This window comes from Zophobas morio, unplaced genomic scaffold (assembly GCF_036711695.1).
Source record: "Zophobas morio isolate AGI-343-1 ecotype UQ-CSIRO unplaced genomic scaffold, CSIRO_AGI_Zmor_V1 ptg000575l, whole genome shotgun sequence".
NCBI lineage: Eukaryota > Metazoa > Arthropoda > Insecta > Coleoptera > Tenebrionidae > Zophobas > Zophobas morio.
The window spans coordinates 140,931-212,372 of record NW_026972678.1 but is presented as its reverse complement, the minus strand read 5'-3'; the positions used below and the strand labels follow the sequence as shown (position 1 = coordinate 212,372).

At 29.6% G+C, this 71,442-nt stretch overlaps 6 protein-coding genes and 1 long non-coding RNA gene across 14 annotated transcripts in view; 5 read left to right on the top strand and 2 right to left on the bottom strand.

Moving 5' to 3' along the window:
* LOC135121398 (uncharacterized) overlaps positions 1-824 on the top strand; it is a 1,941-nt gene extending 1,117 nt beyond the window's left edge. Inside the window, exons 6-7 of the mRNA XM_064045718.1 lie at positions 67-246; positions 312-824. Coding sequence (XP_063901788.1) covers positions 67-246; positions 312-824 — 693 coding nt within the window. The remainder of the gene's footprint in view (positions 1-66; positions 247-311) is intronic.
* A 29,363-nt stretch (positions 825-30,187) lies between these two features.
* Positions 30,188-31,950, top strand: LOC135121397 (uncharacterized). Its single transcript, XM_064045716.1, has 8 exons — positions 30,188-30,332; positions 30,890-31,006; positions 31,115-31,192; positions 31,286-31,396; positions 31,448-31,528; positions 31,582-31,616; positions 31,677-31,779; positions 31,832-31,950. Exons 1-8 carry the CDS (start codon positions 30,188-30,190, stop codon positions 31,948-31,950), a joined length of 789 nt encoding a protein of 262 aa, XP_063901786.1.
* A 1,145-nt stretch (positions 31,951-33,095) lies between these two features.
* LOC135121401 (uncharacterized) lies at positions 33,096-34,122 on the bottom strand. 2 transcript variants are annotated; one of them, XM_064045721.1, is made up of 6 exons: positions 33,966-34,122; positions 33,794-33,893; positions 33,632-33,749; positions 33,480-33,555; positions 33,374-33,409; positions 33,096-33,317 (listed from the first exon to the last, which is right to left on the bottom strand). In XM_064045721.1, exons 1-6 carry the CDS (start codon positions 34,101-34,103, stop codon positions 33,189-33,191), a joined length of 597 nt encoding a protein of 198 aa, XP_063901791.1. In that variant the 5' UTR covers positions 34,104-34,122; the 3' UTR covers positions 33,096-33,188. The 2 variants fall into 2 exon arrangements, with proteins under 2 accessions (XP_063901791.1, XP_063901792.1); XM_064045722.1 differs by having other exon boundaries at positions 33,632-33,737.
* A 563-nt stretch (positions 34,123-34,685) lies between these two features.
* LOC135121399 (uncharacterized) lies at positions 34,686-36,383 on the top strand. 4 transcript variants are annotated; one of them, XR_010278961.1, is made up of 5 exons: positions 34,686-34,770; positions 35,076-35,164; positions 35,256-35,720; positions 35,801-36,105; positions 36,160-36,383. It is a non-coding gene; the product is annotated as an uncharacterized LOC135121399 (long non-coding RNA). The 4 variants fall into 4 exon arrangements; XR_010278959.1 differs by having other exon boundaries at positions 35,776-35,865; XR_010278958.1 differs by having other exon boundaries at positions 35,256-35,865.
* A 2,312-nt stretch (positions 36,384-38,695) lies between these two features.
* LOC135121400 (uncharacterized) lies at positions 38,696-40,835 on the top strand. Of its 3 annotated transcripts, XR_010278962.1 has the most exons (14): positions 38,696-38,761; positions 38,825-38,949; positions 39,003-39,086; positions 39,146-39,208; positions 39,270-39,331; positions 39,389-39,469; positions 39,519-39,655; positions 39,707-39,758; positions 39,816-39,910; positions 39,971-40,036; positions 40,092-40,169; positions 40,225-40,334; positions 40,393-40,679; positions 40,758-40,835. XR_010278962.1 is itself a non-coding variant. In XM_064045719.1 (13 exons), exons 2-13 carry the CDS (start codon positions 38,831-38,833, stop codon positions 40,553-40,555), a joined length of 1,110 nt encoding a protein of 369 aa, XP_063901789.1. In that variant the 5' UTR covers positions 38,696-38,761; positions 38,825-38,830; the 3' UTR covers positions 40,556-40,820. The 3 variants fall into 3 exon arrangements, 2 of the variants coding, with proteins under 2 accessions (XP_063901789.1, XP_063901790.1); XM_064045719.1 differs by having other exon boundaries at positions 40,393-40,820; XM_064045720.1 differs by lacking the exon at positions 39,146-39,208 and having other exon boundaries at positions 40,393-40,820.
* Positions 40,836-55,453: 14,618 nt separating this feature from the next.
* Positions 55,454-60,591, bottom strand: LOC135121396 (leucine-rich repeat-containing protein 15-like). The gene is made up of 14 exons (XM_064045715.1): positions 60,527-60,591; positions 60,396-60,467; positions 59,821-59,892; positions 59,372-59,443; positions 59,050-59,121; positions 58,873-58,944; positions 58,274-58,638; positions 57,732-57,803; positions 57,499-57,570; positions 56,936-57,007; positions 56,719-56,790; positions 55,972-56,043; positions 55,763-55,834; positions 55,454-55,706 (listed from the first exon to the last, which is right to left on the bottom strand). The coding sequence occupies exons 7-14, from the start codon at positions 58,306-58,308 to the stop codon at positions 55,454-55,456; spliced, it is 720 nt and encodes a 239-aa protein (XP_063901785.1). The 5' UTR covers positions 58,309-58,638; positions 58,873-58,944; positions 59,050-59,121; positions 59,372-59,443; positions 59,821-59,892; positions 60,396-60,467; positions 60,527-60,591.
* An 8,285-nt stretch (positions 60,592-68,876) lies between these two features.
* Positions 68,877-71,442, top strand: part of LOC135121407 (uncharacterized) — a 6,730-nt gene continuing 4,164 nt past the window's right edge. For both annotated transcript variants that reach the window (XM_064045729.1, XM_064045728.1), the window contains exons 1-6: positions 68,877-68,957; positions 69,018-69,112; positions 69,200-69,325; positions 69,386-69,480; positions 69,703-69,823; positions 70,832-70,889. In XM_064045729.1, the coding sequence (XP_063901799.1) occupies positions 68,948-68,957; positions 69,018-69,112; positions 69,200-69,325; positions 69,386-69,480; positions 69,703-69,823; positions 70,832-70,889 (505 nt within the window). In that variant the 5' untranslated portion in view covers positions 68,877-68,947. The remainder of the gene's footprint in view (positions 68,958-69,017; positions 69,113-69,199; positions 69,326-69,385; positions 69,481-69,702; positions 69,824-70,831; positions 70,890-71,442) is intronic.

The following is a 71,442-nucleotide window of genomic DNA, read 5'->3' as shown; positions in this document are numbered from 1 at the left end:
TAATTCAACTAATAAGCAGTCTTCTTACAGTTTATATTTTAAATACTTTATTACTATATAATGAAGGACTCTACCAACGCTCTAATTTTGAGCGGAAATTATTGTTATGCTATGGAGCCTGCCATTGGAGCCTTTTCGCTCAGCAAAAAATACCAATTTCATGATCTTTTTGCAGAAAGTATTTTATTACTTGCCAGAATCCGCCTTTACTCTGACGATGCTTATAATGCTCTTGCACTTATCATGGTAAGAGTAAAACCGTTTAGAAACTTTATTAATAGAAATGCTAACACCTTCTTATTGTGGCACAGGAAATCGTTCAACACGTCATTGCACACGGAAATACCAAAATGTCCATCAATATTTACCATCTACTGAGTATCTGTGCTTTAAACCTTTTCGGAATATTTAAAAGTGGTAATAGTCATGAAAAGGAAAGTAAATTCCTTCTACAGTTTTGCCTTGAAGGTGTTCGGAAAACTGAATCGTTTTTCCCACAGTATAACTTATTAAGAAAAAGATACTTGGATACTCCTACTTCTAATAGTAATACTAACACCTTTGTGCGAGTTACGAGGTCAAGTAGCAGAGTAAAAAGTGGGGAAAGATTTTTAAATACCAACCAAGATTATAGTGCAAGATATAGAAAAGGATCTAAAAAATCATCCACAAAACATAATGCTAGAAAGAAAACATTTCCAGCCGCTTTATTAGAAAGTTATTACTTACAAGCACTATTACACCACTCTCTCGGAAATTTTAAAGAAAGAAATGTTAATGCAAAATTGTTCAGGCTAGCTTATTTGCAACAACTTAGTTTGTAAAGCTGTCTAAATCTGTTATTAATTTTAATACACGTATCTACAGCAAGTCTTTTTACACTTTTAAATAAACTTTTAGTAGTATTAATACTATTTGTACTAAGTAACCTTCGCCTTTCAGCTTTACAGGTTTTAGTAGCTTACACGTATAGCTTATAAAGATGTATATAAAAGTTAATTGGTATAAGGCCAGAGTGATGCCCGACTTCCCAGTAAGGTGGACAGCTGGATGTGTGCAAGGTTTTGACTGCATCATTTGATAAGGGGGAATTAGAAAAGAAGCAAGCATCAAAGGAGAGGGGTGAATAGCGTGTAGCTAAAAACTTTGGCCTATTATTTGGATTAATGCCTCCGGCTTTTGCTGTCCCGCTTATTTTGAACAGGACATGAAGATGCTCTGAGGACAATCGCAGCAGAAGGATGCATGAATTGCCCTTTTTCATCACGTGGGTCGTCGTAGAAACGCGGCATATGTAGGATGTGCCGGTCGCCTACTTTTTAAGCATCCTTCCATCCAAAACCCCTTTTCGGCTGTTACGGGCAGCGTGTTTGCATTAAAAAATCGCCTTAGAAAATAGTGAAGCAGCACATCAGCAAATTATTTTTAGGATGTTTGTAGGTTGAAATCAACTCTAACGAATTCATGCCACCAAGTTGACATGGATCCGCACAGTCAGTTAGGGAGAATGATCGGGTGGTAAGATAGGTTTCACCGCATTAGAACGGCAGCGCCCCCGTAGCGCTTGCTAAGAGCCTTATAGGTTCCATGAGCATTAATTTACGCTTATACACTTTCTACAAAGCTCAACATAGCACAACTTGAATACTCTCTACGCAGAAGCTATTTAAGATATAAGTCACCTCGTAAACTAATTCAGTTGACTAAACAGTTTACGCTTTAAAAAATGGCGACCATATGCAAAAATCATTAATAAAAAAAAAGGCTATTTTTAAAAAGTATCTTCAAATGTTCCTTTCTTGCAACTTAACTAAATATTACGTAATTCTTAAAATCTTACGAGATTTTTTAAGACTAAGTAGAATTGGTAACTAGACCGAGCTTGACATATGAAAGACATAAAAAACAGGAATAAAACAATTATTTTATGGTATTACCGTTTAGTTAATAACATTAGAGAACAGATAATCAAATTAACGTGCTGCTATTGCTCGCTCAGGCTATTAGTAAAATTGTTACAATTTATAAAATATAGGTAAAACTTTTAACCCAAGCTCTTAAAAATAATTACATGTTAAGCACAGCCCTCTAGACGTATTAATCTTCAATATTGTTATAGACAATTGCTATTATAAACCCATTATGCAATTCAGGTTTCCTTAAATAATCGAGTTAAGCGTATTGTGAAAAATTATAATTATATTTTAAATATAATAAACTTAAGATAATAAGTTTAAGCACTTAACCAAAACATTAGGTGTCCTCATGTATTAGAAAGGGACCGTTCTGTACAAGCATAAAATAAACTGGTAAAAGGTAGACAACACTGTGGTTTGATCTAGGGCGTTAGGAAAAAAGCTGCATCAAGGCCGTGTTGCTTACAATAAGACAATGTCATAATAGATAATATTATGCCCACTTAATTTATTTAGTACTTTACAATAATAATGATTGAAACGGTTGAAACTAGACCTTCTAAATTCTTTCTGTTTATTAGCCACCGTAGCTAGTGTCCTTAGTCCTACTATCACAGTAATGGCTCATTAATTTTGTGAGGCCAATTCGGCTAATAAACGGGTTGAAAAAAATTGATAAAAACTATTTAAGATATATTTTTAAATGCAGATTCGTTAAGACTTATAAAAAATAAAACCACATGCTGCTTAGAAGATAAACATAAAGTAGCAAAGAGGACCTCAAAGTTTTAACAATGTTAATAATAATTTTTTTGGAAGTAGAATTAACACCTAGATCCTGCCATTTTGGTGTTAAAGCTCCTGGAGAGACCTATCAAAATCTAGTCATACCATAACAAATGCTACTGACTTTGTAAACTTTAACGGTAAAGTTAAAGAATTTACAATAAGATTTTACTAAACATGAATTAGTTACAGGTTAAAAAAAGTATTTACTTTATTGAAAATTTTTTTTAACTTACTGTAGGGGTATAAATGAGGCCACCATTAATCAAAGTTTGTTAAATACCTACAGCAATAGATCAAATAGCCCAAGCGAGAAACAAGGAGAGTGTTTTATATTATATAAACTTACTAGATATAGCCCAAATGTTTCTAAATGTGGAAGTGGTGCCAGTGTTGGTAGACAAGCAAAACAGCATTTATACGAAGCAACCCTAATTAAAATTTATGATCCATTGAGGGCTATTTCCATTGAACGCTGAAGGGTGTCAAATGCACCAATAAATAAATCTGTGGAGCGTAGAAAAATATTTTGACTGTTTTCTTATTTTAGCTACTGGTTTACAATGTTAAAATACCTTTTTGAGAGAAAAGCCTCAAAAACTAATAATTACGAGGAAAACTACAGAAAATTTAATAGTTCAACATGCAGAACTCCTTCGTCAAGTGCTGCCTATCTTGTCTCCAGGAATGTCTGTACTAAATACCAGTTAAGAACACATAGGGATATAGCATTTCCATCAGAAATGGCTGAAGAAAAATCTCTGCCTCTAAACTTTGTTCCTGAACATTATCTGCAGTTTAAAAGAGGACCCAATATTATTCCGCCTTACCCTTATGTGGATTACTTTGCCTTATCCCCTTTGAGGAGAAAAAAGGGTCGGTTTGTAAAAGCACTATCCTTTACTCGTAAAAAGTTTGGATTTATTCACCGAAGAGCTTCTACAAGTAAAGGTAACATAGAGTCCTCTTCTGAGAACACTTTGGCTATATCTGATGAAAACTTTATACTTTTCGACATTGATTTTGAAATTTATGACCGCGAAGACCTTAGGCCCTCTGAAAAACAGAGATTAGTCGAAGAGTTAATTTTGTTAACTTCTCAAAATGACCAAAACTATTTTTCTGACGTGGATTCTTACGAAACTCCTCCAGCCTATTGCCTCGTTGTAGGTCAAGAACTTTATTTAGAAGTTTTTTTGAAGCTTGCAGATAAGAATTATGGGGAGTTGGATCTTACTGAAGACATTCAAAAGTTCACTTTATAATATAATTAAGCTTCTCAATGTTTTATGATATCCCGATCCCTTACGATAATGTTTTGCTAGCTTCCTAACTTTTTTTATTATATATTTCTTTTTTAAAAGGGGAGAAATTTTTAAAATCCTGAAGATTATTCACTTTATTATTAAATATAAAGAGTGGTAGGCTTTAAAAACAAATGGAGATCATTCAAAGCACACCGTTTCTTTCTCGGACTTTATTTATAAACATGTCAATAAATCTATTAACCCGTAGAGAAATTTGCGAATAGTATGTACCTTATAATAAGCTGAATTTTAAGCCTTTGTGCAAAGGACAGAGACGAGCACAAACATTTTACTATAGTAATGAGTATTAAACTTCTACCAGGGAAAAATAATTTGTTGGTAAGCTCTATTTACAACTCGCAATATCAGAGAATAGTAATTGTCTAATTTAAGTCTAGTTATTTTAAGGCTAAAGAAAAATCCTTGCTAACACCTGGGCAATAGGGCTAAATTGTAAGTTAGGGGGAAAGTACAGGACGTTTTTTTTTTAAATTACCACCACTGTGGTATTGTAAGAGAGGTAAACTAGAGCAAAAAAGCCATTAAGTTGAGCCTGGTTAAAAACGCCTGTTAAGTTTCCATGCTTTCTTTTAACTATTAGAGTTTTTAAATTAACAGGCATCATTAAAAACAAATTTATTTAAGAACATTTTCTTCCAATCTAACGATAGTTTCTTCCTTTCCACCGATAATATATAACATAAAGAAATATCACATTAAAACAGTTTAACTAAGAGACTCCAGCCTATTTCTTGCCTAATGATGCATATTTGAATAAAAAGAAAGTGTTTTGATTTTTCTATTTAAGAGTAGTAAAGGTTTGGTAAAAGTATTTGTGCACTAATATACTTTTTTTAAAAAAAACTTAGTCCCTCCTAAGAAAAAAATTTGTCTGATTAAAAAAAAGTTAAAAGGCAGTTTAGTCTTGCTCAGTAAATATTATTACCCCTTACTTTAGTTTTAAGTCTAAGTGATAATAACCCAACTCTAATTCTCTGACTGTGACTTACTTTTTTAGCACAGATAGAACGATATAATTTATCACTATAATAACTTTGGAAAGGGGTAATATAAATATTCTTTGTGTGTAAAGAAAAGCTCTAGCCTTTTAAAAGATAATTTAGTTTTTCAAAACCACCATCAGGTGATGTATATAACGGTATTATTATCCTATTGACCCATATCAATGGGCAAAAAAAAAAAGGTAGGATATTATAAAGTTTAGAAAAAGAAGGATTAAAAAATATAGCATTAAAAAGTCTCAAGGCAACTTTTCCTAAGCGTCTAAAAGGGTAATCTTGAGGTGCAAATAGAGCATACTACCTTTACAGTTTCCTAAGTCATATTGCAGCAGGTACTGATATCTAACATTTTATTTATTTATTAAGTTGGAGTAATACAATTAAGAATATACGTCCTTTTACTGCTTAATCCCTATTCACCTTGCAGCAAAGGGGCGGAGGGCACATTCCAGTAGTAGAGAAAGTTGACCTTTTACAATCATCTGTTATAGAGCACACATCAGTTGTATTTTTGTTTTTATTTAATTAATACTTATAAAAATTATCATTTATTATTACATTTACTGTCATTATTACTAAAATTATTATTATTACTAAGAATATTATTATTACATTATTGCTATTATTATTATTATTAATATTATAGGTAATAGTAACGAGGGTAGTATTATAGGTACCCCTAGTCTGTCAATTAAACTGTGTAGGATCAACAGGTGCTTAGGTCTCATATATTTGGTGTCCCACCGAGGAGCGTGAGTTATTATCGTAGATTGCAATTTGTTAGAGTGAATGCTGATCTGTTCAAACCATATTTCTGCGTTGTTTTTAATCAATTCCGTGATAAATTCAATTTTACAGTCTCGGTGCAGTTGCAAGTTCCTTATAAACCACGGGGAGTTGGTACACAATCGAAGAAAATTTTTTTGTAGGATTTGTAGCCTATTAGGTTTCTCATAGAAGCGTAGATCCAAGCGGAGGAAGCATACATGTCTATAGGTCTTAGCATGCATTTATATAGAATCAGCTTTGCTAAGGTTTAACTTATTCTTTTTGTATAGTAGAGGATGTAAAACATTAGTAATAATTCTAAATTTGTTAGTTAAGTAGTCTAAGTGTGCGCCCCACTTGAACTTGTGGCCAATAACTTAGCCTGCGAGCTCCAGAGGAGATCTTGACCAAATACTCGTAAGTTACTCACCGGGCTATGTTTCCTTCTACTCGAGATCAGTAAATCCTTGAACTTTTGTCGGGTTAGATTTAAGTTTATTTGATGCCCACTAGCTTTTAAGGGGTTCTAATTATGATATTTTTTATACCCAAAGGACTAATTTAGAACTTGTATAGATCGCAGCGTCATCGGCATACAATGTTGACCGTTGGAATATCAGAAGTGAAGATAGAAAACAGCAGTACGACGTTTTTATCGTCTTAAATATCTATAGTAAGTACATTGTTTTTTCAAAGGTAATGTTTCAGTAATTTTATTTTAATTTAGGGCTCGCCGCACTCAATCTAATATATAAACTAGTAAACAGCACTCTCTTCCAACAGTACCAGTACCTATACAGGACGAATCCCATATAGGAACCAGCACTACTGGTTTTGCGGTCGAGCCAACCGGAACCGAATGAAACTCAAGGTAAAGAGTCCATCCAGCCCACAGCTGGTCAAGAATAGCCAACAGTGCTCATACAATACGCTCAAAATAAAGATTTATTTATATAAACGATAAAGTTTATTATGCTTAGCTCTCAACAAAGTTGGAAAGACTTGGGGACGAAAACGCCCCTGTGGGACACCCGTAGAGAGTACGAATCGGAGGTTAGGGTTTCTATCTCGACTTTAAATTTTCTGTCTTTTAAAAAGACCTCGATTAATTGAATGAGGTACGAAGGGATATAATTGGCCGTTTTGAAAATTAATTCTTTGTGCCATTCGTTATCAAAGGCTCCTTCGACATCTGAGAATAAAAAATTATAGCTTTTTTATAACTAACGCTTTTGTAACGTGCTCAGAAAACCTCAAAAAATCTGTGGAGTGGTGGAATGAGCCTTTCAAAAGCCGAACGGTACATTAGGGATTATGGCCTCCCTCTTAACAAAAGTCTGCAACTTTTGAGGGCTTCTGCGATTTTTCTGAGGCAAGATAGTAGGCTTATAAGGCGATAAACTTTGACCGAATGACAAGAGGTGGGCATCTCTGGGATCATTATAACTTTGAAAAGTTTCCAGCGTTCTGGAAACGTTTAGAAGGGATATCATATCCATCAATTTAACAATGTAAGTAAGTGCAGTTAATGGGAGATGTTTAAGCATTGGATTAGTTGTACCATCTGGAAAGCTAGCTTTTTTGGTGGAAATGTTCTTATCACTCCAGTAAATTTCTTCCAGTGTGGCATGCGCTAGCAATTCAGTGATGTTCATTCTCCATCGGTGTAGGGGATAACGGGTAAAACGGAAAAGTTAGAGCAATTAACACTTTGAGAAGAGACACCAGAGTGAGCGCTTAGGAATTCTGCAAACAGATTAGCCTTGGCTAACGGGAAATAAACGGTGTGACCTCCGTAATGGATTATGTATGAGTTTAGAGAGGGGTTATTTCTGTTCTTAAAACCCTTTTGCTAATTTCCATGAAGTATTGCCGAAATTTGTCTCCCAAATTTGTTGAAAAAAATAAGTAGTTCCCTTTTAACCCTATAATTCGCTTCTTTTAAAAGGCGTTTGTCGTTTGGGAAGTTAGTACCTATTTTTCATTCGCCTACCTTTGGTGATTATGGGTTTCAACTTTTCTGGTAGTATAAAAGGTGAAACAAGTAGGGTTTTGTGTTCTGTTGCTCGAATGTGTGACTTAAAAAATACGGGCTCTAAGAGCGTTACTGCGTTATTAAGGTTATAGATAGGCGAAGGAGTCATGAAAAAAGAAAGGTTATCCTCTAAACATCCCTTAAAACTAGACCAATTCGTTATTTTCTTCTCCTACTTCTTAAGTAAATTGTAGGGAGTATGCTCTAGAGTAATTGGAACAGGGTAGTGATCAGAAGAGAGTTCCAACAACATTGCTATAGAAATTGAAGCACAAATGTTCTCAGGGCAACATCGAGCACATCGTTTGTGTAATTTGTGGAATGAGTTGGAGCACTAAGACCTATCACAAGATTTCTTTTTCTTCAGCAAGTTTTTCTAGAATGACTTTAGCGCAATAACCCAATATCCACAACACCTAAGACACAATTTAAAACACAATATACGGAAAACACAAAAAAACACAAAACACAAATAGAAAAACAAAAATAAGCATAGATCATAAAAACGTAGTGTATATAACCATTAACTATAAAGTACACAACCATAAAACTCATATACATAAACAAAAATACAAACACAAACAAAACAGAAAACTCAAAATAGAGAAACACAAAATTCTAACCCTCTAAATTTTCACAGAAATAATGATCCAGAGCGGTGCGGTAGTATATATAGTATCAGTACTATATATACTACCGCACCGATCTCAGATAAATCCAATCAGAAAACCTGAGAAACAACCAATAAAAATACAAGAAACGGGAAAATCAACACAAAAAAAATTTAATTTGACCTAGATAATTAATTGGATACAAACTAAACAAAAAAAATTATTTGGTTCAATTAAATATATTGTAACTATATGGAAGCTTATTTCGACCTTTTGAAAAGGTATTATAAATACAGAACGGAAACTGATCAATAAAAGTATCCTTGCTTTAATATACTTCTTAATATACATTATTTATACAAATTTTGATAGACCCCATTTGTGTTCATGCAAGTACTATTCCAGAGTGAACGTTTGAAAATGAGGTCTTCGCCCACAATTTCTGAGGTTGAGCTAAAGAATATCCTACCGATAACCCTCCCTTCTAGTCTTTTGTCGGGAGGTTTATTGCTGAATATGATACATAACATGGTTGTTAAGTTTCAATTTTAATTCCTACGGCTTTAAGACGGGAGAGTTTTTGGTATTTGAGAGGAAAGTGCAAGATGTGGTTTTTTTATGAATAAAACTACTCCGCCTAGTCCAGAATTGAGTCTATCTTTTCTATACAATGAATAGTTTGGCAGAGTGTATTTGTCACACTGATTAAAATGCGTTTCTAAGACTAAAATTATTTCAAAACATGACCTCACGGTCATCTCTTGGAGTTCGCGTATTTTGGTGCAGTAACCATCAGCATTCCAGGTTAAGATCTTCAAGTTTTGTGCCCTAGGTAAAGTCATGGGTTATAATTCAATTTTTTAACAGTTCATTAATGGACTTAGCAATTTGAGCACTTAATTCTGTCGCTAATGAGGAAGCAAATTACTCATCAATTCATTGACTGAATTTGTGCCTTTTAAATATGCCATAAGACCCGGTTTCCCTTCATGTATTCCAGAACCAGAATCTTTAGAATATGGGATATCTGGTTGAACCTTTTTTTCTTCCCTTTTCTTTGCTTCTTTATAAAGTGGTACACTTTTAAATTAGAAACGACAGCCCTTGTAGTTGACTGTGTGTTCCCCTTGGCAATTTGTGCAGCGCAGTTTAACAGATTTTTCTTTTCCACAAAGTTTAGAGTCGTGATTGTCACCTCACGTACACATTAAAATTCTGATGTGCAGTACTTGGAACTATGCCCATATAGTTGGTGGGGGGAACATTGGTCAATTCGACCTCTATTTTTAAGGGTTTTACTGAAACTGAAATGTATCTGTTGGTTTTTAGGTTATAGAAGTTAGCCTCGGTTTAAGGCAATTTAATGAGAACTAAAGGTAAAGGAATGCGAATTACCTCTCTGGGACGAAAACATCGAGGCTCCAACTCAGTCTTTAAGATCCTTACCCTCAGGGAGTTGGTAATTGTAGTATTCGTATCCGTCTCTGTCCAAGACAGCGAAAGTCATTTGTAGATGAGATTAGTATACGTATGTTATGTCTGACGTTTTTAGCATTTGTTATTTTTGATTTTTTCTCTTTTGACTAAGTAAACAATATCATTTCATTTTCCTTATTTCGAATTTTGATAGGGGGGACCTTTCTTTAATAATATAATAATTGTTATCATTGTGGTTAGAATCATAGTTATTATTAACACTGGTAGCACTGTTAACGTTAGCTTTTTTTAACTATTATTATTAAAGTTGTTTATATTGATATACGTTTATTGATCTTGGAATCGGTATTATTGTTATTGTTATTATAATTAGTAATATTACTGTCGTCAGCGCCTATGTTTCTCTTATTATCAGTGTTATATTTTAGGTCACTATTGATGTTGCTATCATTATTGTCATTACCGATAGCATTGCAGCCCATCTTTACGTCGTCTTTAAGTATTTCATATGATTTTTCGTATGCAAGTACTAGCGTACTGAAAGTATTGGGGGGTTTAATAATTTTTCTTCTCCTAAAAGTATCATCATTAGCTAAAAGATTTTCATAGGAGTCTATTTTCTGATAAGCTTTTTCTAGTTTTATTTGTGAATTTTGAAGATGTTCCTTTAATACTTCGACAGAGGCAGTGAGTTTTCCCACAAACACCTGAGTGTATCTCCCGGTTACAGAATGTTACACTTTATGACTCTGTTATACCTAGCCTTTTTAAGGCGAATTACTAGAATCAGGTTTAGTACAGTTGGATTTTAAATACTTCCTTGGTTGTTTTTCATTAAACAGGATTATTTCTGCTTCGGTAGGATACCTTAGCCACTGCCTGATTGTTATCACAAAAACCGAGATTTATCGGCTGATGTTATCGATTTACTAAAGCCAGCATTGTCACTAGAAGATCTTTTCAGACCTTATTATTATTTCTACGCCTAAATACCCCTGTCATCAACAATTTTCAGCTTCAGTGTCTAAACTTATTTAAAGTAGTTTGCTTCTACTCATCATTTATAAAGCTGAACTGTTACGTTTTCTTTAAGCTATAGATAATGCTCTTCTGATACAGGTAAGAAAGAACCTGCTTCAAAAATCAACTGATACTTCTGATACGCAGCTTTTACAATTTTTTGAGAGCATGTTTTTTGACACGTAAAAGCTACGTCTCTCCAAAGTACAGAGTTAGCTTAGATTTAACTCGACTGAGCACCTGCTCTGCTTCTGTTAGTCAGATTTTAGTATATATATGTAATTAATTAATATACATATAGCAGATCCTTAGTAAAAATTGGGGCAGTAATGTGACTCTTTCGTAATAGAGATGTAAATAAGTAAGATATTTATAGAAAGTTCATAGTTAAAAGTAGAGGTGCACAGGCCACATTCAAAAATCCACAAGAGGACTGCGCCGATATCTAACATCTATGACGTATTCTATAAAAACTTTGTATTCCAGCGGATCTTCAGCTGGGTTGACGGTGCGCCTTTTGACACGAATTTGTAGTTGAGCATAACTTGTCATGAAATGATTAATATTTTTAATTTTTACATAATCACATTTTTTAAAAAGAGAAATAAGGGAAAAGAAGTTGATTTATGTTAATTTAACGGAATTTTCAAGCAGTAGAGCCCTTCAGTTTAAAAAACTTTTAAAACAGGCACAATCGTTAGTTAAAAATGGTAAATTATGCAGAGGCCTTATAAATGAAGGAGATGGGACAAATTGAACTTAACCAGATCGCATAAGCTTTAAGCTTAATATTTTAAGAGTTATATAGGAAGAACTATATATGGTAATAGGCACTGTCCTTGCTACTTTTTTAGTGGTTTTTAATCCATTTATCTTCTGATTTTTTTTTAAAAGTGTAAAAAGGTTAAAGTAAAGGGGTGAGCTGCTGGCGAGCTTTATAAAAGCTAATAGAAAAACGGCAGCTTTAAGCATTTAAATACTCTTTAAGTTCTTTGAATAAGGTTTCTTACTACGAGAGGAGGACGGACCCTTGCCTCAAAGCACAAGTAATTATCGATTAGGCGGGGTGCGTTAAAATAGGTTTGCAAGTTGGTTTTATCTTTCAAATACCTTCATTTTAATCTTGCTATGCCAGAGGCAAATGAGTTCTTATAAATGAAGATTACTAACAAGCCTTCCTAATCCGAAAACCATATGGGAACCAAGTCCATCTGTAGGGTAACCCACCAGTTTATGAAGTTTACTGTCATAAATCATACTCCTTAACCCACGTGTTACCACCCACTATTTCTTACTTTTGCATGCTTATACCATGTGCTAACCTATATATATATTTCTGCGTAGGTTGCCTGTGTTCCTACCGCGTTACCACGTTGAAAATTAGTTAGTAGCCATTAGTGTACTTAAAAACTTTGTACCTTAATAGTGATAAAGGGATTCTATGTCCTCAAAGTATATAATAATTTTTGAGCTTATCATTTAGAAGGTTGTTAAGTTAAAAATTAAACATTCATTAGTTATAATGTCTACGGAAGAAGCCCTTATAGCGTAAGAATTTTAATTACTAATTCTACAAAAGACTTAAGTCGGAAAGAGATTAAATAAGAATCAGCTATATATGAGTTATTTTGCCAATTATTGTTTTTACAGTATTTTTTTTTTTCTAAATTTAATATAGAAGGCCACTGCCATAAACCAAGGACAAGAAATTAAAAATACAAATTTAACTGTTCTATGAACACACGTAGCGGACAAAATATATCATCATCTTTATACATTAATCTAGTAACATGTGAACATTGTCAAAAGAGTATTTGAAGGATATCTTAAAATTTAAAGTTAATAGGCAATAGATTAAACTGAAAGAACTTTAGACATACTTTTTTAACCACTAAAAAGCATACATACTAATAGGTGACTACTTTAATGCATCAAGGGTAGAATGCAGGCTGTGTGCTCTATCGCAGATCAAAACTATCAACGAGAGTACTATACAAGACGATTTACTTTCGCAGCTGTCACTATTAAAAAACAATTTTTTTTTGCGGTTTGTTCTGCCCCTCTTATTTTGTAATGTTTTTTTTATTTTTATTTATTGTACTGGTGCGTTTAAGAGAGCTAAGATTCATAAAGTTCTTTCTTCCTGGTTTTTAAGGGGGTGGTAGCCATGTTGCCTTGAGGTTTAGCGATATTTGTTTAATTTATAATAACCACCCATCAGAAAAAAAACAAAGCGTATTTTTTTGTTTACCCTTCGACATATTTATCATATATAAGCTGACCGAACCAATTAACTAATTAAATTTCTCCTGGCCTACCTGGATAATTATAATTACAATATTGTTACCACTTAATGCTTTTGTTAGAATTAACAACTTAACTTACGACAAAAAGCATTTAGGTTTAGAAATTTTTTAAGTAAAGGTAAGTTATCCATTACTCATCGTGTAAATTAATAATAAAAATGCGAAGTTTTACCTAGTCAAAGACCGTTAATGCTTTAAAATCCTTAACTGCAGGTAACTTTTTTTATTGTTTTGCGTTTCCTATAGCTTATACAAAAATACTGGTTATACTGAGGAAAATAGAACACTTGAAAATAGCGAGCATATCCTAAATGAGAGAAAAAGAGAAGAACAATATGTTAGCCACTGAGACTTCTCTCATTTCTAACTGCCTGAGTAGGTGAAGATATTAGTTAAACCTTATGATCACTGCCTTAAATCTACAGACGAGCATATTTCTAAGTTATCAATACTTTTTAAAGGGATAATAGAAGTAAAATTATTGACATAATGAGAGGCACATGGTTAAGGACGAGGCTTGCGACCTTGAGTTAACATCGACACGCTATATTTACTAAGATGCTGTAACAAATTTAGGCTATCACTACCGGAAAAGTTAGAAATAAGAAGATTCCAATAGTAAAATTTTTGTTTATCAATAGTTAGTAGTGAGACCTAAGATACTATGGGAGAATGCGAGGTATAAATAGTTATTACTTAAAGTTAACACTTAATTGGTAGGGATTCGAGGCTACTACATTAATTACCTAATAATCACACCAAGCGGATTTTAAAAAACGACGATTCTTAGGACTGTCTTAGGTATAGGTTACCTGCTTATGGGCTTCCCACTGTTTAAAAGTAACTAAAAATAAATTACTTCTCCCTGTTTAGCATATCTGGGGAATGTTCAAATTATTAACTCGACTTAGTTCTACTTTACTAAAACTTGTTCCAAACCTTAAAAGTAAGGGGTATATATTCCCAATTTTATATATCTCAATTTCCCATCTATAACGACTGAATTAACTAAACTAAATTTTTCAAAAAAGTGCTTTCTCCCATTATACCTTAGCGTTAAGATCCTGTTAATGAAACTAGAAATAATTTTATGACAAGACTTATTCCTCATTACCCCTCTTGTTAACCTGTTTATTATTATTATTAACTAAATTCTCTAAAATCACTTTTTATTTCAAATGTTAAGCGGCGCACTATAAAGCATGGGTATACGTACATCTCATTAGTAATTTTACCTTCTACTATCCCACAATGCAATACATCATAATTAGAAAACGTTTAGAGTTACACTACCCTATACATTGCAGGCTGATCCAAGTCAAACGAAACACTACACCCCCTTTAGTTATATTATGGTCGATGGTATCAAAAAAAAAACAATATTTATTAGAAAAGTTACAATAATAATAAAATATAAAACTATGAAAACTTAATTGCGGGTGCTTCCCTATAACCCCTATGCATGGTTGACAGCTATGTACTGAGGCCAAAAACATTTTCTTGGCGGCTTTGAAGTCGGCACCTGTGGATTGAACTAAGTTTGTGGAAGAGCATTGGTAGATTGTTGCTCTTCTGCTTTAACGGTAGAGGGGTCAGCATTTAAGGCAATTCCCAACTTAAGAGATTCCTTAAAAAAAAGAGTAAATGAAAGCATATTTAATAAGGTTTTTTATAAATATTAATTAAAGTTCAACATATGATATTAAAATAGAACTTTATATAACCTTTTAATGAAAATATATACTATTTCCTAATGCCCAAGGCATATAAGTAGAAAAGAGTAGGAACTGTTGTTGAAACTTAACTTTACAGGATAATATTATGATATACATTGCGGCTATAAGTTTAACAGCCTAAACATGGACATTTTAAATTTTTCTTCATCGGGTTTAATAAATACTAAAAAAAAATTAACGCCCAATTTTTTTTTAATTAACCTAAAGTAGTTAACTACTTTTAACCATATAACTTAAGATTGCTAAAATAATTTTTTATTGAGTTAGAATTAGTAATTTATAATACGAAAGCAATGTCAAGAAAAGGGGGGTGGGTTTGAATATGAATTTAGTTGATGACTACATTCCCTCTAGAGCGTTAATAACTGTAAGTAGTACAATACATTTAGCAAAAAACGCTCAACACTCGGTAATGAATCCTATAGTCTTCTATCTGTTCGTTAAAAATATGACGGTTTGCATCTAAGTCCTATCATTTAAGTTAGTCTTTACTGATTTTTATATTTTTCAGGTTTAAAAATATTCTAGCGTCGCTAGTAGAACGAATTTAAAGGAGTATTTGTGAAAGAAAACTATAATATTAGTCGTTAACTTATAAATTAAAATGATATATTTAATTATAGGAATAATTTAAAACTTTGTTCTATGTAATATAAGTATTGAAAGGATTAAAGTCGTTATTTACCTTTCAAGACCACAAGTTACCATTATTCACTTCAACAAGTAAAGGAATTATTATTAGGTATGAAAAGATATATCATAACTATTAAAAAGTTGCCCACCACTAAACCCGAACTTAAAATTTTTATATAACTTTAATTTAAAATTATTATATTTCTTTAATAGTACTTAGTAGTTGTATGCTCAAGTGGGAAATTATATTATTACATAGAGCTCTTTCAGTATGTTCAAATTTGCCAGTAGCTATACCACCTACAACTTATTGTGATCTAAAAACTTATTTATAAGAGAAAAAATTAGATATAAAATAGAAACTTCATGATCTAATTATAAAAAAGGTTATATTAAAGCAATGTTAATAACATAATTTTGTATGTAACCAACTCTCTATATAGATTAGTAACATTATGGCGATCCTTCTATATTACTAGTAACAAATCACACTTATTAAAAAACACTTACTTCTGAGTTGCAGAGCGCAGGTGGGTCTTGAACACTGAAAAGTTAACAATGGATAAGGAAACTTCAGGAAAGCTGGCGGATATTCACAGTTTTTGTAATAGTTTTATGCTGGTTATTAGCATGCATACGTAACGAACACGCACATAGAAAAGGCAGTTACTTGAAACAGGCCTTCTTTTAATTGAATGTACTTCTTTTAAACAGAAGTCTTTGCTGTGCCCCATACTCTTAAGTATGTATCCTCTCCTACTGGCTGTTTACTAGAATGGGTTTTATTATTGGCCATTGTATACTGCCAGTAAGATATATATTTTTTTCTATTCGCTTAAAAATGAAAGTGGCACATTCTTCTTATATAATGACAAACTACTAATCTATATTTCAAAAAAAAAATCTACTAAAAGTTTGGAACTTTATAATATTAATTAAAATAATATCAAAGAATAGAAAATGAAATATTAATAAATAAGTTCATAAATAAATAGTAGTTAATAAAAGTTAAAAGATGGCTGAATAGAAAAAAAATTATTTGTTTAAATAAAAATAATAAAATTTTAAGATTATTAATAAAGTTGAAAAGAATTACATAATAATAATTTTCGATAAAAAGTTACTAAAATATAAATTTATTGAATAACATCTACTAACTAACCTAAAATCGATAAAAGATAATTCCCTAAATTAATAAATAATAAACAGTATTTAATTTTTATTATAATTAAAAAAATTCTGTTAAAAGAATATTAAAAAAGATTTAAAATTTTTCATCGAGTAAAGAAAATAATGGAATAAATTAACAATATGAATATTAAATATTTATAGGAACAACCAAAATTATGACAAAAATTTTGTGTGAAAAAAATTGTAATTAAATATATTTTAAAAATAAAAAAATTAACCCAAGAAAAAAAAATTAAAATAATAATTATTATAGATGCAAGTAAAAATATTAATTATAAATAAAAATAAATTAATTATAATTATTAAAAAAAAAATAAATAAGAGATATGAAGGTAAAGTAAAAAATTAATAAAATGTTTATATAAAAATATCTTTTAAGAAATAAAAATAATAAATTGTTTATAAAAATAAAACCCACAAATAAAAGTAAATAATAATAGTAAATATTAATAAAATAAAACATAATAGTAATAAGTAAAAAAAATTTATTAAATATTTACAAAATTTACCAACTAATAAAATTTAATAAAATATAAAAACATTTAAAAGTTAGTATAATCAAACACCTTAAAATTCTATATATAATAAATATTTTTTAATGACTGTGCAAGAAAAATAAATACAGTAGAAATTATTTTATTTTAAAAAAAAAAAAAATTTATAAATCTTCAAATTCTAACTTTTAGAAAATTTAATTATTACAAAATCCTAAAAGTTATTTTCAGAATAAAGAATATAAAAAAAATTAATTGAAAAAATTAAAAGTTAAACAAAAAAATAATAATAAATTGTAAATAACGAACAACTCAGCAAAGATTTTTTAGTAATTAAAAATTAAAAAGATATAAATTCTATTTCAATGTAATCCCAAAAGAATCTAAAGAAAATCGTTTGTTTAGTGTAGACAAACGTAACTAACTTTATACTTCCATTATAGCAATGTATGTTTATAAATATAACTATAACTGATAACTAGCTTATAGTTGCATTAACTAAAACTTCAACTTGTTTTTCAATTTCGATTATATTCTAAATTAAAATAATTTAAAACAAAATAACTGAAAACTTTTAAATAAAATTCTAATTAAAGAGAATCGCTTTCATAAATTTATAATAATAGCATGAATTGAAATTATAAATTTCTAAATAAAATTTTAACAGTTTTATCCTTAAATTATATATAATTTTTAACGAGCCCACAATAAATTTATAATAACTCAAATAAATTACTTCGGCAGTGTATATAATATGCAAAATTTAATACAAAAAAAATTAAAAATTAATAGCTTGACCCCTAAAATTAGTTTCTAATTTGATATGTACACAAAAACTTTTTCTGTTAAAAATTTTCTTAAGTATAATTAAGGATAACACAAAATTATATGTATAAGTCAATTTTGAAACTAAAAAAAATTTTGGTGGACTTTTTAATTTATTTTAAAGTCTATCAAAAAAAATTCGAAATATTAAATTCAAAAAGATATTATAAATATTTTTGTTCTATCATTTTTTGTTAATACATTATTGAAACAAAAAACCCTCAGAAAATATTATAATAATAAAAAATTAAATAAAGCAAATTAAGCTCCTTTAGAATAAAATTAAAAAAGCGAGTAAAATTAAAATTTAAACAAAGTAAAACCTTTTTTTAATTTATTAAAAACATTTGAAAAGTAAGCAAAATAATTAGTAGCATTAAGAGGGGCCTAATAGTATATATAAATAAAAAAGCTATAATTAAAAGGATTTAATTTTAATTTTATCATTTACTTTTAAATTATTATTTGTCATATTTTTTAAAATTTGATACTTTTATAATAACTGAGTTGAGTATATTATTGAAGTAAATAAGAGAACCTAATAAAAATAAATTTTCACTAAAAGGAAAGTGATAAAAGTAATAAATCTATATCTAATTAGAACTAGTTAATACTATTATTTAATTTTTTATACTAACTGACATTAAAGTTTAAATTTTAATTTCTTAAATTATAAAAATTTTAAAGGTGTATTGTAATAGAGAAAATAGTCTCGCAAAGTTTACTTTAAGGTTATATATAGTTACAAAAGAAAAAATGAAAATATTAAAAGTATTATAAAGTTAAAAACTCGAATTTTTGATTAAGAGAATAGGGAAACTATTAAGTAAAAAGTATGAAGTGGAAAAGTAACATAGTATATTTATTTAAACATTAGTGTTATAATTTCTTGGTATAATATCTTTTTTTAATATAAATTTTAACTACTCATTAAAAATAAAAGTTTTATATAAGAAAGGCGAGATAGAAACACTTAGTTTTCTAAAACGGCAGTGAAAGTTTTAGTATATGTTTCATACAAAAAACTTTAATATAATAAGTAGCTTTTATTGGGGCTTCAACAGGCGAAACAATGTTCAACTGTTATAAAACTTTGGTGTGACTAAAAATGTAAAAGTCGAAGAAAGAGATTAAACCATTAGTAAAAGTCGCTTAAAGTTTTTATCTACCCTATTCTCTGAATAGAATTAAAAAGTTACCCAGTTAAACAATATATTACTGTTTTCATACAAGGGTATACTCCTAAAAGAATTTAAATCTCTTAAATTTAACTTTAAAAATGCGTATTTAGCTGATAAAGTTAAATGTCAAACACAAGACTATGAACTAAAGAAATTATATCAGCTGCAATATACATAGCATTGCAAGGACGTTTTTTACTTTTCTAAATATGAAACAATCTTCAGTCGGCGCATTATGTACTTTAAAAATCTTAACCTTTGAGGCCACATCGCAGTAGGGCGTGACTCATTGCCTTTTTTAATTCTTAGTGGTAGTTTGCATGCCTCCCAGCAAGTTGAAAACAATAAAATAAACTATTGCAGAATTTTTAAGTTTTATTAATAATCTATACTAAATATATAATATTTATAATATACTAGTTCTTCATAACTTTTAGACTACAAAATCATCAAGAGAAAAATAATTAAATTTGAGCTTATTACTTCATTAGAGGGAAATAAGGAACTGTGGGAATAAAATCTCATTTCATTCAGTGTCCTAGCAAGGTTTCCCCCAAACTTTAGCTTTAAATAATAGCAAAAATCTTTAAATAAAAACCATAGTAAGCGCTTTTCAAACAGTTTGAATGCATCTAAAAAATGTTTTTAAGATCCCTAAATGTAAAACCATTTCACAATCATTTTGTTAGCGTACGTCGACATTAATGCGTGGCGAGACATTCAGATTTTTAAGTTTTAACTATATAAAAATTTTTCTTCGCAACTACCAAAATTACGTGAAGACCCTTAAGTGTGATGCATAACACCTTACAAAGTGTACCTAATAATTTTTTCGTATTTTACAGCTCCATATAACTAAGTATTATGGCATACACAATATATTTATATGAAACTAACTGCTTTATTAAAAGAAAGCTAACATTATATGAAAGGGTTTTTATTAATTGTACTAAAAAAAGTTAAGTTTACGTATATTAACTTTGGGTATAGGGAAAAAAATTAGGATAATAAAATAGAGTATAATTGAATCCTACTATTTCTTCTGTAAGTAACGTTTATTGCAATAGTCAAGCACGGAGTTTACGGATATAGGCTCATTGCTACTTATGCCAAGAAATAATCCTTTTTCTCAGCATTCTAGTTAACTTTTCTAACCCTGTTTCAATTTAGTAATATAATAAGTTTTCTGTTTCGGTATACTTTACCAATTCCATGTCTTAAAAGTGAATTTATTCTTTTAAGGTTATAAAGAATTTTTCTTTCAAAGATGCTGCAGAAACTTAATTAAAAGCTTCAAACCGTTTGAAAAGCGTAACGCCCCACTTCCAAGAAATTGCAAAAAGGAGTATGAGCACTTGTTATTCCGAAAGTATAATAATAATTTTTGTAAAAAAGGATGATCAATTTAAAATACACAGTAAAACCATAAAATTACTTCGCCGGAGTGCCCGAGCATGTTACAGAAAAACATAACCACACAAACTATGAAAGATTATAAGCTAATAGCCATTTAGGCAGAACATAAAGGATACATCAAATATTAAAATTAATAAGACAACCTAAAAGTATTAGGTTGCCCATAACATACTTTTTTTTCTTCTATAAGCTTTTTCATTTAAGAAGTAAAAATAATATTATAGGATTTATGCTCTCTTTTAAGTTCACCTTCTTGGATGTACTAAAAAGCCAAATGTAGAGATAAAAAACTTATATGGGAGTAGAATTATACTAATAATATTTGCTGCCGAGTCATGAATCATAAGCGTTTAAGAAGAGTAAAAGTCCCAATAAAATATATTATATTACCACAGATTCTCACTTTATCTGGAACTCACTGTTTACTACGTTTTAGATTTTGCTTGGATGTTTTGTACAGCAGGTTTGAGAGTATTCTTAACTGTCTTCAAAAATAAAACAATTTTGAAAAATCTTTTACAGAACATTTTCACTATTACTTGGTTCAAGACAACTGCTTTTATCATTTAAGTAAAAAAAAAGTGTAAATAACCATTTAATGAAACTGATCAATTAAAGTTCTCTTATCAATTAAATATATTTTTTAATTTAGTATAATAGTTAAAAGTTTATATGTGTAAAATAAATAAAAGTGGTCATCATCAACCACATATCATTTTCCTTATAATATAAAATTAATATGATACACTCAGGACTAAGAAAACTACTTTTAGAATTAGCATTTAATAGCTCATTAAGGCCCATGAGAATACGTTTATTATAAAAGGACTTGTGAAAAAATATCTCTAACTTAGATAAAAGCTTAAAAATTCAAATTAGCGTGAATAACTTCAAATGAAGCTAATAGTTTAGTATAGAAGAAGAGATCATTAAATATACTTCTTAGGAAAAATTTTAGACTACTTTTATAAAAGCCAAAACGATAATTAGGTTGATTACTAAGCAAATTAAATTTATAGACTAATACATTACACTTGAAAAAGAGTTTAAATCTTCAATGGATAATCGCACTTATACACCGAGCTGGAGAGCAGTATTTTACTTAAGCCATATCCTTCAAACAACCCTGAACGTCTGAATTACGATCCTGCCAGTGAAACACGGATTCAAGTTAACTCTAGTAATTAGCTAACATTTTCCATTTTAAGCATTCAGAATTAAAATAAACCTAACAAGAACACCACTAATTTTAAGACAAAATACCTGGAAGAGGTTACAATAGTAGTTACTAAAAAATTACCGTCCCTTAGTTAACGGAATAGTAACTAGTGCAAAATTATAATGCACTAAAAACTTGTGTAAAATGAAAATACCTACAAAGTCACCTCTAATATATTTGCAAATCCACGGATGTTAGTTAGTAATAAACTCTGGAGTTTAACTATTTTTTATAAAAGCGTAAGAAAAACAATTTTTTAAATGCAAAGAAATAATAGTATATTAAATTTTACTGGTTTCATTAATTTCTTAATAGGGAATCTCCATATATAAGCCCACATATAAGCAAAACTTAAATTTAGTTGACAAACCAGAAAGAAGATTTTCTCTCTAACAGTAAAATAGATAACTGAAATCAGATATTAAAGGAACGAAGTTTATATAATTATATCATAACTAGAATTTTGAGAAAACTACCCTCTATTATATACTCAAATTTGCTAGTATACCCATCCCAGCAACCCAAACAGTACTTCTACGTTTGGAATAGTAACCTAATTTCTAAATAGCTGGAATATACAACCTAAATATATTACCATTATAAACTGCATCGTAAGAAGTTCGTTCAAATCGTTTCAGTAAATTAGGCACTACTATTTTCTTTGTAATAACGAAAATTACTTGTTATCATTAGAGACAGTTAATGAAACATGTTGGATAGATAGCATTATGGCGGGTGATTAGTTTAAAGAAGTAGTGGTAACATTTTCATTTATTAATAAAAGCTTGCTGGCTGGGATAGTCAACCTAAATTCGTAAAGGTCTCTTAAATTGCTATCTTTTTTTTTTGGCAGTGTACATGCTTAAAAAAATTGATACAAAATAATATATTAAGAACTTTATATATTGTAAGGCCGAATTTAAGAACTTGAACTTTAAATTTTGAAATTAGTTATTTAGTAGAATATATACTTAATATTTTTGTTTTGTGCAACTCTAGTATATTTCTGATTAGAAAGTTGGTCAATATATTAAAAAATGCTTTGCACACTTGAATATATAGTTTTCTCTTCATTAGTTGACTATTAATTATAATGATAACGATTTTAAAAATGATTTATAAAATTGAAGTAAAGTTAAAAAACCCCACTTTCAGAAAGCTACAGTAAGCTCAAGAATTCTACTTAACATTACTTTCTTCGCGCATATCCCGGTGTACATATCACATGTATACATCTAATGCATCGATAGTGTCGTCAAAATAAACCGCAAATATTAAAACATTCCAGGCATACCTACCTCCTTTTTTATTCATTTTTTGCAGCGCCTAAGAGCCTCTCCACGTATAATTAATTATATGCGCTAGATGATCTTCTCCATAGATCGAGGTACAATAGTTACCACGTTATATTATACTAAACCTAAATAATGTACAGATAAAATGCCTTTTTTTAATTATATGGTACAGCCAGTAAATCAAGAGATTTTATAGGTTATAAAATTCTAAGTGTAGTCCAAAAAACCTAGCAATAAATTAATTGTAGTTTATCAATATAATCAGTTAGTAAGGACAAAGTTAGCTAGAAAAGATAATAGCGATCATTTACCATTGCTACATTATTTACACTTGTGGTGTCCAATATGATTATACTTATAATCTAATTACTTTATGCTATTACATTAATTATAAAAAACTAAATAGATTAGTAGGGACCTGTCCAAAGTAGGCATGGTTTTATAAATAAATATACAAGTTTTCAACAAGACGAAAAATTTTAGGACGATAACAGCATTATAAGCTAACTTTTTTTAAAAACACTGAGCGTATATAGAACATTGAAAAAATTAGTTAAGTAAACATTATAAAACCATGAAAACAGGAGTAGCCTAACTAAAGAAAAAATTTTGGAGGTGAGCGGAGAAATGACTTAAGTAGTGTTTTTTTACCCAGCATAAGGATATTTTAGACGATAGACATTTTTAAAAAGTGCCTTTTATTAAGTAGTTTATGAAATTTGAGTTCGTAGTTAAGTTCCTGGTCGTGTTAATTAAAAGATAGTTAGCAGAGTAAAGTTTTCGGTATTTTCCTCATTATATTCGTGTTTCAGATTTTCTTTGAGTTAAATAATTTTGTACAACGAAATTTCTTCTCATTAAGTAAAGCTTATTAATAAATTTTTATATAATTTTCAACCTGTATATAAAACTAACAAAAAAAGCATTTAGTGCTTAGCGCAAATACTCTTAAGCCATGTCATCTTCTGTACTCTAAGTTTAACATAGTTAAAGTTATACCTTTGAAGTGACAAACATTATGTCATTTAAAGGTTAGTACTTTAAGTAGGCCAACTTTAAAAATTATTTTATTTTATTTTACGATCTCAGCAATAAAATTTAGAGTAAAAACTTAGTTGCATACGTTCTATTAGGATGTACTATGCATATTTCGGAACGATCTCTTAGTTCAAATGGTCAACTTGACCTCGAGGAGCTAACCTCGCTAGGGGGAAATTATTGATAGACTATAATTATAAATTAACTCTCATGTTACGATTAAAAATAGAATAAATGTAAAACTAATACCAAAAGACACTGTGTGGTTATCGACGGTATAATTTATCTATATAGTGCAAACTGGCAAAAACTTAGTAAAAGTTTAGCCTGTTAAAAGTTAATCTTCTTGCCAGTTAAGGCAGACTATAAAGCTATGAACATTAAACTTTCTGCTTAATTGCGTTTTCTGTTAACACCAACACTAACTAAATTTTATTTTTCTCTTGGTTGCGAAATGTAATGGCAAACTGGGCGGTACCAATGTTAAATGAGAAGATAGTGAAACGATTTAGATTCCAGAGGTTGTTTTACTTTAGATGATAACCTGATATAATGTTAATAAAAAATTAAAATATTTAAAGTTATATGCTAAATTTTTGGATTTTTGATTGGACTTAAAAAAGGAATGTGTAATTTTATTATTTCTAATCATAAAAATGTTGTCGACGGTATAGCAAGGCTTAGAATTTTTAACAGTTCAAGACCATTTATTTTTAAACTATAGAATTGATATCACGTTAGCCACTAATTTCATCAGTAATCATAATATATAAAAAAATTCCATATTTTTATAAAATATGTAAAGGCATGGTTTCTGCTCTATGTCAAAAATAATTCTGGAGACCATAATTAATAGCTTAAAAGGGACAAAGTAACTACCTAATCCCTTATTTTATATAATAGTTTGAGTACACTAATTTATTAAAAGTATTAGATTTTTTAAATAGACTAAATTTGTTTTTTTATAGTGAGTTCTTATAGAAAAAGTCAATAATTTCTGCTGCCTTTCTAATGTTAAAACAAAAAAATTCTACTATATAACTTGAATTACATCTTTTTTACGCTATTTCTACCTAGTCTGGAATAAGATTTTAAAGGAACAACAAGATAAAAAAATGATAGAAGATGTTAAGAAATGAATAGAGAAATTTATTAAACACATAAACATTTTACTTAGGGTTTAAATTTTAATGTTAATAAGAACCTAAATAAAACTTGTATGAATAAATTAAAATTAAATTAACAGTATATTTTACATTACAAAATTTAAATCATTTGTAATACATAATTTTAAAGGGTATGAGATCAGTAACATTTGCTATAATCATAAGTTGGATCATCAACACCTTTAGTCTTCCAGTCTTCCGGTGTTAAGAGATAAACCTCTATTTTTTTGGCCTTCAGTTTGGAGAGAATTTTATTTTTCAGACTTCAAATGTGTTAGGTCCTTCTAAAGAAGGTAAAGAAATATTAAAGACTGCTGCTAAAATAAAGTTAAAGCGATGACCATGAATATCGAACAGCGCAGTTAAGTGAAATTGCAAGAAATACCAAGATTTCTATTAGTTTTGTATAGTACAACAGTACTTATAATTTAAAACAACCTAAAAATGACATTTCCTCTCTGTATACCTTTAAAATAAATATATATATAAATGTTGTATGCCACGGACACTACTCCCTTTCGAAGTCTTAAACAACTATGTTATTATCTAACCCCCCTACTTCATAGAAAAAAAAATGTAATAGTTAACACAACCACGAATTATACAAACAAAATAAATAGTATCTTTGTACATTAAAAACAGGTCATATCAATTACATTAACACAAAAAAATTTAAATAAATATGAAGTAAACAAAAAAGTGCGTTACACAAAAATCTTTCAAATTTAAATAGAGATGCAAAAACCACCCCTAATAAAATAAGCAACTAATATAGCCTGAAAAAAAAATGTTAGACAAATTAATAATTAATTTTGCTAAATTAAACGAAACTATTCACTTTTGCAATTAAATAATCTTATTTATTAGTTAAAATCAATTTATTTATTTCAATGAAAAAAAATAATTGCCACTTTTATTATAAATTATGATTAACATGAAAATAAAGGGAAAATCTGAATTTCAGCTGTATAATTATCGTATTTTATCTATTACTGGAAGATTTAAGTTTTTATGGTAAATATTTTTGCATAAGAGTTGTAGTGTATAAATTTACCTTAACTTAAAAATATTTCTCAACCTTTAAGGTTATTAAGAGGTTGGTATATTTATTTCTTAAAATATATAATTTCTTTAAGTTTAATTAAGTGGAAATTCTAATTTCCATTTTTTTTTTAATTTTAGGCTCCACTCTTAATGTATTGTTGATTACATGCCCTATATCAACAATTTAAGTTATAAAGATTTACTTTCAGAGATCTAAATATGACTTCAAATAAAACCAGAAAATCATATCCTGAACGTTTTAAAATAAAAATTCATAGAAGATAAATGGAAAAACCTTACATTTTTTTAATTGCATTGTCTCGCTCTTACATCCTTCGTTATCACATGCCTCTTTTAGGTTACTAGCCCACCAGTAATTTTTAATTTATAAGGTTTTTGCTTTAGCGGTGCGCAAGATTTTTCTAAACCTAGTACTCGTAGTCCCCCAGAGTTTTAGTATTTAATTTTTCATTAACAGCTTATATATTAAAATTAGTATAATTATACAGCATTCGTAAATTATATAAATATAAATTATGACAGATACACTTTTTTTTTAGTTTTTGTAAGTAATATTAATTTTCAAACTTATAACATGCATGAAATATTAAGAAATTAAAGTTTTTAGCCAGCAAACATTAAAAAAGGTAAAACTTTTGTATAGCTAAGGTTTTCTTAAAACTAAATTTTATAAAAAAGTGGAGTCCCTCCTTTTTTCGTTATGACAAAAATCAAGAACAATTAGTGTAGCTATAACATGTCTGCATATTTATAAAACTGTAACTAGAAATTTAAGTAATTCATTAATGGTAGTAGAAACGGGGGAAATGCATAACTTTATTAAAACATAGTAAGTAAATTGTAAGGGTGAGAAAGAAGAAAGAATTTATGAAATTTTTAGTATGGGGTTAATAATGCTAAAAAAACACTAATGGACGACTATTATAGTATTAATAAAAAAGTTTTTATCCCTTTTTTTTTTATCTGTTAATATGGAAAGTTTTATAATATTTTTAGTTTATAACTTGCCTTCCCACATATAAAAAGTATTTCAGTTTTTTTAAAAATTTACTGTTAGCTTAATGTAAACTAAGTTTGCTGCATGATATATTTAATAATAGGTTTCATAGAAATAAGACAAGTAATGTTATCACTTCTTTACAATCTCTTTAGCATTTCTCTTCAAGTCAAAAAATAAGAGTCGTGGATAATGTATTGTTTCAAATAGCATTACTATAGTTTGCATTAGTGAACTTATTACCACGTACGTAAATATGCATGTAAAAGATATCTATCAGCTAACTATTTTCATTGATCTTAACTCTTTTTCAATTACAATTGAAATTTTATTGGGATCTATTCTAGTGCACTCAGACCGCAAGGATGAAGATCATTGAAACCATTTGTAAAGTTATTTTTTAAAAGCAATCCTTAAAGCGTGTACATTATGGTTGGAAATCGGGTGAATATTGCTTACACGTAAAATACTGTTTTTGGAACTCTTTTTAGGTCCTCCTCTTGTAATAAAAACTAGAATAAAAGCCTCAGCTCAACTAGGGCCAGCAGTTGAGAATTGGAACAGGCCCTTACCTTAGACGAGCATTACTGTTATAATATTCAATTAAAGACAGAAGTTTATCTTAAACTAATAGTCATAACATTGAAAATAACAACCAAACAAAAATTATAAAAAGACGATATATATATCTTTTAATTATAATCATTTACCAAGCAGCTCCCAGTCATATCTAGACAAAAGCTTGGATGTAACCTCGAGTTATTTAAATGCATTTAATTAGAAATTAATTACGTTAAATTAGTAAGGTTTTTTCTGAAACTAAAACATAAAATAAATTTTTAATTTACGGTTTTCAAGGATAGTTTATCTTCCATATCCCTCTGCAAACGATTCTACTTAAGTTTACTTCAGAGTTCTCAAAGTTATATGATTACTTCATTAATTCTGAGAAAATTATAATTTTTTTTTTACATGACTATTATACTATAATAACTGTCATAGTTTTTGAAAACTTATCAAAGTCTGCTGCGAGCAGAATCTAATTTTGTTATTCACTATAAATGAAAACTTAATTACAACGTTTCGAGTCCTTAATTAGATCTAAACTCCATTTTACTTACTTTTTTATCGTTAGTTAAGGCCTTTTCTACCCCTAGTCTCCCCTCTAAAAGTCTTTTAATAACTACAAACCTTTTTTTAGTCTATACTCTTGTTACTTAGTTTACAATTTCTTTCTCTGTTTTAGTTAGCCTTTCCTTCGGACTTTTTATTACCTTCATAGGACACAATGTCTATATATCTTAGAAGGAATAGTAAGAAATTTTAACTAATTTTTCTCTTTAACTTTCTAGTCCTTCGAAGTCTGCATAAAGGTATAAAATGGACGATCAACTTAGATATGAAGTATGGTCTTTTTTACATTTTGTTTACTATTACAATTGTTTACATTAAAAGTTTATAGCTCCATCATAACGGGACCGCTTCTTCCAATAAGTGGGGTCTATAAAATTTTGTTTTAAGGGCTTTTAAGATGCTTAACTTTAAAGCTACAATCTTCTGGACAAAAAGTTTTTAATACTCTAAAAATAATTTTTTACTTTTTAAAATGCAGTTTTTTTGGGAAAAAAACTAAAGATAGCTTTAAAGAGGTATAAAAAAATAATACCAACTTTTTTCTTTATTAGCGTTAGGTAGTGTAACAGGTAATATATATAGTTTCCTGAAATATTAGGGTAAAACGCTTACTAGTAATTATTTAGTAGCACTCTTTATACTAATATAAGAGAATGTTAATTTTAAAGTTTTAACTGTATATAAAGAAAAACGAAATTTAACCGTAGCCTTAATTGCAACTAAGATAGAAAAATTTGTTTTCTAACCGCTACTCTAAATATAGATAAGACAAGAAAAGCTCTTAAAAATTGACCAATGCTTATAATAAAGAAATTTCCTGGTTTTTGTGCGCAGCAGTGTTGGTTATCATTGGTACACGGTTGGCGTCGTACAAAGAATATATTAACTATGTGTTAAAAAAATATTTCATGGATTTACAATTAGAGCTTACATTATTATAAAAATTAAAAATAGCTATATACTTCTATTAAGTATATTACAAGAAGATATTATAAACTTAAGAAAAAGTTATCTATTGGTTTATTTTGTTATCGAAAACTAAAATTTTTAATGACTGAATTAAACTGGCTGAGGACATCCACTTAAAAAAATTTAAGTAAATAAAATGCGCACTAGTGCGCATTTCGTTTGCAAATGGAGATGTTAACAACTTTTTTGGTGTGGCCTTAAGTTAAAATTTCTGTTGCTGTCTATTTGCTATGCATTTTTGTAAAGATATTCCTAGAGGTGAACCAGATTCTGGTGTGTGTTTCTTTGAGAAAACTTGCTCTCGAAAATTTGAGGTAAAACTTTCCTTCATAAGAGGATCTTTTTAATCTAAATAAACTACTTTATAAATGATATGGGCTTTTTATTAAAGAAAGAGGAGTAGAACAAGTAATTTTTTTAAGCATTGTCTTCAAAAAAATTACCCTGAATTTTATAGATTTTTACTTTTTTGTATTTTCCGCTCATGTACAAACTATAGGTGGTATTTAGCCTTACTATATATATTTTTTTCTGGGCAATTGATAGCCTTTACTATTAATTATTAAACTTATGTTTAATAAAATATATTATAACAGAAAAGTAGGTAAATTTGATGAAGCATGAATTTTAACTTATTTCAAGAAGGAAACTGTACTTTTCCTAATTTACAAATTGAAAATGATGAAAATAAAACGGGTATTAACCCGTCAACGGAGATTCCATTTTTTATGCCTTCTTTTGCAGCTCTCAACGCTTTTAATCAAAGTACTTAATTATTCATAACTAAATAATTTTTACTTGTTATGCCTTCAAGTATAACAGAAAAGCTGACTAACTTGAACACCATTTCATTTATATTTGACATCATTTAGAAAACTTAAATGAGATCGATAATTTAAATCAGGGGGAAAGGGAACCTTTATATAGATTATTAATATGCTAAAAGTTATATAGGGCAGCGTATACAAATTAACAAATAAGAAAGCTACCATAAACGAACTCAAACTTTAATAATAAGGTGACCCTAATAGCACGAGGGGTACAAGATCACTGCATATATGCATACCTATGTGTGGTATATAGAACTGTTAGGTTCTCATGGTTAATAAATTTTCTAACCTTAAATGAGGTAATTCCTCGAGAATGTCAATATATAAGCCATGAGTATTTAGTAACATATTTTCTTATGCTGTAAAACTAAAAGTAAGAATGGCGTTATTATACTATGTGATTACTTAATACCTAGATTGGTTATTCGCAGTTACTTCCTTATAGTAAACTAAGAACAAATAATTTACTTCTTTTTTTCTGTTGAGAATTAGATCTAAATATGCCATTGAATGCGGAGACGGAATTACTTTCTAGGGCACTTTCTGCCAATGCTTATGCTAATATGGATAACACTGGAACCTTTCAGGCGCCGGACGGTTTAAATTTAGGTGGCTAAGAGTGTACATAATTTTTTATAATTGTAAACAAGACATAAATTTATTTAGTGATTCATAGGCAATTTTAATAATATATAAACTTACGTTAAAAAAATTCAGGTCTTCAGTCTTCTCTACTCCAACCAACTGGACTTGTGAGCAATTTATCAGTTTTAAGACCACAAAGCGAGGTTTACGGTAGCAACTATTATTGGCTTTAACCTTTGCTTACGACAAATAAGTGAAAATTTTACAAGTCATATTTAAACTAAATAATAAAATTTTCATTAGCCAACAACTTCAGCAATGGTCACGACCTATATAATATAATCTCGCAACCTTTAACTGAATGTGTAGGAGCTCCTAGCTTCTACCCCATTTCAAATGCGCTAATTGGGGCAGGTTTCTTTGATGAGCTTGAAAATAAACGTTCATTCTATTAGTTTTCAAAAGCCATTTCAGTTGCACCTACCTTTTATATGAGGGCAAATGACGCTTATTCCATCTATACAACTGCGCCCCAATGGATACCAGGTAATAATTTTTTTCTCAACATATACTATTGTTAGTTAATTAATTGTTTATAGTGAATAGAGTTGCTCAAACTGGTCAGGAAGCCCAGGTTTTCATATTGTATTAACCTTCTACCCTGTGGTTAGTACCTCCTATCTATTAAATGTAGAGATATATACTTCCTGATGGTAAGATAAAGTACAACACCGAGTATATTAATAAAAATGCTCTTCTTCCACGCAAACCCCTTAGATTTTGCGCAGAATGCAAAGGTTACCGCAATACACTTAATAATTCCAATTTTTGTTAACTATGAATTTTTAGCTACGGATACTCCGCAGTGGCGACGGGGCCCAGATGGAAAGGTTAGTTTATGCAATGCCTGCGGGATAAGATTTGACAAGCGCAGGAGAGAAGCTAAGGCTATGGTCGGAAAGAGATAAAAATTGGTAATGTGGTATAACGAAAATTTTTTAAGATACTAATGCGTGTAATAATAGACCGAATTATTATTTATAAGAGATAATAACAGATCTCATTACAATCATATACTTACCGGTGGAAAAAGTTATTCAATAAATTATTTTCTTATATACGGCGTTACTTTAATGATTCCCGTTTACGAATTGTTCGGCCTAAACTACAGGAATACATATGAAAATGAACGTGCACGCATGTTAAATTATTAATCTATGTGGTAGGTTAATCCGCGTTATTCTAATACTGCCTTTTAGTCAAATAAATGAAATAGCTCTATATTAGTAATCTCCATTCTATCACACTACTTCAACCTACTAATTCTATACCATACATTATAGCTTATAAAACAGAAAAATGATAGGCATTTCATATTTTTAAAAAGACGTTTTACTAAGTAGAAAATACTAGACTCGAAGAAACTTCAGCATCCTGAGTCCAGGTTTTACATTACAATATAAAATACTATTAAAAATGATAAAAAACCGTCTTATTGATATGACACTCATGACCTTGTTATTAATTCATGGTCTAGAGTAATTAAGAATTTTCTTTAGCCAGTGTGTCCAAGATAGCCTTAATTGAAGTCAATTTATTTGACCTCCTTGTCTTCAAAAAATCGTGGAAACCGTGATTAGTATTTTTTTTTGTTTACTATTCTGCTTTATATACACAGCCAATATACGTTAGAACACTTTAAAGAATATAGATTAGTAATAAAAGCTCAGGTGTGAGAAAATCTGTCAGCCCTCTGCGATTATAAGTAACACTCGTTTACTTCTAATGTCTTTAACCTATAGTTATTACTCTAACCACAATCTTTGCTAGAGTAAACACTGAGTGCAAGTAGAAGTAGATCACGTAAACCGTGCGCACTATATTGCTTGAGTAGATGGAGACAAAAAAACCGAATTGAATTTGACCACCTCTTTATAAAAGTAAAGAGCACCGTAGACTCAGCTATTACTAAGTTTGGAAAAGGGAAGATAAATAGAATTTTAAAAGGTAACGCTATGACTGAAATTATCTGAATTTAAAAATCGAAAAGAAGTTTATGAGTTTATTGAATTGTCAAGTATTATAATAAAATTTATTTTTTATGTCGAGAGCTGGACGCTGGTAACTTTGATTTAAAGTTTTCCCACCTGTTTTATTAAAAATTGTCAAGAAGATAAAAAAATCTTAATAACCTCTTACGGTTTATCTAAGCGATGTGTTTGGAGAGTGAGGATGTGAAGTTATAGGATGGGTACATAGTTAAAGGAAATATAATTTTTTTATATTTACAATGCAACTTACACTGAGTTTCTGTTTCATTGTTGTGTTTGCTTGACTAGAAAGTTAACCAAAAGATTAGCATCTTAAGAATTATACCTCAATAAAGTCTACCTTATCAGAAAAAGTTCTCCAGGGTGGGCTCAAAGACTACATATTTTGAAAAAGTTTTTTTTTACGGCACCAAAAAAAATTAAAAAAAAAATAATAGTTAAATTACACTCGGCAAATTCTCGCTTATTCCCAATCGGTTCTTCAACTTGCTTATTGACTTATCCATTTTAAGTAAGGCAAGTCTATAGTAGAGAAAAAGGGTTATAAGCCATTAATTTTTTTGAAAAAGTATAGAAGGATGTTTATATTATCTAGAACCTATGACTCTCCGACTGTAGCCTTATTTCAATTAGTTTTCGATCAAAACCTTCCATGGTTTCCACATGCTTATTACGCCTTATTTCCAGAAGCTTTGGATATAAAACTATACAAACATCTAAACAACTATCAGCAATTAGAGGGACTTTACAGTTTCCTTACATATCATTATACGCTGAGCAGCAATTTTTTCCCTAGTTTTTTGGTAAAGCTCTAGTTCCTGCCTCAACTTGGATGCTAGACTTAAATCAGTTTCTAAGGCCTTTCATCCACGATTTTAATAGCTCAAAAATTGTTCAACGAAGGTCTTTGTTGGTTTGAATAGAGGTTTTACCTTGTTGACGCTGTTAAGGTTAAAATCGAGAGCAACTTGAAGTTCTTCGCAACGCTGTTTAATCAAACTTAGTTTCTCTTGTAATAAAGCAGTGCCCTTATTAGTTTTCGCTTCCTCTTTCAAATTGTTAAGGTCCATAACCTTTCCTTAACCAAGCTAAAACCCGACGTGGAGTAGTTTTTTTTCTTCATACTACGCATTAAAAGTGATGTCGCATAAACTGAAGGCGTGAAGTGGGATAAGAAAGTTAAGAATTGCTATCGCGATTCAAGCCAATAATTAAGAACATGAAAACGTTCACAGCTAAATGGATTATAAACTGCCTAATAGGCGCACAGTGCGCGGGCCCTAATTATCAAAATACAAACTCTTAATCTCTTAAATCTGGTAAATGACCGAATAAATAATAGAGATCAAGTACAGTGTATGTTTTTCTTAACTAAACCTTTTCGGTTTTGCATTGAATTATAATTTATCCCTTTATAATTTTTCCTTACCTTGAAAACTTTTTTCTAAGTTGTTTGTTAATTACTATAGATTATTATTTGTTTAACTTTTTACTTTTTCAATTACTTTTTTTTTATCTTATTTCTTTAAATCGGAAGATGGTTAAGGTTTTGATTTTTTAAGAGATTTTACATATATATAAACCCTATTTGTACCTTATACTCTCTTGTGAGTGTTAGCACTCGTCTAATTCGCGATTTTATACCGTGTCTTGAAATATTAATATCGTTTGGAAAACAATGCAGCTGAATCATAACCCAATCCCAAAGCATTGAATTTTTCTACAGATCGCGATTTGGTATGCATGCAAAATTTTTTAATCATTATTTCAAATGTTCAAATGTGTTGAGTAAGTAATGATAAAAAATTGTAGAAACTAAAGGGAGGCCTCAGTAAAGCCAAAAAAAATTACAACACTAGCCAATTAAAACTAGTCGTTAGTTTAAAATTTTTATATCCGTCCATCTAAATATTAATCTACTACAAGTAAAAATAAGAGGTGACTACTGAAATGTTTTGCGCTTACCGCTCAATAACCGTTACCTTTTTGTTAAAACATTTTTTGCTTAATTTATTTAAACAATTATTAAAATTTTGTATTAGTTACGTTTTAAGTGCCAAAATCTTCTAATGACGTAAGACATCCGACTCCAGCGCTTAATAGAGTTAAAAAGCTACATTTATTGTACAAAGTAATAAATCTTTATTTCAAAATTTTTCTTTGTGCCATAAATTTTCCACATTGGTTTACCTTTATTCCTAAATAAATCTGTGTACAATAAGAAAAAGAAGCAACGAAGCTGAAGGCGAGCGGATACCAAGATTGATGAAAGAGCACTATGTATGCCCGGCTTGTCCACTACAATGTATGGAACACGTGCACAAACTACCAAGCTGTAATTCTAAGGATCAAAACTGTTTTCAATTGAGTTACGCCATTTTCACTGGGTGTACATGCTTCCATTTTACTAAATTAATATTGTATATTAATATTATTATTAAAAAGTGTTTAATACTTGATTGTTGGTGTGCATATTAATAACAATTTTTTTAAATAAATTAACGACTCTTTCAAGGATGAGCTTTTGTGAGTTTTCCTTAGGAAAGCAGCTGCTATCAGTGAACCTTTCATCTGCGAAAATTCATAACGACTCTTGGATTTCACCTTCGTCAGATTTTTCAACAATAAAGAAAGAAATTGTTAAGAAAAGTCAGTTGTTGCTTGCCAAAGATGATAATTCCTTTGAGGTTAGTTTTCAACCAACAAATATTTTAGCCCAAAGGAATATTTTAGTCGTAATAGATTTAAATGGTTTTCTATACCACAGAATCTTTAAATGCCAACATTTTAGTGAGACGGAGTTATCTTCAAAAGTCCCTTGTTACCGTTTAGGTAATTTTTATGTTTATCCCAGGCCTCACTATAAAAGTTTTCTGCAATTTCTATTTGCAAATTTTCATGTGGGGTTGTGGTCTAGTGCTAAGAAACATAATATTTTGAGGCTTATAAACGATGAAAATTGTGGATTTCCTAAAACCTTTTTGGACATGTTAACTTTTATATTTGATCAATCCCATTGCACTGCAATTCCAGTTCCTAACTCTAAAAAACCTTTATTTCTAAAAGATTTAAGTATTGTTTGGGAAAAATTTCCTCAGTGGAATGCTTCTAATACACTAATTATAGACGATAGCGTTGAAAAATTGCAGAGGAATCCGAAATATACGAGTATATCGCCGCCCACTTGGACTCGTAACGATGTTAAAGATGAAAGTCTTGGGATCAACGGCTCAGTTAGAAAATTTTTGACTCATCTATTGGATGCTGGAAAAGTGAATGTCCCAGAATTTGTGGAAACACATCCGTTTACTGCCTTGTAAGAGTAATAAAAACCTTTGTTAAAACTTCAAGTCAATTATTTTATTCTTTTTGGTATAATTGGGTCTACAGATTTTATATAGTAGCATCAAGACCAAACAGTTTAACAACTGCTCTGGCCCATATCTAAGCTTACTCTCTTTTTTTTCAAGAAATTATTCACATAAGAAAAAATCGAGGAACACCTTTTTATAAAATTAAGATGAACAAGAATAGTTACAGAATGTTAAAAGAAAAAGAATTTACTTCATAAGCATTTTTCTTTGAGGTTTATTAAACCTTCAAAATCTGTTTATTTAAACCTGAAGTCTTTTTACTTTCTTACCTGCCCAAATAGTATTTATCTTTTTCATAAGTATTAATTGTAATATATCACAATCTAAGTTACCGATGCTACTTTATTAATTCTTTTAATACCAATATTAATTTAGTACAACTCAACTGGTATTAATTTCTTAGTTTTGTGCTTGCTTCCATTAAAATTAATTATTATTACTATTACAAAATTCAAGGAAAATTTATACAAATAGGTGTTTATTACAGACTATTAGAACTAAAAACTTAACCTGCTATACCAGAAGTAATCTTATAAAATATTTACGCTGGTAATTTAGAAAGATACACATATTTTAACGATTAAATTTGTATTAATAATTTATATACAAGTTCCCATACAGTTTACAGCTATATAATATTTCCGGATAAAGTCGCTGAATTTCGTCTAAGTAATGACAACGCTAGCCCATGTTATTGATTAATCTAAAATGCTGTCGGATTAAAATATCTTCATTCCTAATATTTTTCTTTTACTTATGCTATAAGTAATATGTGTGTTAAAAAGTATGAATCGTGTTCTATTTTGGTCTTAAGCTCCAAATTTTTTCTTTCGGTTTAAATTTTCAAGGAACTCAAGTTTATAGGGCTGCAAAGGTTGGAAGGTCAAAGGAGTAACTGTTTTGGTCTATAGGGCTAAAGCCACAAAAAAGAAGATAGTGAAATTCCTTCTTGAGTAATAGAAATACATAATGTATTAAATTATTTATTACTGGTGTGCTACAGCCGATACGCATAGATCCTCTTGACTGCTTAACCCTTTTCCCCTCTTCAACCCGAAAAGAGGTAAAGCAGGATTGAGTCGTGTTTTTCACAGGTCGCGTACCAGCCATTAGAAATTCATATACGAAGAAAGTTGTAAACAGCAGTAACAATCAAAAAAAGGGTAATATTAAATAAAATAAAGATAAAACACAAAATAAGTAAAAATTAAATAATTATATTATATATACGTTTATATATGTATTTGAAGCATAATAAACAGTACTTTGACTTCAGTATATTAAATAATAGACTGTTTAATTCAGATATAACTATTAAATAAGGATCATTTATGAATATAAAAAATGTAAAATACATAAACATAAATTAACAACATGCACTTAGGGTGGGCAAGTCGAGGCCTCCAGTAATTTAAAATGTGTTCGGGTTTTCATATTTATTGTACCAGTAAATTAGCACTAACAGCATCTAATAAACTGCTGGTATGTTTCACCGTATTCTTTATAGCATAATTTTCAAGAATAAAGACTTAATCGTCTCCAACAGCAGCCACGATGTAACTAATCGTTACGTGTGAATAACGAAGCAACCGTAATCATCCTAAAGTAATTATCTTTAATAAGAAGCAATCTATTATTCCATTGTAAAATAGTTTCTTTTCTTGGCTATTCTAAATTTAGGCCTTTATTAAGCTTGTTTATTATATCTTCCCCTTTTTCATTAATTTCTTAATTAAATTAAAGCAAAGATAGTATACTCAACTGTAATGACTGCTTTGCTGTTATCTGAGAACTTCACGAAGCCTAGGTCGTCCTACCATCTTAAGTGGTTAAGTATTATTTTTTTTTTTTTAAATTAGATATGTAAACAATCTTTTATCCCTCAAAAGCAATAATAAACTAAAAACGAGCTTTATCGCTTCTTCTCTCTCTATCAATTAAATATGCTGGACAATGATATTTGCGGTCGAAGTGAGCCATAATTACATCCAGTGTGTTCTATGAAGAGAGATTACTTTCAGTTGCCCTCCCTTCTGCGGGGAAGTTGCTACACATCCACGGACCTTTTAAGTACAAATAGTTACACAATGCAAATTTCAAGTCAATGGCCACCAGTTGCGCAAGAAACACAAATAAAGGAAAGCAGCCTCCCTTCTGCTACGCAACAGGTGGCTTCAAAATACGCACTGAAAAGCAATAGTATTTTGCTCAACTTCTATATTTGTCTTTATTAAAATAACCTCATTTCATTTTTCTAGTAATAGTATAGATATTGTTTTTATATATAAAATAAAGACTAAGAGAAGTTATCTAGTTTAACATTTCTCGATCTTCCTTCCTCTTTTCTATAAAAGGTGAAATTAAAATCCCATTTAAAAGTTTTTACTTTTTTTTGTGGGTAATACTATTTACCGTAGGTTTCGATGCAAGACTTTAGTACTCATTATAAATTAAAGACTAAAAAAAGAAGAATTATAGAGGAGGATTTAGACACTTTGGATGTTGACTCTGTGCTTGTAAATAAGACTATTATAAACACTAGGTGAGATCAAGGCCTTTATAGTGGGAGAGAATTTAGAACTGTTATTACTATAGTGTAAAGGCAAGAAAACGAAAGATTATCGAGGAGGATCCGGATACTTTCAGCCCTGAATCTGCACTTGCTAATAAGGAGCTTAAGTAAGCTCACTAGCTGCTTCCGTTGTTTAGTACTAGTAATAAAAAAGTCTACTTTGCAGTAATTTGGTGTTTACTTCTTCGAACATAACTAATTGCGAAGCGAAAAACACTTTATTCAACAAGTTTCGTCTTAAATTTTGGCCCAGTGCATATTTTATGTAAATTTATTTTCTACTCGTTTAGGAGATCGTCTTTGCGTGTTCGCAATGCTGGTTATAGACGATGCTCCCGGTACAGGGAGAAAGGCTTGTCTTAGGATTTTTTTACAATATTATCCCTGTTTATTGCTATTCTCCTTTTAGGATTCATTGTTTTACGTAATGAACTCAAGCATAAGAGAGAAAAACAAGGCATGGCTGTCGAGGAAGATGGACTGATAGAAGGTACTGGTTTAGGCTCTTTTTAGCTTAAGCTATTCTAAAAAAACTATAGAAATTTCAACTGCTTCTGAGCGAAGTGACTATTTGGAGGAGGATGACATTTCCTCCGACGCCTCCCACGAAACTCCTCTGTTCTTCCCGGTGGTCACCTCCTTTGGAGATCCGAACAATACGAAAATTTTTGCGCAGGTCGGCCTTGAAGAGCAACGTCTTTAGCTCCACATCACATTTCTTTGGCAGATGTTAGTTAGCGCAGTCATCGATGAAGACTTCCTTTCTTGTGCTTTGGACGGTGGCGTATTTTTTTTCGCTTGACTTTTATTGTTTTTTTCAATATAAAAGAATGCAGAAGAGTATTTTCAAGTGGCTTGGCGCGCCGTTTCGGATAAACTTCGGTCACGTCAACAACTTCTTGATTCTAGTGCGTGGCTACCGTCTTTTAGGGTTGCTTTGAACATGGGCTTTTCTTGGCTTAACTTTTATAATTTCCTTTTTTTTTTTAAGAAAGATCTTCATGCCTACCCGGATGCTAAGAGGACAGTGGGCAGAAATGCTGGGCATGACTGCGACGTACAGGATCGTTTGGTGAACCTTGTTATCTGTTGGTAACTTTTTTTTCAAGTAGGCGTGCGAAAGGTCCAACCATCCTGCCACTGTGACAGTTGTGCTCTCGGGCTGCTCCTACGATAAAAGCTCCTTCAAAGTTCGTAGTGATAGTTTTGCTCAACATTAAAGTCCTCCTTAGCACCACTGCGCAGAGTCTACCGGTCGCTGCAGAAGAGAAAGTCTGGGAGTTGGGGTGCTTTTGTGCGAAGCGGTCTTTGCTTTTCCACAAGATAGTCCACTTTCCTTACCACTGCTATAAGCGGTAGTCGACTATTATCAGCAAACTGGCGCTGTGTTTGACGTGGCTTGTGCTTGAGCAGCTTTTACAGAAAAGTAAAAAGCCTGGAGCCTCTCTATGCGACTTCTGTGGAGCTTGTAGAGCACTTTACTACCGAGCCGATCATGGACCAGGTCCTTTCTAACCCTCGAAGATTCCTTCATATTTTTCCCTCCAACCATGCGCCATTCCGCCCAGCCCGGTAGAGACCTCGAGGCGCTGATCGCATCGGTAGACAAATTTATCCACGCTTCGTAAGGACAAAACTTGTGCCAGCTCGCCTTTACTCTCCGACTTAACGTCGAACTGCGTATTGCCAGGAAACGTGTAGTAAAGCTTTTTATTTTCCTTTTTTGTGCTTGCGGAGAAGAAAATGAAATTAACTAAGTAATATTGCGTTGGAAGCAGGATCCTTAAATTTAAAATTCCGCTACTTATTTCGGCAGTTCCGCGTTTTTAATTGGTTCCGTAAATGTAAAACGTTTCTCCCTTTAAAAAATTACTTTTGCAGCTACTCCATTTCTATTACAGCTGCTTTTTGCAATGTCTATTATATGGTCTTGTTTTACCCTTTGCTTGATTGTCTCTAGCACTAATAAACATGGATATCAACAAATGTAACAAAGGCCCTACAATCTATAATATTTTTATATTAACAAGGTCAGCATTTATCCCATTACACGCACGTGTTAAAAATAGCTTTACTATTTATCGAAAATTACTAATACTGTTTCGATGTCTTTGTTTGTATTTTTCGTGCCTTCGTTGCAAGTTGCTTGGTAGCTTTAAAACTGTCCCTAATGGGAAGGGGTCGAAATTAGTGGTAAATATGGCAATGGCCAGTCAAGAAGTTTCACCATTATTAATTTGCTTGTTCCGCATAAAATAAATAAATTGGCAAACACAAACCTTGTTAAAACTATAAAAAGTAGTAACTTGATTTATACGTGTACAAAGTTAATTACAAAAATCTGATAATAATCCTGAAGGTTAACTTTTCTTTTGGTCTATAAGATATTTTTTGTCCTCTTTGTAAAGGTACATATACAGGCGAACGGCCAATAATAAAAATGTGTCAGTGTTGTGTTTACTGCTTTATGTCACCCTATAAGCAAGAGGTCTCCCTTCATTCAAGCATGAGTGCTGGAGACAATACAAAGCTTCTCTTAATGGCCCTTTAGACAATTTATTCACCCTGTATCCTCTCTACTTTATAATAAAGACAAAACAGCTTCAAGGGTGCTGGTTAACTTTATTAATAGCCCTTGAATATATATATACGTACGAAAAGATGATATTGTACTTTAGGGTTAGGGTTAGCTTAAGTTGCCTGGCTGCGTGCTATGATCTTTTAATTGAACAATGTTTATTAGGCATGAAGTAGGAAGTTACCTGATAGGTAGTACTAACTACAGTTTAGGCTAAAAAACATAATACATTATTCTATAAGCCTCTGAAAACTGTGTAAAAGAAAAGAAAATCTTACTTAACGGCATGCTTTCCCTAATAGATAAAGTCATACGTATGTACCAAGGAGTACGTCCAGATACACAAATTAATTATCCCGTGAGGCATCCGGAACCGTGTGGGTGGTGTCTTAAACTATTTCTCTTATGGCATTCGCTAGAATATAAGCTTTGCCGATCACACGGTATAAAGGAATGAAATCTGCATTACAAGCAAACACCCTCTACTCTCTAACACTTGCAATTACTTTCAGAGCAGTCGAACACTATAATATACAAAGTCATCACTACCACTTCAATGTAACTATACCAGACGAATAGTGCTTAGAGTTAAAATCTTAATTATAAAGATTAAAGACAGTGTCCCTCTTCCATCGCAGAGCCGAATTATTTAAAAAAGCAGGTCAAAAAAAAATGGAACCTTTTTACTAGAATTCAAGCATTGCCTCAGATAGGCGAAGTAAATACAGCGCTTGTAATAGTATAGGGTCACATTTTACCAGATGGTACCCTTAAACGAACCTATACTTTCTTTCATACTGATGGTACCTTAAAAAATATGTAACAAATTTACATCCTGAACCCAACTAAACATATATAATGGACAATATCGAATTTAACCTACATGGTTATCTAAATTTAAAGCGTTGTATAGTTGCATTTCTTTATACACAACAAACCACCAAAAGCTGAGCATGGTTTTATAGCAGTATATAAAAGAAAATTTAATACGTCGGCATACGAAGAAGGAAGGAGATTTGAAAAGCTAACAACTGTATGCGCGTTAAATAGAAATCGGGTCACTTACCTAGAGAAATAATATTGCTTATAGGTCCATTTACTTGAAACGTTGCGAACCATATAGAGTGCAAAATGCGCAAAATAAAACAAGCAAACTTAGTAGTTTTGCTAGTTCTCGGGTCTATTCAGCTTTGAAAAGAATGCTAAATTTAATAAGTGATGGAACTTTAGTATTCTTCTCTAGAGTGATACATGAAAAATAATGTAGCAAAATATACCATTATCCCTATTTTTTATATTAGCTTTAGCTAACTTTGTATTGATTCTTTTATTCGGAGTTGTAGTTTAACTGCTAAGGGCAACTGGTTCGGTTTAACCTTGTTTTATTGCGCCGCGCTGGTGTAATGATAGTGTATTAGGCTATATAATGTAATATTATGTAGTAAGATATGCTATGGTTAATAGTGTTATCTACTAGTATCTTATATAAGCGCGCGACTCCCCAGCAAAGCAATTAGGTACAAATTTTTAATTAAAAGAATTTGCCAAAGGATTCCATAACACCTAATTGAGTGTATAAAAAGCACTAACCATTAGTTTCTTAAGCTGCAAAGTATTTATACATTATGACCACATCTAAAGAACAGAGTGCCAAAAAAATTTTAAAATGTTATAATAGAAACCCACAGACTCCACTGATGGCAATAACAGTTCTTTATTAAAAACAAAAGATAATACTATTTTTGAGAATGTATTTTAGTGGTAATAAGGTGGTTTAAAACGTTATTGGTCATAAAACCAACAGAGGCTAAGAAAATAAATTTATAACTCAAAAATTACAGCCACTTTAGCTAAAAAACGACGCTTTTAAGAGAGTCCAACCAAATAGGTAACCTACATAACGATATTTAAGGGAACATTAACAAAATTTGAGGACATTTTGAACACAACAAATAAATACCTTCTAAAACTAAGGGTACAACTGCAATATAAATTTATATACAAATACGTAAGCAGGCATAGTTCAAATAGATAGAAATTAATATCATACAAACACATATGAAACTATAAAAATGCGTGAAAATGTGGGAAAAAAGAAAAAACTATAATCGTTAGAAATATAGCCCAACCTCGGGGTACCAAACGATTTTTTTATCCCCCTTTAGATACAGAAAGAAAGAGAACACCATAAATTATTGGAGTTAAAAGCCTCCAGTTATTACTTAACATACATCTTCGCCACAGTCTCGTTTGTAGGAATACATATGTCGGTTCATTCTCATTTTAACTGCCTTGTAGTATAATACACTTGGATAAGGCGGAGAGGCTAACTTTAACTTTTTAATTTATTAAATCCTAAGTGAGAAGTTCGGAAAAGTAGTCTCCTCGCCAAGGACTGGGCAATGTAATAAGAAAAAGTAATATTGCCAACATTAAATAGCTGTAAGGGCATTTTTGTAAAGATAGGTCAATGGTGAATAAACCTTCTCTGGCTTTGTAGATACAGATAAAAACGATTTATTAATAAACCTACGTTACTATTAAACATTATAATAGTTGTTGATATGTCATAGTTACTTTTATTTACTTCTGATTAGTATAATTTAACTCTTATTATATTATTAAGATATTATTACCGCTATATATCTATACTATCACTCTTTTGCTCTTCAGTACTATCCGTTTTTAGTAATGTTCTCTCCAAACGTCTCTCTTTCAATTATTTAATAATGGCAATGACTAGATGCCCAATTGATCAACAAATGCAGATCTCAAGCTCTAAAGCAGGTAAATAGCATACAAATTAGAGAATATCAGTTTTTTTTTCTTTTAATTTATAACACCAACTCTTTTGTGACTATAAGAAAACTCAAAATGTTTTACGTTGACGTGGAAGCACGTCCACGGTTCCCAAACTTTTTAGTTAGTCATTCGTTGATCTTATTTGCATTGCGCTGAAAAACGACATTTAGCGACTCGAGCTGGAGATAGCGTCGCCCCCCTTAAGAAGCCCAAAATCTCGTTCTGTTCACCATAAGCTAGTGCACAATTGCCGGCGAGTCCTAAACTCTTTTTGTTACTGTAAAAGAAGTATATTCATAAAGAAAAAATTAGAAAGTTTGGGAAGATTTAGTTAAAAATAGTAAAAACCTACCTAGATGGTCAGTTGCGAAGTATTACATTTCTTCAACTAAATTTAATAACGCTCTAGAAATATCTATATAGTAATAATAAGGATCTGCTATAGAATATTAGTATAGAACAATTCACAACCTTAATTTTAATTCTATTAACAAAGCGTACCCTAAGTTTTACTAAAATCCTGCGTTTTGTGAGAGACTATTCACACCAAAAATATACAATACATACAAAAAAGTCAGAGACATATTCATATGTTTGTTGTACAGTTAGTAAAGCTTAAAAGTTAAAGTTAAAAAGAAAAAGATAATATTTCCCTCTGCTCTTTGTTTCTTTGGTTTACGTAGTGTAAAAAAGATCTTAGGCAGTGTGAGCCGGTGGTATTTGGTATTTAGTCTAAAGAATTTCAAAGCTAAAAAAAAATCTAGTCAAAGATATTACAACAAATCTTATTTTTTCATCTTCGAGTAAATGATTTTATTAAGAAATCTCTATAAGTCCGTAGAAATGAAAGAGAAAAAATAAGCCTTACATTTTAAATCTTATTTTAATTTTTTCTTTTTTTGCTTATAATACTAAACAATTTAGATCCTACAACGTTATCAATTATTTTCTAACTACTTTGTTTATGAAAAAAAGTTTAAACAAAACCTATGTATTCCGGCATACAGTATGTTATACTTATAAATTTACACAGTATTGTTTTAGTTAATAAAATTCAAGGCTTCCAAGTACTGCAGGCGGTGCATCGTAACGAAAACTAGACTCAATGTTTAAAATATTACTGCTATTCAATGATCGTTGTAACAAAGCCGAGTAACAAAAAGGAAACGAAAATCATAAATTTGTAATAAGTCAGCTAAATCATCCTATATATATATTAAATCCCATTTTAACAGTCACTAATTCGGGGTATCCTCCTAACAGCTGTTTCAACAGTTAAAAATTTGGTAAAACTTGACTGCAAAGTAGATTAAAATGAAACACTGATTATTTTCCTAATCACCTTAGTATTATCTTCTTTGTGCCAAAAAAGCACAGCTTATATTGGTAACTAATAAAATTTACAAGCAAAGAGGTCACTAAAAGTTTTTCTAGAGCACCAAGCTTCATCTAGCGTTGGGGTATAAATAGTCTCCAAATTTCCCACCACTTAAAAATATGCACTTCAAGTTTAACGCATACTTTTTCTTTATAAACTTTGTTTTCATTTACTTTCATTTTGTTAAATATAGTTCAATATAATATCGGCATTCTTCCAAATTAGTTGTTATTAATTTGGAAGGAGAAGCTGGCAAACTTAACGCTAAGCAATTGAACTTACAAGCTATGAGTTAACCACTGCAAAAAATAGACGCGTTCATTAATTGCAAATTCTTAAGTTTGCTAATAAATTTCCCATTCAAGAGGAAAAAAGCGAGAAAACCAAAAATAATTTACTGCATACCAGTGAGCTACTTTATAAGGCTACACCTAGTAACTTGCAAACTGTTATTCAAAGAAAATTTGTAAAGCTATTATAAGATGAAGTAAGAAAGATAGTTGTCTCGAGAAGCATATAAAGGACAAGGTTCCAGACTTATTAACTTAATTTAACAGCAAAGTAATTGCCTTGTTGGTAACTACTGAATAATACAGAAGACGTAAACCGCTAAAAACTTCTTAAATGGCATTTTTTTTATTTATTAAGTTTTTCGCATTACAGTTAGAAGCACTCAAGGGACCATTTTTCACTTTATTTAACCCTTTGTAGATTACTGGTTTACTGTGTTTACCTCTTGTCGCCAAGGTTCAATTTGAAGAGTAGGTATATGGAAATTGACCCTAAGCGAGAGGCTCTGTCTCTAAAACAATCTCTGATAATTTTGAGTACCATATTCAAGGCAGCAACCAACAAAACATAAAAAAGTGGTAAATTTAGTTACCAGTGATTGTAAAACAGATCTATTTTAAGCCCCAAAATTTTGCCCATCAAAGGGTTATTATATCATTATGTTTAATGAATTTTGACTGAGACGATCAAAGCCTTTAAACGTTACGGGTCTCGAAGGGCTCATAACTTGTTGTTCGTCTACCTCTAGCGTATTTAGTATAGAGGAAGAGATCAGTTAACAAAAACAACGAGAAATAATTGTAATTCCTCCCCTCCCCCCCCCCCCTCTCACACCCACATATACAAGGCCTCATGGCTAAAATATAAGAATTTTTCCATAGAACAACTGTAGTCCTAACCAAATAAGGCAGGAGCAATTGTCTTTAGCAACTAAGTATTTTTCCCAAGTAAGATTTATAGCGCCCTATAAAAACATATACGCCAAACTAATCGTAATTAGCACAATGATAATTCAGAAACTTTTTAAGCAAACCCAAACTATAACATATAAGATAACTGAATATATGAAACGAGCAACCACGAAAAAAACTGAATTATTGAAACATGTAAAGAACAACTAAGAATTAAACGTAAGTTAAGAAAAAAAAAACCTTTTCTATAAAAAAAAAAGAATACAGCAAAACCTTTATCCTCCCAATAGGCGAGGGGTTAGCTATAAACCCAAGTTGACTGTATAAGTCCACGTGGCTGATAGTTTAGCTATTGGAATTAGAATCTTTTAGGACTACAATACCGAGTATGCTGTTATTTTCTCGTGGCAATAAGCAAGATCCTATATTTTTAAGTAATTTAAAATAAAATTACATATTTGCAAAACTGTACACCAATTTTTTTTTTAATATAAAAAGTGTTTTACTCAAGTTGCTTTATCTCAAGTATTTTTATAATCTTTACTACATAACTACAAATAATATTATTTGGCCTTTACAAGTTAACGAAGTACTTTTTTACTACTGAATTAACTTAATATTCTTTATGGAAAAAAAGGTAGTTATGGTGTTTAAAAAGCAATTTTTTTTTTCACTAGTGTAATTTTATACCTATTATGTTACAAGAATGCACAAAATCCCCATATATGCTTACATTAACCGTTAGACACTCTTAAGTATGAAAATAAACGAACAGAATTAGGTAGCTTGCCTAAGAAGACAGCTTTGGGAGGGCCCGGTGGTATAAAATGCAATAGAAGATTTTAGGGAAATATTTTTCAAAACCACTATACAAAATAAGATAAAATAATGCCAGCTAGACTAAATTGACCAATTTTTTTACAAAAACGCATAATTTCGGTCAAGGATTTGAAAAAGTATTTGTCTTCTAAGTTGCCGTTTACATTTTTATTATTTATCACTTGTACGGTAAGCGAAGGTATATTTTATAAATAAAAGAAGAACCTTAATAATCATAAAGAAATTACAAAAAAATTTTTGCCATAGATATATTCAAAAATTTAGTTTATTACTGGTTTGTTGCATTTAAAATTCACTATTTTAATTAGCGATGCAAACGAAATTTGGCTACCTCTTAAATGTCTATACAGCACGCAGCTGCCGTTCTACCACGCAATTAGCTCCATGATTAATACGCCTAAAACGTTGTAAATAGGTAAATGCAGTGGACCTTATAGCAAAAGTTGTCTTCTTACGCCGCTTGGGATTCCCTGTGGGTCACTTTATTAGTATGTAATTTTTAAAATTGTTATAAATTTTTTATATTTATGCAGCACAAGTATAAATGTTCTCTTGTAAAGCCAATGGAGTTCCTGACACTAATTTAATTAATATTTAGGCTTAATATATTTTACTTATAATATTTTTTACATTCGAATGACCTTCTACTCACACTAATGAGTAAATAATTTCTAAAAAGTAGGTATAAATTTTATATACCATGAAATTCAATTAAATGAAAAAAGAAAACCACTTGTTTCATTTTTTTAACCTCAAAAATCAATGAAAACAGTTGCGTTATTTCATTACAAGCTGAAACTCCTTTGGAAGTACTCTCTGCCGCAAGTCCTCCTCTTTTAAAGTACAGTATTATTACTAACATTTTAAAGTAGTCTCAACTAATAAGCTATGTGTGTTGATAGTTTAGACTGATTAGTTATTTAGAAAATGTGTGAATAGGAAGGTGAAAAATAGTGCGTACTTGGTCAAAGAACGCGAGGTTTATATAGAATATCATAGTTAAATTGGATTCGGAAAAAAGTGTATTATAACTATGATTGACTATAAAGTAAAATAACGGAATGATAGAAAAGGAATTAAGAAGAGACTGCGTAACGCTGTACCCCGGCTGTATCACCGCTAAAAAAATTGTGCCAAGGCTTAGTTGTGTGCTTGTCTCGTGGCAAGACATAAGCATAAATAACGATTATCTAATGAGTTTGTTTGTATAAAATAGATTTATGTTAGCTTTATATACTAAAAAAATAACTATTTTTAGGATATTTCCCAGCGAAGCTCTTCTTCCAATCAATCACACTGTTTAACTTAGGACTGAGAATCATATTTAGGTAGCTTAAACCTTGACCCCGTATTTGCAAATATTTTAAGGTGTCTACTTAGCTATGTTAAGTAACTTTAATTTACAATCAACTGGGGTAGCTAATCTTTAAATAAAATTTTATCTTTCATTAACTCACTTCCAGGACCGGCTGAATACTTGAGCAGTTTATTAAACTCAAAGCCTCAACGTGCGGTTTTCGGTGAAGTTAACTTGAGCTGTTTGTATTATCTGACGAAAAAATTTTTTACAAAAAACCTACTAATCTTTTCTAGAAAGGCCAATAGGTTTAAGCTCGTTTCCTATTTACAATGCGCCTGTACAGGTTGTAAGTGAGTTCATTGATAAATATTTGCAAAGAAAGAGCGCTTATAATTATAAATTCTTTAAAAAAAAATTTATTAATTTTTAAATTTAATTAAAGTTGATAGCTCTTCTCAAAAATCCGAGGCCAAGTTTTTTTGGCCTTTTCCCCACTTTTTAAGAGACTTTACTTCCTTTGTTGCGCTGATCCTATATCAATAATTATAAACTGAGATTTATATTGCCTAATGGAAATATAAAAGATATTCCCCCGAGTTCTTAAATAAGTGTCCTCTATTTCCATCTAATTTGCTCAAATTTTGCGCTGAGTGTAAAAGTAAGCACTCAAGTTTTTATTCTATAATGCCTTCCGTTCGTTGACCACTTTTAAAATATTAAGCTAATAAAACTCCGCAATGGCGTCAGGCCCCAATGGCGAGGTTAGTTTATGCACTGCTTTTTGGCTGCGCCACGAAAACCATAAAAAGGAAGCTGTTATTTTTTAACCGAAAGAAACTAAAACTGGTAGGAATATTGAAAGTGAAAACTATAAACCTATTAGTATATGTTGTAATAGAGGTGGAAATAATAATTGGAGCCCCCTTTTTCAATTACGAAATATATTAGTCGATAAAACTTTTATCTTACTAAATATAATAAACCTATAAATAAATACATAGCTTTTTGTTATAAGTAAAGGAGATGTTTATATTTTTTTGTAATATAACTTTTTTGTACCATTTTACTAAAAAATATTACCTTTTGGCTATACGAGAAATTCAATCTGTAACACTAATTAAAGGTTATAAAATTCTTTTAACAAATTAATTAGCCGTAGTTATAGTTTTATATTATCTCTTTTTTCCTTCTTTTAATAACTACATTTATTTTTTAAAAAGGCCTTAAAAACATTTTTAAGCAACTTCATCTATTTTATTTTATTTTCAAAGAAAGAGCTTTGAGGAAATGTCTTAGTGTTAAGGAACTTATGTTCTTTTTAACTTTTTTAGTCTAATTATTATTCAAGTTGAAAGGTTTTAAGTATATTTTGTGAAGGCAAATAGTTAACTTTGCTCGAGATGAGATAGTGAATCCGCTTTTTACTTTAAGTTAAGCACCTGTATAAATAGAACGGAACGCTTTAAAACAACGTTAAAGTGCTGGTAATTGCTGAAAAGAGCTGATAGACAACTTATATTTTAACTGAATTATATAATTAAGGGCAATCTAATAATAAAAATCTTTGCTGTCGAAGGCTTCATTATATTTTCAACTCATATTCACGAAAAGAAAACTTTGAGACTTTTATTCAGTAAAAATTATTGATTAGCTGCTTTAACCACTATTTCTCTAGACCTATTAATAACTAGTTGAATGTGTGTGCAACCAAACAAAGCCTTTTTAGCTTAATTACTTTTTATAAAAAAATTTTAAGGAAAATTCTTTTCCTTCTGCCCCGGAAAGATTACATAAATTACTTGCGTTACCTTGAGCAACATTTTACTCACTTTATGAAAACAAGGTATTCGGGGAAAACACCTTATAAAAAAGATTACTGTCGTATTACACCTCTCCATCTTTTAATCTTTTCTGAAAACTGTTCCGCTAGCGAAAAATGTCTACTAATATCTTATTTATTTTAAGTCTCTTTGAAGAATTAGGAGGTTCTAAAAGATCTACCCATTATTATTAAAAGCTTTTGAGTAAAAAAATACCCCCTGGTTATATTTTGTGGTTTAAACTAATTCTAATTAAAAATAATTTGGATATAAAAAATATTTCTAGGTTGAGGGAGTTACATACTAATGTTATAAAGTATTCCATTTTGCACGGTACCCCGAATAATTTCTACCAAAGCAACAGCTCGCTGACTAAAACGTAGTCCAGAAGCTTTTGTACTCGCTCTTAAATGTTTAGACACGCAAATACAAAACTTATGCTGCATAATTTAATGCTGGAACTTCACAAAATTTTATTAGAAGCCCGCTTTACACCCAAATTTTTTATTATATCTACTTTCTTATAATAATAACTATCCCGGCGGCTAAACTTCTAACTCTTTTTGTATCAATGGACATGACCTTTTTCCTGAATTACACGAATTCTTTTTCAAATAACTTGTAAATGCAGATCAAAGTCAATTAAAGAAGAGCCTCCGTGTAGATCTTAGAATTCAGACATTTTTTTTTTAAACCACAAGAGCATTTCTCGTTTTTATACGCATATAAAGCTTTATTATTTGAAAAGAACTTTTTTGTTAGGTCTTCTTTGTATATTAAAAAAAATTCTGATAGTGGCCTTTAGGGGGCATAAAATCATTTATTAAAGTGTTAAGTTTGACGCAAACTAACGAAAGATGTTTATACAGTTTATCAAGCAGAAGTACGAGTTGTCACTGTGGCTAAGTAATTGGAGCGTTAATGCGTAAAATTAATGTCAGGGAGGTCCAGACATATATATATTCTAGTAATGGCACTCTTCACACAGTACTATACCATACTACCATCCTACTACCGCACTATACTCTGGAAGACAGCACTTATTACTTTAGCAAAACAAGAGGAGCCAAAAAGTAGCTGTATCAGAAACTTCTTGGCCTTGGTGGTTACGTGTACGTCTTTTTTAAAAATAAAATTAGTACTAGATAAAAATCATCTATTATCATTCTCATGAAGAATAGCAATCTAAACTTCCTAACTAAAAACTAATTGTAGTACGGATTTTTTTTTAAAACTAAAAAAAAATTGCTATCTAACTTTTGTTGCAGGTTAATTTAAGATGTTCGGAACCGACGGCTGCAATTGCAAAAGAGGGCTTCTAAGAGTTTTCTGAGAGCGCGAACCTGTAAATATATACATATAATAAAATACAAGAAAAATATGTACCTGCCGATTTATATAAACGATCCAAATTAAATTAATATACAGATGCAAGCAGTGTATAGAATGCGCGTAATTATGACAAGTGTAACTAATAATAATTAAACTAATAGATATTTACAATTACTAAAAAAAAATTATACGGTTATAACTAGGAGTTGTTAATAGTTCATAAAGAGCAATAATTTTTTGAAATATGCTTGTCAAGTTAAAAAATTTTAATTAAAGCATTAACTTACAAGTATATATATATATAGTATTCTGAGTGTAAGTTCATAATATTTTCTTTCGGCCCCAAAATAGTTCGCGATAACTGTGAGTCTTTTAAAATAATAGCAAAAACAACCAAAACCGTTAAACATAAAGATTTAGATAAATAAAAATAAAAATTAGATATTTGCAAAAACTACGCCTTAAAGAGTAACAAAAAAATAAATTGGTTACAATAGTATAAACTAGTTTTCATTTTATTAACCAAGATGAGGTTAAAGATAAGCTTTCGGAATTCTTGGGATAATTCTATTTTAATAAGTTATAGATTGAATTTTTAAAATTTTACCTGGTATTTTAAACTTAAAAAAAAGTTGGAACGAAGAAGCTAGAAATTTTTTCTAGAGATTTTTAGATAACTCAAAATAAAAATCAACTTATGATCTGGTAGTAGCCAGAAACGGCTGGAATGCTCAGTAGCTTTCCTGTAATTATAGTTTAGCCGAGTGTACTTCGGCTTTAAAAGGGTATATAATGTAGCAAACACATACTTCCAGCTCTTAGTTTAAATTTCTAGCGTCGTGGGAAATCTAACAGTGTCTAAAAAGCGATTACAATTTATATTTTAAAAATTAAAAAAGTTGACCCTAATAATTAAAACACCGTCATTTAATATGACCGTTAGGAACGCCAGTATTTGTGAAACATGCATAGACCTATTTAAGGGAAATTATAACTGTAATTATAAAAACGTTTTATTGGTTCGAGATATATAATTTATGACGCGGACTTACACTCGTTTATAGGAGATCACGACACCCCGGACGTAGAGAACTTCTTTGCTCATTTGTAAATCAAATTAAGCAGTATATTAGGCCTCTTCCATTCTTGGCCTGCCCTAGTTTATCTACTTTATAAATAAATAGTTATAAATTATTTTTTTTATTACATAATGGTACTAGAATTATCAATGCAGATATTATATATATTTTTATTGTACTTATAATTATGACGTTACCTTCTTTTTTATTATGTTTACTATCCAGCTGTGTATATTAAGAGCATCTTAATTTGCGAAGCAATTCAATCAGTGGTGGAAAAATTGATAAAGGAGGCCTGTAGCAAGCCAGTGCTATAAATTAATATGCTAAAGCAAACTACAAGTTTATAATACCACAAATCTAATATACGCTTATTAAGTTGAAACTACTGACGTCTCTTAGTATAATTACGCCAAATAGGAATACATTTTAATATAATTTCCGAAAATTGAAATCCCTCTTCACTAATTATTTAAGGTTCCAATGAAAACATTTAAGGCAGTGAAGGTACTATGCAAATTGACGTAAAGCAGAAAGAAATAATACATAATAGTAATATTCTGCCAACCTTTTAAAGCCAACAAATAACCGCTATTATCAAAGGACTATAGTGACGTTTAAGACAAAACGAAGTAACTCTTATTGAACGGAATGCCAAGTATAACAATATATACGAATATGTGATAGAAAAATTTAATTTTTTTAATTCGATTCTTCTTTCACAAGTCATAAGGAAAAAAGTGCAACCAAATACAAGTGAATGTAATATGAACTTAATGAGTTAAAGTCACTGCAAAATATATATTATATGTAAAGAAACCATTTTTGCAAGCTAAATTTTTTTGTATTTTACAGCACGCTGAGTTTAAAACAATTTTTCCGAGCTTATCATTAAAAACCTTCAAATTATGTATTTTTCTTTTACACCGACATACCGGCTAAGTTACTTAAGCTTCTCTCTTTGTTTTTCTATTATATTGATATTGTGCTCTTATAAAATTCTTTTAAAAGATGAGTTTAAAACCTTATTCAGAGTTAAGTTAATGGGCTCCAATTTTTAATAATTAACTATATTTGTGTATTTGTATGCTTCTCTCACGTAGTAATGTTTTTATGTTCAGCTATATTAAAAACCTTTCTTAAGAATAGTTTTGTGCTGTTACTGAACTCATTAGTTATAAAAGAAAAAAATCTCGTAAGTAAAATCTTGAATTTTTTTTAAAAAAATATCTTCTTGTCAAGCGGTCAAGACATAAAAATATTTTTTACTCTGCGGAGAAGTTCATAAATTTTTCCTCAGCAGGATTAAAGACAGGGTTTACTAAAAAGGTTCCACTTTTCTTTTTTTTTTGCTGTGGCTAGTCTTTTCCGCTTGCTTTCCTCCTTTTTTACGATAATAAACTGCCAACACACTAAAGATGAGAATTATTGTGGCCGTCGGACAGAATATAACTATTGCAATTTTTAGCTGATTACGCAACCTTACAGTTGCCATCACCCGCTCCAAAAAATTTATGTAGGTGTTATGTTACTACCTTTGAAAAGAAAGAAACCCTTTTAGTATTTTTATCTTCCTTTTCTAAAGATCTCTGCCCAGCAATAACCTTAAAAATATCGTCTTAAAGTAACTACTACTGGTTATAATAAAAGTATAACAAAGTATTCTTTAACTTCACCTTGGATTAAATGACGATTCTATTTAAAGACACTTCTCATTCTTACCTGATTTATGTAGTTATTCATATTACTATTTTTATTATATTAAACAGAGTACCTGATTTTTCATTTTACTATTATCTTCTATAGTGTTAATTCTCATTAGTTAAACTTTTAGGTCCTTTTAAGCTCTTATCATTCTTTATTTGGGTCCATAAATATAAAGTTACACCGTTAAGAATAAATTAATCTTTATTAATTAAACAATGCTCTTAAGTTACATTTTACTTTATTAACAAGTTACTCAGGAGCTCTGAAACATTTAGTTACAAAATCGTTAGTTGAGAAGTTACCACTCTGTTATGACTATTAAAGTAGGTTACCGGCAGTTAAATGATAGTTTTAATACATGTACTTTATATAAACTTTTGTAATTGTTTAAAAGAAAAATAGGTTTATTACTCATAAAATTCTTTTAATACTAATTTTAAATTACTTTTGAGGCATTTATTACCATACTAATATTTACTGAGTAAACAACTTGTGCTTCGTGGGGAGTAAAAGGAGTCAATAATACTGTTCCATTGTGGCTCGCTAAGTGATTAGTACTGCAGCTCTTTGCGGAAAAATTAGGAAACGTCTTAAGTGCCCCGTTGTGGGTGCACAAGGGACTGGAAAAGTTTAAAAAGCCATATATGGCACGCGAGCAACAAAGAAAATTTTTATTCAGCCTGATAACCCTTATTAATATATGTTACTTCACGTAAATATGCATGAAAAAAACGTATTTACTTACAGGTGGTTAAAATTAAAAGAGCTATTGAAAGCGTTAGGCCCAATATCGGTAATAGCATTATTATTAAGATTCCTTATTAATTTTAACATAACACACAATTATATGACGATTAAGTAGAACATTTAAAATATTATGGCTCCTAATAAAGTCATATAAATCGTAATTTTTTTTACAATAAATTGTATTTATAGATGAGCACAACCACTTACAAGAAGGTTAGCTTTCCTAACATAGAAAAGGCATTGGTGGGGATTGATTTGATTTCATTATTATACAGATGTCTGTAATGGAAGTTTAAGTAAAACCGTAAAAGCGTTCTTTTTTCAATTACAATAAAACCAATTTTCGCACATTGGTTTAACATATGAGAACATTAAAAATTGAAAATAAGTAAATTTGCATAACAATTGGACAAAGTAAAAAGATGTGGAATTACAAAAAACTAGGTCCAGCATTTTACCAATTAAAGTATGGCGTTCCTCTCAAGTTTTACTAACTTCATAAATTTACCAATTATTGCTAGCTAAAACTTAAAGCGAATCCAAAATTATTCTACCAAAAAAGTTTTGTATAGTTTTTCTTAATATAATAAAAACATTTTCAGCAAAATAGACTAAGCCTACTGGACTTATTTGTTATATTCTTTTAAGAGTACCTTCATCCCCTTAAAACTGTTATTTAAAGAAAGTTAAAATCTCCTTCTTATCTTAGAAAAATAAATTCAGTAATTAGAAGTATAATAAAGTAAAAGATCTGTATAGTGGTAAAAAGTAAGTTTATCTACAAGAACCTATGAATACATTATTAAAGCTAATTACTTTTTTATTTAAGCTTATATAATAAGATATATATTAAAACCATCATAATAAAAAAATTCAGTGATTAATAATATTATGCTCAGTAATTTAGGATATTTTTAAACTTGAGTATTAAAAAATTTTATGCAAGAAACTTACAACTCTTGTAATTTATGTAATCCCTTAAACGTTTCCTCACTTATTTTAGTCAATTTATTGTGTTGTAAACTCCTTTTAAAATTTATAAATAATGAGTAATATAGAAAGCCTTACTTCACAACTAAATGCCGTAAACTCAGTTTTAAAAATCATAAAACTGGACCACATGTATTTAATGTATTCTAAATAAGCTAATTTAAGGAATATAAATTATTACAAATTTATCAACGCCGTAAGGCCAGAAAATGCGGAGTCAGAAACTGATTCAATAAAGCACCCATATAGGTGCCTAACCAAATATTATAACAAAAAATTATTAATTTAAAATACATAGCATTCTAAGTAAAAATGGCTGGGGAAATTATTGTTTGTTACTATCACAGCTATATTTATGTAAATATACATTTTTTAAGAATAACACTATTTTACTTAGAAACTCTTTATCACTATAAGATTTTTTAAAATTTAGTCATCAATTAAAGTAACTAGGTTTACATTTAACTCTTTAAATGTTTTTTAAGAAAAATTATTAAACCGTCAAAAAGATAACTACTGTACACGAATCAGAAACTAAATTTTTCGAATATTGTTATTTATAGGGGTGTCACTATATAAACTAAAACACTGACCTCGATATCTTGATCTATAAGTCATGGTTTATTAGTTTTAATATCGTTATTACATAGTCAGTTATCGAGCATTATCATGATTAAACAATTTTGTCAGTATTTGCAGAGTACTAAGAATATAATTATAAATTGGCATTAGATTATAACTTACAATTCAGTAATGTGTGTAAGCTCTTTAAGAAATTGGCCATTCACTGAATTAAGTTGGTTATTTCCTAAACCTCTGAATTTTTAAATGATATATAATGTTGATGATTTTAATAATATATTTGCGGTGAACTGTAGTCTTTCGTAAATATTAAATTTAAACTACTTTTCAAAGCAACTTAAAAAGCAAAAGAATATGATACTTAGTAGTTTATAGTATTTATATTAATCACTTACAAATACGTTATTTTTGGTAAACAAAAATACGCACAATAGGGCATCGTAGTAAGTCTGTTATTGTGAAGGGATCTATGCGTGGTAATAACATGTTAAAAAGGGCTAATATAGATACGTGTAAAGTTAGTGCTTTATCGAAGTACTTCATTTATGAGTTCAGCAAACCAGACAAATAGCATTTACATTTGAACGAAAAACAACATTACAATCTTTTATATCTCCTAATAACATCTGTAGTGTTTACCTATATAACTATATCCTACAACTTCTAACTATCAGAGCAAGTTAAAAATTAATTAAGGTATTGGAGATAGTTATAGGGCTCGATGGTTTTGTTAAAGAAAAGAAGTTATAACCCTTACAAAGTTAAATTTTAGTAGGCATAATTATATAGCATTTTTAGTCTATTAATGCCTTATTTCTTAAAAAGGTTTCTCTTTTCTATAATCATTTACTAATATTATTCTCTGATCCCTCAGTGATAGAAAGATAGAAGTTTAAAAAGGTAAAGATATTATAGTTCACGAAAAAATGGCACTTACAAATAATTTAAATGATTTAAATTAACAAAAGCCATCTCTTCAATATTTTCAATGCTATTATCATCAAGATACCTGTATTGGTAACTTTTATAGTAGTCGTCGGGCGCTATACAATACAAACTAGCTTAAAAATTTCATTTAGCTAGCTTGTGGTACTTTTTAATGAAGGACTACTGGACATCCTTAATCTAAAATGACATTTTGCTTAAAAAACCTTTTGGAACTCTTCTTCGGCCATAACACCCCATACAGTTGACCATTAAAAGGTATGAGATAAGCACGCAAAAACTTACAAACGTTCTAGATTTTCAAGACCCTCAAACATATTATTATTGATCACTTTAATCATGTTTCCAGCTAAAATCCTTTATATTAAAATGAGATATCTTTTAAAAGCTACTTCCAGTCTATACAAAGTTTTTATCTCTAAACTAATTTGTGTAGGCCGACTGTTATGATGTCAATGTAATTAAAGGTGCTAAAATTTCAGCTGTGTAATTTAAAGAGATTTTATGATTAATTAAAATTGTTAAGCTTTTTTTGTAAGATAATAAAGCTCAATTACACTGTCGAGACAATATACGACTATATATACTTACAAATCTTTTAGGTTTCTTAGATTTTTAAATACTAGGTTTTCAATGGAAGTAAGTTGATTATTTCCTAAATTACTAAGAATTACTGTTAATAATGTATTTTTGGAAGTTGGAATAAGTTATTATTATTCAATTAAGTATTCGCTTCCCGTTAGTAATTAAAAACAACAGTCTACTTACAGGGAAGCTAAATTACTCAACGCAGAGAAAAGAGATGATCCAATAAAGTTAATCCTGTTATTGTAAAGATCTCTATATTTAACAATGAGATTTTGACCATTTCATGATAATGATAATTTTATTTATATAAGAATAACTTATAATAACTAAAAAGTAAATAATAAAAGAAAGGCAAAGGCCTTAAAAGTAAAAAAAGCTACCAAAAAGTCATAAAAAGCTAAACAATTACGTTGTAATTTAAAAGCACTAAACAACAATTAAATTAAAGTTGTTACCGCTCTTAATATCGAAATGTTAAAAAAATTAATAAATAAATAATTACAAGATTTTAAGCCTTTTAAGGCCGCTAAAGGAGTTAGCCTCTATTAACTTAATTTGATTGACGTGTAAGCTCCTTGAAAAATAAGAATCTGTCAGTTAATTGTTTTCTATAACGTATAACACTCTTTTATTCCTGTAAAACCTTCTTGGATAAAATAGTAAAGAAAAAAAGAAGATAGAAAATTTATTTGTTAAAGTTAATAACTTTTCGTTGCATTAACTTTTTATAAAAATATTAAAAACCATATGTTCTTTTTTAGCGCATTAACCTTCACTATGATTTTAAACTTTTATTAATCAAATATACAAGTTAAAGACCATTTTAATTAATTGTTCTTTATATTAGATTTTTATATATATTATTAAAGATTAATGCAACAATTTAACGTTAATTATAAACGTAAATGGAAGAAGACTAATAGTAATATACAATGTGCTGAAATAACTTACAGGGCTCTAAGGTTCTTCAGGCCTTTAAATAAGTTTTCGTCAATAGAAGTGAGCTCATTGTAACCTAGATTTCTTTAATATATATTTTTTATAAGCATATAGTACCTTTGAATTGTAAAATTTGCTAATTAGGGTTTGACATGAAAACTCTGCTCAAACTGGTAAAATATGACTCAAACAAGTTTAAGAATATATAGTAAAGTTTTTTAAAGTTTCTTATTTGAAGAGCATTTGTTAATGACTAAATTTATGCCGTGCTAACATCTTTAATAAGGGCAGGACAGATTACTAGCATTAATGTGGCACATAAGACTAAATACTTATTTCATTTGCATGAATTTATAATATTTTTATTCTATGTACAGATTTGTTTATATGTTAGTGAATTTTCTGGAGCTCGATTAAATTAACAAAACTCTAACCGGAAATAATCTCATTTCCATATCCGGCTGTTTAGTGGCACATGCACATGCCTTTAGTCTAGGTAAAGGAACCATAAAGTTTACTTAGTTCCTCTTTTTATAAACATACTTTATAAAAGAACTTTAAAAGTTTTAGTAAAACTTACAACTTACATATTAGTTAGTAAGGTAAGTCCCTTGAATGCGCTTTCTCTTAGATAAGTAATTTTACTTTCGGTAATTACTCTGTCAAAGCATAACTAAGTTGGTTCAACATTATTCGAACCTCATACAGAAGGGCTTACAAGGAGCGTATGCTAGAGGGTAGTCTCTTACCAAGAGGAGGAAACGTAAAGAAAAAACAGTACGATCTGCGCCTTGATTTATAAAATTGGTACTACTATAAACTTTCTTTATTACTAAAAGAATATTATTATAAGGTTCTCTCTAGAGCAGTTATAAGTATTGTTGAACTAAAGTATGTCAATAAGTTAATTTAAAAGAGCGGGATAACCTTTAACCTTTTTTCATATTAATATAATTCTACATGTGTGTGTTCCTATAAAGCCTCCATATATAAAAGAAATTAAATTACGTTGATAAGCCAGTAAAAGGGTCGTCACAGTCATACTGAAGAGAGACAACCCTGAGTACTATTAGTGCCCTAAAGAAAAGGGATAGTAGTAAGCACATAGTAACACCAAGAGAGCTTCAAAGTATAGAGTGACAGTAAAAACAAGAGCTTGACGGAGCCTGCCGAGTATAAATAGCTTAATAAAACTTTTTTTTATTAATCAAATTGATGACCAATCAATATTAAATAACTTTAACTTTTCTTATTACCTCGTAAAATAAGCATCGAAATCCTTATTTGAAAATAATTAACAACATATTTGAAATATATCTAACCAGTTAATTTAATAATAATGCTTTTTTTCTAAAATCTACCAATGGGGATATCAAATAGGATAATAATTATATTTGTAATTTTTTTTTAAGACATGTTTAGTAAACGTAGCTAGTGGTAGTTTTTAGCAGCGATATTCTAGCGCTAGCAGTTTTTATTTTCTTAAGTAACTTAATTCGACGCAGTACATAATGTTATATTCTGTATAGAAGACAAGTACTTTAAAATTTTACAAAAATTAGGCTGTTATTAATAATAGAAACATAAATTTAAAATATTTTACAAACTAAAAAAATCTTTTCTTCGAAATTACTAACAGTTGCAAAAAAAGTTGAATAGGTAATAGTCAACCAATTAATATAAGAGAAATGATACTCTTTTATTATATAATATACCCATACATTTTTCTATTCTTCGTAAATTTTAAAAACTAATTAAACTAGTAAGCGAATCTAATGATAATATATTATATATATTGACTTAGATTTATTCACACTTGGTTAGAGGTACAAGCTTACTTTTTTGTAGGGAAATAAAGTGTTTAAAAAGGTACAAGCATATCCATTAGAGTTGCTTTTTTAGATCAATGAGATCCTTTATATAAACTGTCTTTTTGTTGAATCAGAGCTCTTAATTTATAAGATTAACGAATTATCCCAAAATATTATATTTCTAAATATAATTTTTAACAAATAAAAATACAAATTAAACTCAAAATAAGCACCTAAGAATACTGACAACTAAACTTAATTCTTTTTCGTTCAAAGGAACAATTTTCTATAAGATTAATATTAATTTTACCTTTATTTAGGAAGTCAACCAACAAAGTCTTTTACCTGGATATTACCAATCGTTATACATCATTCGTCAAGAGGGAATTGCAAAAGTAATGATAACTAAGACTTATAAACTTTAAATTTCTCGTTAAGCAAAGGATATTATATTTTGGCCCCAGAATTTATAGTTTATAAAGTAACTGTTCGTTAAAGCTATACAATATATATGGCTCTATATAAATGATATATATTTTTATGGAGACGATGAGCATAAAATACTAAATATACGACTGATATACAACGAAGGTAATTTTTATTTACAAAGAACTTTCCCAGAATTTAATGTACTACCGAAAAGGCCACTTACATTAAATTTATCTAGATAAGGAAAGCTCACTATATCATAAATTTTCAGGAGATTTTTAACAGTCTAGTACAACTTAAATATTGCTTACATAAGAGTACCAAGTTGAACTTTTTTAAGCATTAATAACTCTCCATACATTCCATAATTGTACAATTATAAGAAACAAATTTTTTTAGGAGAGCTTTACTTAATTCATATAGAAGTAATAATTCATATAATGATATAATAAGAACTTTTTGCCTCAAGCTAGGGTGGTAGCAAAATAATTAGTTATTACTATTTATACCAATATGGCACATGCATTTGAGAGCAGGTTATATGAATTAAAATTTTTGAAAACTAATGTATTTAAATGGGACATAAAAGTATTATAAATATTTATAATTATTTTTAAAATGAACGGATGAGTTACCGGTTTTAATATTTAAAAGTTTAAGCTTTTGGCTTAATGATTATCCTTTGCTTATATATCAATTGAGGATATTAAAAACGATTAATTAAAGTTATATAAACCTTAAGAGTTTCTATTTTGATTTACTTCTAATTAAGATTTCACTATATTATTTAAAAAACTGATTATATCGACTTTTAAAGTGAACTGTAAGTAAATATTGCTTTAGCACCTACGTTCAACTTTTAAAAAAAATAAACTAAAAGAATTTTTTGTAATTGTAACGTACTTTATATAACCTTAAACAAGTTTAAAATAGGAAAAAAATCTTATAAAACAGTTACAAAAAATAGGCTTAATAATTAAAGTTTTATAATACGGAATAATCATTTAGCATGAAGTGCCATGTTTTACTAAAGTTGTTAGAACGAAGCTAAACTAATAAAAACGTTAAAAAAGGGAATTTGTTTTCATCAATCGAAATCTTATTGAATTTTAAAAAGTTTTTATTTAGAGAGAATATAACCTTAGATAAAATAATATAATGCAGCGAAAGGACAATTTGTAATTTCTTGGCTATTACCGTATGGGGACGCTTTAGTTGCCAGTAATAATCCTCACATTACAAATATAAAGAATTGGACACAGGCCTCGAACCGAAACCCTGGCGGCATGGTGGCTCTACAGGACGGGGGCTAAGTTGAGGGTATATTAGCTAGTGTGGCTCCAGCACTACCTATTCGGGGTGGATCTTAGGGCCTACTTGGAGGGCTTCTCAAGGTTTTAAACGGTGTTGCCGAATTGGAAAATCAACTCTACTACGGCAGCCGGGAGGGTTTTAACCTCCCATTGCGAATAAAAAAATGTATATCAGGGGCTTTTTCAGGTTATCCTAGGTTAGCTAACGCTAACCTAGGAGTTTGAGGGTTTAAATCTTTCACAAAAAATATCATAGCGGCCTTATTCCTAGCTTTATAAATATATGGCTTGTTATTCGACTTCTGCGCAGAAAAGGTTATTCTCCAAGATTTCACCATTATGTAATTCGACTCTTATATAGCCTACAAATCTATCTACTTTAAAAAGTTATTTTTCCAATTTTTAAAGAACTCACTTAAATTTTTACCACTCAATATCTCTTAGACTCAATCAAACTAAATATCAGGAATTTATTTATGTTATAGATAATTCAAGGTTTAACTTTAAGGTTTAAGAAAACTATGCTAATATGTTTCATATGTCAAGTTTACGATTGAGAATATCTACTATGTAAATAAATATATTTCGAAAAAATAAAATAAAAAATTTACGCAATAGAACTGTTATTATTTTACGTTATAGCTAAACTTCTGTAAGTTGTATCTTATTTATAAATAGAAAAAAAAGTTACTATTTTTTTTTTTTGGAGTGTAACTTGGTTGTAAGGTGAACAAATAAATTTTAAATACAATAATACCTTAAGAAACTTAAGAAAAACTGGATTTTGTAAGTAGTAAATTTGTCTTATCAGGTTTAAAAAGTTATAATTTTTAATGCCTTAGGAGTATCGCACTTTACGAGTAATTATTGTATTTTGTGGGCTACACCACTACCTACAGTTACTTTTTTTACGTGAACCCCTTTAAAGGTGTAGCTTTAGTCTTTATCTAACATTTAAACTAAATTTTTATAGTTTAAAAAAGGTTTACTTAGAGTATAGTAAGATTTTATTTATGTTAGTTCTAATTATTATTTCCTAACGCTATAATTTCAGAATTATTAGATTCTGAAAGGTTCCGCTGTTTTTTTTATGCTAGATAACCAGGTAACTTAAGAAACCCAAAGTAAATCTAAGACATGAAATAAAGATATTTATTCTAAATCTTTCATACTACTAATTATAGAATACTAAAAGAAAACTCTGTGAATCGGTTTACATGGTTGCAAAATCAACCTTACTAAATTTTATAAATTGACGTATATATAATATTACCTAAAACTTACACTATTTAAAAAAAGAAAGAGTAAATATTTATTTTAAGTAAAAAAGATACATGAACTGACCCTAAACACAATGCCAATTCTACAATTTCATAAACACGTTTCAACTATAATCCGTAGAATAGAAACAGGACTCAGGACTTGGAGGTAGAAACAAATGTAACTTTAAAAGAAAACAAGCGATAGGCGCTTTATTGGTCGCATGTAACATAATAATATCCAATGAAAATAGGGGCGCATGCTATATTCACGCACTTGTCAGAACTTAGAAATTTTCTTTATTTAACAAATTAGTTTTAGCGGTGCTTTAGGCCCCCTTTTTACCTTGGACCTGAACTGTAGTATGACAACTTTGTAGGAGGGGCTTTTAGCGCTGTATAAGTGCTTCCTATTTTCTACAAGCTGTTCTTTATTAAACAAAAGAAAAACTTGCAAGTTTAGATTTAAAATTTTTACTTTGGAATAAAAAAAAGACTTTCTACCATCTTGGATATTTTAAGTAAGGTTTTTTTTCGCTATTGTCGTTTAAAACATGCCCGTTGAAAAAAAAAAAGTTTAATACGCCTTTAGGATTTATTTGTATTAGTAAACATTGCTAAGTAGACAAAGTCAAGAAAAGCGTTTTTTAACTAAATTAGATAATGCCCGAGATTTCAGAGGCCGTCAGTTATTTAACAATTAAGTGATTATTACAAAGTAGAAATGTTATTGTTTAAATTATCGTAGTAAGGTCTACCATTAAGGAAAAGGGACTTCTACTAACGGATCTTAAGTTTGGTACCGCTGAAGAGCGTTTTAAGGATTTTTGCTCCATAGAGTATCGCTAAGCCACCCTAAGTTAACACTAATTATTAACATTTTTGTAATAAATTTTTTTTGGAAATTTGAAAATATCTAAAAGGCTTCATCACTCTTATTATTTATACGTTCTTAGCGTTAATGAATTTAGGCTTACAAAAAGTATTTGTACCATCTTTCTAACTTCTTGAAAGAAACATTTATCCGACATGTAATGGGGGAATAAGATTTTAAATAGACTTAAAAATTTTCGGACTTAAAAATTGATATTAAATATATACACATCTAAATAGAAGGTGATGCAGTGTTTTTACAGCGCTAAACCTTGATAGAATGATCGAGGCACAACTAAGTATCGTCAAGGTTAATTATAATAACGAACCAACAACGAATGAAAATTTGTAACAGTTACAAACGCCTCGTAAACAATATTTTATTAATTAATTGAAAATAATGCAAAAGTTTCAGATTAGTAGACTTCTTAAAAGTATTATAAGCTTACACTTGTAATTTTATCTGGTTCATTACTATAATTATCGTTTCTAAGTATGCTTTATTTAATCCCCATATATTAGCATAATTTTAAAGACAATAAGGTCTTTTTTACTAATATCATTAATCTTACTGGATTTTATAGACTCCATTGAGGTTATTTCCAAGTTTTTTTTAAACATCTTAAACGGTATAAACCAGTGACTTTAATAATTTACTGGTTTATATCTTTAAAAAAGTCTAGTGTAAATATTCTTAGTAAAAATTCAAATATCCTTTTAATACACAAGAATTCTTATAATCCAAGTAATACCACTTTAGGACCTTTAATGTACCAGGAAGAGATATATATTGTTTCTTTTCATCCTCTGATTGTCCTTACAAAATAAATAGATCTAAAAAGGGTTAAAAGTTGTTCTAGTAAAACTCTAACTTTTAGCTTAATTTTAATACATTCATATGTTTTCTACAGTCATTGAGTTGTTACCAAACAATATAAGTAATGTATCAGCTATATATATTTTTAAACATTATATAAGTGAATATTAATGAAACTCTATAGCTTTATAATTCGTTAAATATATAGATGCTAACACTAAAGCTGGAGTATTACCCAAAGAAAGCACATAGCCTTTGTAATTTTTATAGTTGAAGTTTCATAATCTGGGCCATCTCATTAAAAAAGCTGAACGACCACATATCTAATGAACTAAATTATCATTACTCTAAGGAATTAACTTTAAAAGGTTATTTAAGGGGAAGTCTATTAATAACAGTAGGCCTTACTTTAAGTGTTTATCTTATTAAAGAGCTAAAATCTATGCTTAAATCATAACACTGTATTATAAGGAAAAAAAAAAGTCGGTAACTGCCCGCAGCTCAGAAAGCCTGCAGAAAGCGAGGATGAAAAAAATGAAGACAATGCAATAACTAATGCTTTTTAGCAGACATTCTGTATCTTTAAAGCTTAAGAGTATAAAAGTGTCTTTTCCTTAAGTTTTAGAAGAAATATAAAGTTAACCTTTTAGTTGAGGTTTTGCGTTCGAAACTACAAGCCCTGATAGCATTTTATTTAATCATTAGACTAACAAAAAACAATTTCAAATTAACTACTCCCACAGCCTTAGGGGAGACACAACAATGTATCTATATTACTGTTATAAATGGGAATAAATATATTATATCAGCAATATGTTTTTATTATAAATGAACTTGTTCTTTTCGGTACAAAAAAGTTAACAACTAACTGTTGGGACAAGCTTGTAAAAAAATAAGTTAATTTTCAATAGGAGTTAGCTTTGCAACAATTGACAACTGTTCACCTAAGCAGTCTATAACTTTTTTTGGTAACTATCTGTTAGATTTATTCATACAAATGTTCGGAGGTGAAGTAACAAACAAGGATGTGCGTAAGATATTTTATTATCAAAGCAATACCGTTTGTCAGGTTGCTGAACCTTTAAATATTACATTATCAGCTGTTTTTAAAGTGCTAAAAGCGCTATCAAGAAAAAGGATATATGTTGTTGTAAGAGTTAAAAGTCCAGGTCGCCCTAATATATAGTTTTATCAAGAAATCAACGCTTTCTTATAAAATTGTGTAGAAAAAGGTGACGAGACTCTACGGCGCAGGGTTACGAAGAGTCAAATTAAAACTATCTCGTGAATGTTATAGACAATGGATACACTGGACTAATATAGTTATAAGGTAAGGCATAAAAAATAGGTATATTTTTACACTTTAAAAGTATTATTTTATGGCACGAAGACTAAAAAAAACCACTTCAGCTGAGAACTAACGAAAAATAGATATTAATGAGTGAAATCTAAACTGCAAAAATTATTTTTCGTGGCGGATTAAAATTCGGTGTTTGTGTGGGTGATGTGATTTTCGAAAACTACTTGTTCAGGTCAAAAAATAAAGCTTTCATGCAGACTGCATTAGACGCACCGTAAATTTTCTGGAAGGGATGAAGATCTGGGGCTCTTTGTCAGCAAAAGGCTTGAGTAAGTTTGAGTTTATCGACGGTTTTATAATAGAGTCTTCTTTCGAGTATCAACAAGCTGTATGCTGAGAAAAATTGTGTGTTCCAACAAGCCGAATCCTCCTGTCATACAGTCAAGTCAACACAAAACTAGTTGCCTGAGAAAGGGATTACAATTTTTATCATGGCCTTCCAGTAGCCCAGAGCTCAAAATTATAAAAACATGCTTGCATAAGATGAAGCAGCGACTACGAAAAATAATTTCGGTTTTTAATTTAAAACTGGCAGACCTTTAGCTCTAAGTTTACACCTGAGTTTCGTAAATCTTTAGCAGCGATCATGTCTGCCTGAGTAGCAGCGGTGTCAGGGCGGAGATGTAGCACCACGTGAAACTGGACATTATCGATTTTGTTCCACGAAATATTTGTCAACAATTTTTCGTGTTTTTCGTAATTTATTTAATCTTATTTACTTTGTAGGTCTAATTATTGACTTTTGTTACCTATAATGCGTAGTTCAGTAATAAAACTTTCATATTCTCATTAATTTTATAAATCTTACTGCATCTCTTAAATAATAACACACTAAATGTTAGATAACTTATTTTAAAATTAGGCGTTAGGGCTCGTAAATAATGTCAAAGAATATAAATTTATAGAATACATCAGCATACTTGCTTTTATTAGCGGGAAGAATAATTGCTATAAGCTAATTTTTAGTCAAACTTGCTGCTAGCAAATTTTTAAATTTTGCTAACCTTATTAGTAAAAAAGTTTAGTAGGAAGGTAAAAAGTATAATGTCTGTCAATACTGTTGTATATCACAACGAAAATTAAAACTAGGCAGTCTTTCTGTTCTTTTGTTTATATTATAACAAAAGATCTTTAATTTTTTTAAAAAATAGATTAAGCCAATAAAAACCATAATGGTTCCAAGTTTGTCGAGGGAATTTTTTAGCAGTTTCATGACCTTTCGTATATTTACTTAGCCGTGGAGATAAAAAATTCTCCTGCTTTAATAAAACGAAAAAATGCCGTTGTGTAATGCTTTTGTTATGTGAAGTTTTTTCATGTTTTTTTCCTATTCTATAAAAACTATAGATAATGCTCCTGTTTGCACGGGGTTAGCTCTTGTTATCTCAGTTACATCTTTATATTCTAATTTCCCTCCCCCTTCAGTTACAAACAGTTTAAAGGTACAAATTTGCAAAGTTGCGTGGCCTTCAGCAATTTTAAACTTTTTATATAAAAAGATTATTGTAATTTCTTCACTATTCATATAGAACTGGCCTATACTTTTTGCAAAGAGTACGATATGTTGCTCCTCTCCTCTTTTTCTCGTATTGTATCTATTGTTATTAAATACTTTTGCGTCTTTGGAAAGAGCTTACGGCTCACGCAAGTTCTCAGTAAGTGTTATAAATATAATTTTTTTTAATAATTTTTATTATTTTATTATTTTATTTAAGTCTTTTCTTACCGTTTCTGTTACTGTTGATGCCTTGTTAAAGTGTTTGAGTTTCATTACTTTAAAAATTCCTTGCGGATCGTGGCCCCAAGGACCGTAAGTAGTAAATATTTACAAAGATATAATTTTATTGTTTTCAAATTTTCTAAGAAAACTTATTTTTGTAGACTTATTGTTCATATAAAAGTAAACTTCACCAATATTATTATTAAGAAAACTTTTTTTATAGACTTGCGGTGCATAAAAAAAGTAAATTTTACTTCCAAAAAACCCATTTTTTTTCAAAAGAATTTACTTTAACATTTTATTACTTTTTAGATTCTTTGCTCTGTTTTCTTGCTTTTATTTGTATGCTCGTCACATTCCTGCAAGAAACTTTATTAAAATCTATTCGAAATACACAAACGAAAAAATCATTCCCTTTTCGCTCTGTCTTTTTGTAATTTATAATAATAATAATTTTAAATCTATTTTTTATTTTATTTGCGGACTATATGCTCTGCTAATATATACTTTTGTATATCTTTTCTCTAGTGACAACTAACTTATAAACTTTTTGATAATGTTCAAAATAATTTAATAATTTATTATTGGAATTAATTTAAATGAAAGGAATAATAAATAATTAAATTTATCACATTAACTTTTTTTTACTTTTTTGTAGTTTTTATTTTTTCTTTATATTAATATTGTCAAATTTTATACTTTAAATATATTTAATATTTCTCTTTTTACATTTAATTATAAACAAATTAAATTATAATTTATATATTTATTATATATTATCTTTTTTATACTTTTATAATTAATAATAAATTTTAAATTTTTTAAAATTTATATATAATATTTTTTATAGATTTAATCGTTTTAATTTATATTCATTGAAATTCTTAAAACTTTATCTTTTACTATTTTATTCATATTTTTATTTTCTTTTAATTTATTATAAAGAATTCAACTGTTGTATATTTTACTTTTTTAAATAGATTTTCTAAATTTGATAACTTTGAAATTTAATTTTAATTTTTTAAAAAGAATTAAGTTTAATTATTTTTTTATTTTATTATTATTATTATTTTATAATTTTTTTTATTGTTATAAGTATATTTTCTTTGATTTTATTAATCTTTAATTATAATTTTATCAATAATTTAAATTTTTAAATTTAATTTTTTTTTTACTTCTATGAAATTTCTTTTCTTAATTATATTTTTTAACTTTTTTATATACTTTTTCTATAATAACTTTTTTATAAAAAAACTTGAACCACATTTTGAATTAAGATTTTTCTTCATCAATAAAATATTTTTTTGCAATAAATATTATAAATATGAAGTTTCTATGTTTATTTTATTTTTATAATAATAATAAATATGAAAAGTTTTATTATTTTTTTATACATTTTTATAATTATTCCTATTTAACAAACTTTTTACTATTAAAAAAGCTCTTCTCGTGCTCTTTTCCTTTTGGTCTTATTAACGGCTTTGCAGGATTGTTATTTGGTATTCTTTTCTAGAAACTTTTACTTTTTCTATATGTTTATATAAAAAAGTTTTAAAGAACTGAAAGAGCCGCTGCTGTGCATAATAGTATTATCAATAATAATACTAATAATAACAACAGTAATTATAATAATCAGAATAATAGTAGTGTGTAAAGGCCATGTGCGTGCTCCAAAATTATAATTATTTGTATCCCTTTAATGTTTCTGGTAGGATTTGTTAATTATTAGCACCTAAAGATATTTTTTGTACCCGAAAAACTTTAATTGGGCGTAAATAACCCATTTTACACTAAATTAGACCATATGATTATTTGATACCTTTTTCGGCAGTGGGACCTTTTTGATTTTTTCTACCAAATTAAAGCGACCTTTTTTACTATAACAATTATGTTTCTCAAAATAATATAAACAAATATATATATAAAGTAAAGTATATAAAAATTATATAATAATATACATCTTTACGGTTATTGTTACCAACTTTCTATATAATTATTATTGTATATAAAAATATTACAAACGTTGAATGCAGAGATGTTCGGAAAAGTTTT

Excerpts from the sequence above, each read along its gene's own strand:
- LOC135121396 (XM_064045715.1), bottom strand. The coding sequence starts at position 58,308 with ATGGCTTTTGTTAATTTAAATCATTTAAATTATTT. Across the intron at positions 57,571-57,731 it reads TTACCAAAAATAACGTATTT|AGGTTTAGGAAATAACCAAC; the intron begins GTAAGTGATTAA and ends TTAAAAATTCAG. Across the intron at positions 56,791-56,935 it reads CTTACGGCGTTGATAAATTT|GAGTTTACAACACAATAAAT; the intron begins GTAATAATTTAT and ends AAATTTTAAAAG.
- LOC135121397 (XM_064045716.1), top strand. The coding sequence starts at position 30,188 with ATGAATTTTAACTTATTTCAAGAAGGAAACTGTACTTTTCCTAATTTA. Across the intron at positions 31,007-31,114 it reads GCCGGACGGTTTAAATTTAG|GTCTTCAGTCTTCTCTACTC; the intron begins GTGGCTAAGAGT and ends AAAAAAATTCAG. Across the intron at positions 31,529-31,581 it reads TGCGCCCCAATGGATACCAG|TGAATAGAGTTGCTCAAACT; the intron begins GTAATAATTTTT and ends AATTGTTTATAG.
- LOC135121401 (XM_064045721.1), bottom strand. The coding sequence starts at position 34,103 with ATGGACCTTAACAATTTGAAAGAGGAAGCGAAAACTAATAAGGGCACT. Across the intron at positions 33,410-33,479 it reads TAAGCGAGAATTTGCCGAGT|TCTTTGAGCCCACCCTGGAG; the intron begins GTAATTTAACTA and ends CAAAATATGTAG. Across the intron at positions 33,318-33,373 it reads GGAGAACTTTTTCTGATAAG|TCAAGCAAACACAACAATGA; the intron begins GTAGACTTTATT and ends TTAACTTTCTAG.
- LOC135121400 (XM_064045719.1), top strand. The coding sequence starts at position 38,831 with ATGCAAGACTTTAGTACTCATTATAAATTAAAGACTAAAAAAAGAAGA. Across the intron at positions 39,656-39,706 it reads ATACGAAAATTTTTGCGCAG|ATGTTAGTTAGCGCAGTCAT; the intron begins GTCGGCCTTGAA and ends TTTCTTTGGCAG. Across the intron at positions 39,759-39,815 it reads CCTTTCTTGTGCTTTGGACG|AAGAGTATTTTCAAGTGGCT; the intron begins GTGGCGTATTTT and ends AAAAGAATGCAG.